This window comes from Micromesistius poutassou (genome assembly GCF_964030765.1).
Source record: "Micromesistius poutassou genome assembly, chromosome: 16".
In the NCBI taxonomy this organism is placed as follows: Eukaryota; Metazoa; Chordata; class Actinopteri; order Gadiformes; family Gadidae; genus Micromesistius; species Micromesistius poutassou.
The window spans coordinates 14,569,517-14,640,916 of record NC_140286.1 but is presented as its reverse complement, the minus strand read 5'-3'; the positions used below and the strand labels follow the sequence as shown (position 1 = coordinate 14,640,916).

At 44.2% G+C, this 71,400-nt stretch overlaps 6 protein-coding genes across 15 annotated transcripts in view; 2 read left to right on the top strand and 4 right to left on the bottom strand.

The window, feature by feature from the left end:
- LOC311360396 (CMP-N-acetylneuraminate-beta-1,4-galactoside alpha-2,3-sialyltransferase-like) overlaps window positions 1–13,175 on the bottom strand; it is a 43,415-nt gene extending 30,240 nt beyond the window's left edge. The window contains exons 1-5 of one of the 7 annotated variants that reach the window (XM_084480460.1): window positions 13,003–13,175; window positions 12,323–12,462; window positions 7,321–7,471; window positions 2,279–2,356; window positions 175–222 (exon numbers count right to left, since the gene is read on the bottom strand). In XM_084480460.1, coding sequence (XP_084336586.1) covers window positions 175–222; window positions 2,279–2,356; window positions 7,321–7,429 — 235 coding nt within the window. In that variant the 5' untranslated portion in view covers window positions 7,430–7,471; window positions 12,323–12,462; window positions 13,003–13,175. Of the gene's footprint in view, window positions 1–174; window positions 223–2,278; window positions 2,357–7,320; window positions 7,472–9,624; window positions 10,959–12,322; window positions 12,463–13,002 lie in introns of those variants that run through there. The other 6 variants (XM_084480462.1, XM_084480459.1, XM_084480461.1 and 3 more) reach the window with 6 other exon arrangements.
- A 6,186-nt stretch (window positions 13,176–19,361) lies between these two features.
- LOC311361003 (lysine-specific demethylase 4A-like) lies at window positions 19,362–49,448 on the bottom strand. Of its 3 annotated transcripts, none has more exons than XM_084481171.1 (22): window positions 49,313–49,448; window positions 47,576–47,734; window positions 46,996–47,171; window positions 46,722–46,836; window positions 44,607–44,800; window positions 44,156–44,205; window positions 43,915–44,018; window positions 43,653–43,790; window positions 40,736–40,947; window positions 39,104–39,279; window positions 36,516–37,126; window positions 35,048–35,177; window positions 34,737–34,912; window positions 34,255–34,471; window positions 32,530–32,609; window positions 30,796–30,851; window positions 29,689–29,797; window positions 25,500–25,691; window positions 23,308–23,478; window positions 22,762–22,881; window positions 21,393–21,485; window positions 19,362–20,783 (listed from the first exon to the last, which is right to left on the bottom strand). In XM_084481171.1, the coding sequence occupies exons 2-22, from the start codon at window positions 47,714–47,716 to the stop codon at window positions 20,646–20,648; spliced, it is 3,399 nt and encodes a 1,132-aa protein (XP_084337297.1). In that variant the 5' UTR covers window positions 47,717–47,734; window positions 49,313–49,448; the 3' UTR covers window positions 19,362–20,645. The 3 variants fall into 3 exon arrangements, with proteins under 3 accessions (XP_084337297.1, XP_084337298.1, XP_084337299.1); XM_084481172.1 differs by having other exon boundaries at window positions 47,576–47,751; window positions 49,313–49,434; XM_084481173.1 differs by lacking the exon at window positions 49,313–49,448 and adding an exon at window positions 48,559–48,658.
- Window positions 49,449–51,819: 2,371 nt separating this feature from the next.
- On the bottom strand, window positions 51,820–54,212 carry LOC311360478 (protein ABHD8-like; the record flags this gene model as incomplete). The annotated part of the gene is made up of 4 exons (XM_084480557.1): window positions 53,375–54,212; window positions 53,011–53,181; window positions 52,398–52,614; window positions 51,820–52,032 (listed from the first exon to the last, which is right to left on the bottom strand). The coding sequence occupies exons 1-4, from the start codon at window positions 54,199–54,201 to the stop codon at window positions 51,820–51,822; spliced, it is 1,428 nt and encodes a 475-aa protein (XP_084336683.1). The 5' UTR covers window positions 54,202–54,212.
- Window positions 54,213–56,811: 2,599 nt separating this feature from the next.
- mrpl34 (mitochondrial ribosomal protein L34) lies at window positions 56,812–57,971 on the top strand. Its single transcript, XM_084480909.1, has 2 exons — window positions 56,812–56,935; window positions 57,302–57,971. The coding sequence occupies exons 1-2, from the start codon at window positions 56,880–56,882 to the stop codon at window positions 57,621–57,623; spliced, it is 378 nt and encodes a 125-aa protein (XP_084337035.1). The 5' UTR covers window positions 56,812–56,879; the 3' UTR covers window positions 57,624–57,971.
- A 6,586-nt stretch (window positions 57,972–64,557) lies between these two features.
- LOC311360473 (DET1- and DDB1-associated protein 1-like) lies at window positions 64,558–68,158 on the top strand. 2 transcript variants are annotated; one of them, XM_084480549.1, is made up of 5 exons: window positions 64,558–64,838; window positions 65,020–65,100; window positions 65,236–65,287; window positions 65,681–65,742; window positions 66,193–68,158. In XM_084480549.1, exons 1-5 carry the CDS (start codon window positions 64,731–64,733, stop codon window positions 66,298–66,300), a joined length of 411 nt encoding a protein of 136 aa, XP_084336675.1. In that variant the 5' UTR covers window positions 64,558–64,730; the 3' UTR covers window positions 66,301–68,158. The 2 variants fall into 2 exon arrangements, with proteins under 2 accessions (XP_084336675.1, XP_084336674.1); XM_084480548.1 differs by having other exon boundaries at window positions 66,190–68,158.
- A 1,503-nt stretch (window positions 68,159–69,661) lies between these two features.
- ano8a (anoctamin 8a) overlaps window positions 69,662–71,400 on the bottom strand; it is a gene marked incomplete at both ends in the record, with an annotated part of 18,166 nt that continues 16,427 nt past the window's right edge. Inside the window, 2 exons of the mRNA XM_084481027.1 lie at window positions 69,662–70,354; window positions 71,011–71,121. Of these exons, the coding sequence (XP_084337153.1) occupies window positions 69,662–70,354; window positions 71,011–71,121 (804 nt within the window). The remainder of the gene's footprint in view (window positions 70,355–71,010; window positions 71,122–71,400) is intronic.

Sequence of the window (71,400 nt, the reverse complement as noted above, 5' to 3'; positions counted from 1 at the left end):
CTCTAAAAGAAAATCTCACCTCAGTGGATTCAAGAAAAAACTAAACAAAAGTCTGACAACAAGTCTACCAGCAGGGTGTGGAGGAAGTTCTGCGGTTTGGCGCCAGAAAGAGGTGGAGGGGGTACAGAACGGGAACAGGTGGGGTTGGAGAACAGGTGGGGGTGGAGGGTATACCTGAGCCTACTATTCGTCCCACGGTGAGAGTTATCTCCGTTTCAGACTCTGAAACACAAGAGGTTTGGTTAGCATCGGGGGGGGGGGGGGGGGGGGCAGCATGTCAACCAGCTTTGAAGGAGAGGGGCTCAGAGAGATGCTGCCAGACCCAAAACATCAACGCCTAATGGCACGAGAGAAGGAAGTGGGGGAGGGAGTGGAGGAGAGAACGAGGGAGAGAGAGAGAGGCTGGTTAGTAGCTTTAGCCGTAAGCTTATCATCAAAATCAAATCAACAATGATCACCATTCAGATATGAAAGCCATCACCCAATTAGGTTCAATAAGGTAAAGGAATAAAAAGTACCAGGAAATACCGTATTGAAAAGACAGGGAGATAGGTGCAAGAAGATTCACCACTAATTCACCACAACCAATTCCAGGAGGATTGTTTGTCATTAGTAGAGATTGACTTTCAACAGAGCACCAAAACCACCCTGGTTATACCGTGTACACTTTAAAGCAGGGGTCGACCGATTATAAGCCTGGCCATTTATCGAATCAGATATTCAGCATTATTGAGATCATCAGTGTCATTATATTTTTGTAACCTGATTGCCGATAAAATGTTTTTATTTGAAAACACTCTACTATGATGCAGTCATGCATCATAGCCAGTGTCTGTAGTCATCACTCAGTGGTCTCATGCAATGTCTTGCCAACAGCACTATCTCATTGGTTACCCGTCACAGTAATAGCCTATCCTATTCTTCTGTGTGCCAAAGACAGGCACACACAGGGGAACGCAGGTGAGAGCGCAGATATGGAAGCAAATCCATGGCATAATGTTTTGAATTGTAAAATCCATAGATTTTTTATATGGATTTTTGCCAGATAATCCTGTGGTTTGAGGTATGTCAAGAATGTTTTTAAAGGATTGGTGCCCCTCCGATTAAAATATTAACATGTTCAATATTTCCGATCAGATATGCTATAGTATAGGGGGAACCCCGACAACGGTCGAGGACGCAGGCAACCGATTGTCACAAGGGAGCGACGATAGCCAATTGGGAGCCATGCTGACTAAACCTAATACCACCAATATCATAACATAAGCCATGGTCGATCGTGAGATTGGCCAGATTGACGGTTACGAAAACCTGGAATGGGTTGTTGTGGAATGGAATCCGTTAGTGTGTGGTGTGCTGGGCTGGCAAAACTGTTTCCTATCACACACATTAAAGGACCAACACAGTTAAATGTATCTTAATCCATCGTTATGGTGGCCTCAAGCTTTCTAAATTCAATAAATCGTCCTGTGTGTACCCAGTTTAAAGACGCAGATATTGTATAAGTTGTTGTCTAATCCCCCTGAAGACAAGCATAACCAGTTTTCCCAGTTACACTGAAACTGCCCGCAAAATTCTCTTTCTTGCAGTGATATATAGTTAACAAAGTGGTTGTTTTATGTAGCGATAGCCTTTATGTAGCGATCTTTCGAGTAACGTTGGTTCCAGTGCAACTTATTTTACCTGCTGTATTGCGAACGTAACATTACACAGTAGTTTCCCTATATGGTTCAATCACAACGAACGCTAGGCATGCACACTTTAGTGAGGCTAGTGTGACACACACACACACACACACACACACACACACACACACACACACACACACACACACACACACACACACACACACACACACACACACACACACACACACACACACACACACACACACTTTCAATGACAGGTTCTCTGCTATCACTTGTTGATAATATATATAATTGACAATTTGGGGCCATTTTGTTTATAAATATATAAAATGTTCCGTTTATTTTATAATAAATGCTGCTGGAAGATCCCTGAAATTTGTTTTAGGATAATATTATCTTAAGTACTCTTTTAATTAAGCATAGGCTTAAAGGCATCTTAACAAAGTTTTGCGTTGGAGTTTGTCATATTCAAAATTTTGACACAACACAAATGTATATCGGTTGCAAATATCAACAGTCCCCTTGATTACTAACAATCAGTATAGCCCCTGAAATAAACAAATCGGTTGACCCCTACTGTAAAGACGAACACTTCCTCCATGAGCCCAGCGAGCAGGTGGCTCCTCTACCTGTGACATGACTATCTGTCGCCAGTTTCACTTTAGGCCCTTTAGTTGAGGCCCTGAGTGTAGGCTCTTCAGTACTCTCTGAAAACACAAAGGGGTGATTGAGACAATCAGCCATTGCAGACCCCCCAATTTATTGCACATCAGTGGAGACAGTCATATATCAAACATTGATGAGGGAACACAAAAGGATTACAGCAATGAAAGCCAAGAGAGTTCCTTGGAAATATGATTCGATTTAAAACTGGATATCTATAGATGCGTATGAAAGAAGGGTTAAAAATGTCCATGTCTAGAGAATGCAATGATAGCTGCAGCATTTGCAGTCAAACAGGGTTAGATTGGATTTACCAACTGTTAATAATTCAACGCCTCTGGCAAATGTTTCTGAGCTACTGAGAGATGCCGCTACACCCAATAAAACCTTCGTTAAGGTCATAGAATCTGGCTTGCACAACCCAAGGTGATATTTCTTATGCTCATAGCCGCAGAGTACGAGATCTTAGGTGTCTGCTTGCTCACAGCCATTTGGACTCCTGCTGGAATGGCTATTTAAGAACCGGCAAGACCATAATACCATTTTACAATAGCACATGTGTTAATGCTGGAAGGCCCAGTCACTGGTGCGACTATGTCATCCAAGAAAGCGTGATCCATACAGCATCAACAATTATCCCAGCCAAAGACCCTGCCTGAAACATCCCTTTCCACAGTGCTCGAGTTATGCTACAACCAGGGGAATATCCATACTGTTGGAAAGCACTAACTGGCCATATGGTACCCAGCCAACCACAGCTTCAAATAGTTATTAATAAAAACAGTAACTGAGAGATCATTTATAATCTTAATGATGCACACGGCCGCTGTCCAAGTGGAAACCATTTGGCCCTGGAGTGGCGGGAGGCTCACCCAGTACAATCATTTCAAGAGTGAGGAAGGAGATTATGCAGATATGATCCTCTCACTCAAATAGAATGGCTTAGTTTGTCACAGTTCAGTGAAGGGAGGAGGCAGTGTGAAAAAGCTTTTCTCTCCCTTATCCACCATCAGTCCTTTAAACACATCTGGCACCACCCACCCACCCACACACACACTTAGCAAGTGAACATTACAGGGTTAAACATTAAAACATGACTTAGCTATCGGCTAAGTAATGTTTTAGATCTTTCCACTCTTCCAAGTATAAAGACAACAACAAGATATATAGTGGATAGAACATTATTATTTACACTGTAACTCACAGTCAAAGCTTTTCTTGGTCTAAGACTGGACTGTTAACTACACAAAAATATTAAAGAGACAAAAGATGATTCACTCAACCACCTCAGTACTCAGTGCTGAGGTCAGTACTCAGTACTGAGGTCAGTACTGAGTACTGAGGTCAGTACTCAGTGCTGACCTCAGTACTCAGTACTGACCTCAGTACTCAGTACTAGCGATTAGATTTGCCGGATGTGAATTGCATCACTGCAGGCAACAAGGTTTCTCCAATTTTCAAGAAGAGAGTGTGCCATAAAACAAGTCACAGTTTAAATTAACATACAAATTATTTGCTGGTATTTTTAATGCCCGTCATTAAAATTGCCACACATTTAAACTAGTCAAATCTTAGCAATAGATATAGATCCGGGTGGTTCCTCCCCGTTAGAGGGCGGCGGAAACAGTTTGGGTCATCAATGCTGTTCTATAGGCTTAGATATCAGCACACTGGCCGGTGAGGTTCAGGAATCTACCTCTAAAAACACAGAAGAAGTCCCACTTTCAGCCACTAGTTTGTCAATAAAGTCTCCATTTATAAATAAATGAGGTCCAAGGCCTCTGAGGCTCACACATCTCTCGTCAGTGCCCATCAACTTTCCCAAACCACGTTTCTGGAAAAACGGACAGGGGAATTGGGATGATGGATAGCCACTGGATGAAAACTCTCTCTCTTTTGTATTACCAGCCAATAGAGCGCAACAGTGTGGTTCCGGAAGTAGAAATCCCATTCATTTTCATCAGATTTTGATTAAATGCCTTAATGTCGTAACCATCCAGATTATACGTACCACTCGCCGTTATATTGTGAATGGATGGTATTTGCTCCTGTAGAAGCAACAAGTAAAACGGGGCAACAGCTCGTTTTTTTAGAAAAACACCTTTTATTCGCAATGTCACTGAAACCACTACACTACCCATAAATCCTTAAGCGTGACACAACGTCTTTGATTGGTGGAGCTCACTGTAATCAGGAAACGTTTACTGCACCTCCGAAAGTGAATGACTGCTACTGAACTCGATCGCTTACCACAGCGAACATGATTTAGATTAATGGAAAGTTAGTTAGTTAGAGTTGTGGTTAGAGCTGTCCAGGAAATCAGCTGTACATGTTGAAAAATATGTTGATATAGAATATATGATCAAAATAAAAGTACAAATATATGATATAGCACTAGCAATGCTTTTCAGTAATTTTGGTAGTATAAAAGCAAAGGAATACATAATGTTGATGAATATATAACTGGAATACAAGACTGAATTTACATGTATTAAAACTCACACTCGCAACCACACTCTTTGGGAATAGTAGAACCGGTATTAATGGATGACAGGTGACTGCAGTCAGAAACGTACTATGTCGATGACAATGATATACATTATATGAAACACCACACACACACACACACACACACACACACACACACACACACACACACACACACACACACACACACACACACACACACACACACACACACACACACACACACACACACACACACACACACACACACACACACACACACACACACACACTGCAAGAAACGTGCTAAACTATTGGGTTGTATCCATTGCGAAAAGGTTCGCAATGGTTTATGGGCTGAGTACTGGTAGTTCCTTCACAAAAATAATGTCTTGTACCGTCGCCTTTTCTTCCGTTTTCCAAATTCTTTTTGGCCCCGAATCAAACGTTTTATGGTCACTGGACTACCTTGACGAACGATTGGCTTGGTTCCAGGCTTAAAACTATTTATGTAACGATATTACAAAAAGTCTACAGTGAAAATGAAGGGAAATTTACTTCCAGAACCAGACCTGTTCAAAAAGGGGGCGGTCATGGTTACGCTCTATATGTTTTATATGGTGTCCAAGTGAAATCTTGGAGCCCCCTCTGCTGGCTTCATTTAGAGGTGTAAGGGGCAGCTTGAGTTTGATCCAGTTAGATAGAACCAGTGGGGTATACTACGAGCCTTGTTGAACATACCCAGGCTTTCTTGGGAAAACCTGGATTGACAGAGACGCAACTCGCAATCAGAGTTAAATGGTACTACGACGCTCACTTAGGATTTGATTAGTCGAGCCAGGTTTTCTGCTTTAGGTTCAACGCGCTTTCATGTGAAAGGGGCGTTTATCGCGTCATTTTACTCACCTTTACAAAATGGATAGAGCAAGAGCAGTCTATTTCACTCAAGAGGAACAGATAGTCATTAACTCCTATGAGGAGTTCAAAAATCAGATAAAGCTAGGGGCAACACAATTGCACATACTGGCTAGGGAGGCGTGCAAAAAATAGCAGAACGTGTAAATTTGTATAAGTGAAGGATTCTGCATATAGTATAAAATAACTATGCCAAATGATGAATTGTTTGCCATTAATCCCAATAGAGTGATGATGATTTCAAAATGCATGAGCATCGTCCAACCTGCCTTGTTCTATAATTTAGGGAATTCACTTTAAATACACCCTATATAAGAAATGTATTGCATATGTTTTCAACCGCTGTGAGGTAGTGGCGGTGGCGTAGTGGATTATTATAAGACCTGAACGCCAGCAACCGGGGTTGTGCCAGCACGGCCTTGAGAACATGGGTTCAAGTTCAAAATAAGCACAAAAATATAATTCCATAACCTTTAGTGAATAAGTATTCCATATGACATATGATTTGGGACTTTTAAAGCTTCACACAAATGTGCATCACTTGGGAGATGAACCTTGCATGCAGAAATTCAAGACTGACGCGCTACCCCCACTCTACCACTCTCTCACAGAGACACACTGCGCAACAGTAAGCACTGTCTACATAAGGTCCAACGAGGACGATCAAATAGCGAATAACCTCTGATGAGAACCTGTATCTCTCAAAGAATAATTCTCAGGCAATGCCAAGGGATCGTATCTGTCCCGAAAGACCCTCTGTCTCCGGAGAGACCCCTGTACGATGTGGGCACCGAGGTCCACGGGAAAACCCACAAATGGTGACGACATTGTAAAAAGAGGAGCTAAGAAGCTGCGCACACCGATCTAACCCGATAGACTAAGCAACAACAACATGGAACATGGAATCCCAACTCTTTATTTGGTCTACCGTCATAAAACAGAGCAATCTTATCACCATGTTGATAGTCAAGAGATAAGGCTGTAGACTGAATGTCAATAAATACCTATCTCGCAGTAGACCCAGTAGCCATGAATGGAACTATAGAGGGGCCGGGAAAATAGAAGAAATCTTCTCACCCAAAAACATTAATCCCTACAAAACAACTAATAATGGTCCTTTGAAGAAAAGGGTTTTTACCACAGAAATGAAATAGAAACACACGGAGGAACTGGGAGAAATTGGCAGAAACACAACACAACACATAAGATAGACATCAAACAGAACAGAGGTGAATCAAGAGCAGACACACCTCATCTCCATTTTCACAAGAGGCCACATAGGGTGGGTGCTAGGCTAGCACACCGCTGACAACAGCACAAAGACATAAAAACACAACTCTAACAGGTTTTTTGTTTTGTACTTGTTGACCAGTGTGTGTTGGATATAACATTGTCAGATGAATATTAGTCCTCAACCTAACAATAAGAAAGTCTCAATTTCTGAAAGAAAGGCTTGATTATGTATCCCAATTATTAATAAACTGTTTGATAAATAGTGAAACGGTAAGATTTAAAAAAATTTGGAAGAAAAAGGCTATTCTAAAAGGTTGCAGCACCCACCCTTCAACGCCAGTAAACGATGCACAAAACAAAACAGTAGCAGCTGTGGCAGTGCAGGGCAACTTACGTGGCTTTTGGCCCCAAACATGCAGGTGTAGCTTCCCAGAGGAGTAGTAGATGAAGCCAAGGACCAGCATGGGGCACAGAACGAACAGTAGCTTGTGTGATGGCTTCATGGTGTTTTCAGTTATTCACATGGCACCAGCCGGACCCGTCACCTGTAATGACATAACAGGGAGATGATGATGATGATGATGATGATGATGATGATGATGATGATTTTGAATCTTGGCATCTTTGGAAAAGGTAGATCACTGCAAGTCAATTTGGACTAGATGCAAAATGATCTGAACCTAGTACTACACATCCCCGTTGAGGCACCTCAACTGAACGATGGACTAATGAATGGCTAGCCAATGGTGCACTTAGGAAGTCGACCATTACTGCTGGACATTGAACTCTAACACCATCATAGGCCTGGGCAAGAATTCAATAAATTATTGTGATAGACTTTTGATCCACATCAATATAAAACATGTTCAATATATACCGATAAGAGACTGGACCAACGAATCTAGCAGCTGGGTTTGTTACACAAACACGGTTCCACACTTATTTAGAATATTTGAGTGTTTTTCATTGTTGTATCGACATTGGAGTATTTATCAATGAAGAACAGTGGAAGGTCATATTAAGTGTTGAACAGAAGTGTTTAAATCCAGCATGGTAATTCCTAGTCTTTTTAGGTCATTAAAATGATCAATAGTTATCGATCAATATGATCAAGTTATATTGTGATGTCTTTCAGCCATCATCATCACTCTGAAGTTCTGTGTTTAATTCAAGTCATAAGAAAGCACAGACTAAACGAGTTAACACTGAAATGGGTGGACAGTGTTCCATAGCTGTAGTGTACTTCAATTCCTTGGTCTGAACTGTAAATTTGTCAAATCTACATAAGAATATGTGAATATAGAGATAGGAAACAAACTTATTTACTAACTTATGAATTATGACACACCAAATAGAAAATATATGGGACCTAGACGGTCTAATTAAAGCATATTATCATATATTAAAACAGGCTAAGATTTCTGCTAACGCTGCCACCATTTCACAGCATCTTTGTAACCACACTGACCCACAGGAAACCCCCAAAAGGTACAAAATGCCAAGTAGGGCTTGTTGAAACAGAGCATGTCATAAAGAATGTGTGCGGTTGTATATGTAAAACGGATTCTGAGAACAGCTCGGAGCAAGAGCAAATTAGGGTCTATAAAAAAAAAATAATGGATGGATTGGGATCACTATTCATCCAGGTGTAACGTTTGGAATTAAATACATACATTTCAAAAGATGTAGTCTTCATAGCCCCTGCAAAACTAACCCTAACCCTAACCACAATAATACCTGGAACTTTATTAATATTATTGATAACTGCTCAACCCAATAAGAAAATATAGCCTCTGTGTGTGTATACAAGTATATGCTGCTTTCTTAGGGGTGTATATTGAAGGGGTCAGAGATGAGGTAGGACAGAAGTGTAGCCGAATCATGACGTCAACATAAGGACTTTAGCATCTCATTATATGTCACCAGGAGAAAGGTAGCATACCGCTAATAATGATGAACAGCAGACTGAGGCTGGAAGAGGACCACACTAAACAATGTGTCCACCACCGGTATATGCCCATTGGAACCAGAGGATTGCCAAAAACACAGGACCAACATCTCATTAACCTGGGAAAATACTTAATTTGACATGAGTTTGACTCGTTTTTCGTTTGTCCAGTTTCACAACGGACCAAAGATGAAGGGCTAATTTAGCAGCTAACAGAAGAGGAAATAACGGAACCCGGCTGTCCCATAATTCAATGCTAGACTCGAGTACGACTGCTACACAGTCGTACCTGGTAGTTTAGTGGTTTATCCGCGCTGTGATACAGTCTAAGTTAAGTGGAAAACAAATGTGTGTAGGAAACAGACAAGCAGAGCATCTTATAACAGCACTAGTGTATAAAAAAACCCTATGGCGACTTCCACCGAGCTAGCGGTAGCGGGTTAGTAGGCCAGGTCCGGGTCTCCTCGGCAGGCCTGCGTCGAGCTACAGTCAGTGGAAATGTGGCCAGAGGTGGAGGTCCAGTAGCGTTATATGATTGACCAAACGTTTCACACGCAGATATAACCATACATTACATTGCACAGAAAAAAAACCCGCATAATCTTTTCGGTCGTCGTTCAAAGCGCTGGGCTGCGTTCCCGTTCACATGAAAAACCAGACAGTTGGTTTTCCATCGTTGTCGACTGCAAAAAAAAAACAATGTCGCAATAATTTGCCATATAATTCACATAGGTTGGATGGTGACGTTACCTTTTCCCGTTCCGTTTCTCAAATCCGTTGGGGAGGAAAACAAGCAGACTTAACGTGAATAACAGGAGGGTCGACCGTACGACCGTGTCTTCCCTCCCTTCCCCACCACCATCATGTGGAGATCCACGACAGAGCTCCGGCGGTGTGTTCGCTCAAGACGTCCAGCCACCGTGGCCGCCCGTCTCCCACTCCACCCTCAGCCGCGTTTACCAAACCGATTCCCCCCTCCACATCACCATCCAAAAAGATATAGGCCTACTGCGCTTATGTTATGCACCAGGTTCCTTCAGTTTCAGTAACAGTTTGCTTCCTCGGCGTCACATGGTCACTGCTGTTCATTTAAGATGCAGGTCCGTTTATATGCACTGGAATGAATGTACTTTTACATTTTGTGCTCTTGTGGTGGTTCGCTCACCTCGTCACCGGTGACATTGTAGCCTCTCTCACTGGAATCTCCCCCAATTGTTTCTTATTGGCAGAGAATGTCGCTTTTTGGGGTACTTTTTGAGATGGGCAAAAATAATTGGCAGCTCTAGAAGACAGCTCAAAGACTGGAAGTGTAACTTGGCTTCAAAGGACAAAATTACTTTCAAAGCCTGATTTAGTTTGAAATACCAAAAATGTAAAACATTTAAGATAGTGGTCCGTTGTTAGGGTTAGACTCATATATTGACTCATAATGAAATGTTATATATAGCCTATTGTACAAAAAAGAAGACATCAGAGAAATTATACATTTATATTATATATTTAGCATATTATGTGTATAGTTATATTATATAGCTCTCATGTAATCAATTTACCCATCCATTTCCAAACAGTGTCCGAGTTCTAACAGCAGTCAAGAAGACGTAACCGTGCTAACAGTATCTCGACGACACTCCCTGTGTTCTGACCCCATGCTCTGTGCCAGGTTTTTGTGTGTATTTCTGACTGATGACACCATATTATGTTACAACAGCAGCAATGCCACCTGTACTTCTCACATGCTCAGATTGCCTGCATAATTCGATTTCCTAGCCTGAATCATATCCTGTGCATTCTCACCACGTTAATGTTATACATAAGCAGTGTGGCCGAGAGCCAAAGCTGGAGAGCATTAGGGTGCGTGGGTAAGGCAGGGGAAGGGAAGGGGGACGAGTATGTTCCATTTGACACTGTGGCGACTCTGGTAACATAGCATACAGATCCATCAATATTGAATCAGGCCGGGAATATAATAGGCTCTTCCGCTGTTGTCCACTGTGTGAGAATTAAGAAGATAAATGCACATTACACACGCACGCGCACGCGCACGCACGCACACGCACACGCACACACACACACACACACACACACACACACACACACCTAGTTCACCTTGAAGTATTTATTGAGTCAGACAACGGAACAATAGCCTACATAGTTTAGAAATGTTTTTAAATTATTTTGGTCTCTCACATGGGTCTAGTTCCCAACACTATTTCCTTTGTTATGGTCAAGGGCTTCCCTCTGAGGGAAGAGCTGACCCACATGTGGCCAAGACTCACATTATGGCAAATTACATACACTCTACATCCCAATATAAATGTAATGCAAAGCGATGCCACAACTGACTTATTGTAGTGGAAAGGTACGATGGCGTTTTAGGGCCACTGTTAACACTTAACCTCCAAGTCCCAACTTCGGCCACTGCCAAACTACCAGCCGCTTCTAGCTGAAAGGGTACGTGTCATATTTATGAGGTAATTTATGGATTTTATCAGTGGTCGTTTTCTCTTCAAATATTCTTGACTTGATTCTCAGAATTATACCAAATTTCCTTTATATATTATGACATGTCTCGTAATAGTATGACTTTATTCTCAAAATTATGATTTTGTTTTTATGTGTATGTTATTATGTTATTCTCAAAATCGTCTTTTCATTGTAATGGCACTAAAACGCACCAGTTAAAAGGTTAGCAGTGATGAAGTTTGTTTTTTGGGGATTACTTCTGCTTGACATTCTCAATTCCAGTCTGAAGATAATAACAGCGGATTAACTTGAATAAACCTATTGCTGATCCACTATTTTGGCACCATCAGGTCACTTTCAAAGGCTGAAACTTTATTTCATGGAAGTTAGGAACTTTTTTAAATCCATATGGGATGTATTTGATTGACGCACACACAGTGGTCACAGTTTGACGTGCACTGTGTCAGGAGGACTCTTGGGATACATGTTCGCTCAGGTGTTACCTATGGCTATAAATCTCCCTTCTCAACTGCTGTGTGGCTGCGTTGTGTGTGTCTGTGTGTGTTTATTAATATCCGGTCCCTACCGCAAGTTTGAGCAGATATTCCACAAGGATACAGTGAGAACTTGCGTGACAAAAGTGAACATGAGTAGGCTATGGCAAGAAACCAAAGGGGCAGGGGAAGGTCATTGGATCGCTGCGCCTGAGTTGGTAAAAGGTATCGTTTTTGATTGTCACTTTTTACTTTGTCTGCCTTGCACTTGAAGTTGAGGAAGTAGTAAGTAAATTGTAAGTACATTTAATTTCTAAAGCACATTTACACACAGCATAACGGACCAAGATGCTGTACAGTGGATAAATAAAAAGGCAAATAATATAAAAACACGTTGGACCAATAGTCGTAATTAAATAAAACATAAATAAAAGGAAACCTTCAGTATCAGGGCACAATATTAAAATAACAAAACAACCCAATCCTACCTGATGGACAAACCTGGTAGGAAGGAGGATCAGCAGAGGTGAAACGGAATGGCTTCAGTCTTACAGTTCTTCAAGTTGTATGTGGTATTCTGTGTGTGACTTAACAGACATATTGACATGATCATCTTTGAGATTATGGTCTGGAACGAGAAGGTGACAATATTTTTACTGCAGCAAACCTTATGCAGCAAGCCTCATTATGTCAATGACCATATCACATCAGTCATATATATCTGGCTTGCTACATAAAATAGTAGCAAAAGGGGATGAATACATCAAGGAATTCAGGAAGTTTCCTGAACTCCCCCCTCAAGGATCAATAAAATATAATCGACTCGTTTGGTATCTTTATAAAATAAAGTGCACTATGTCTATCTGTATGCTACACCAACAGATGCACGTGGAACATTAAGTAACATATCACTGAACCCTGAGTTTACATCTGAGAATAAATAGAATACAATCTTTTTTGAGAGCATATTAATATTAATCCCACCGAGGAAAGCCAATATATGCACATGGAGATTATTATTATTTTTTCACATAAATTTAAACCAAATGTCGCTAGCGAACAGCAAACAATGAAATAGAAATGAACAAAACATATTTTTTACACCAATTTCATCATATGTTAGCCTGTGTATCTAACATCCATCCATCATATTTAGAACAAATATTACCTTGTGAAGTGGTTGGAGTCACTTCCCTTTCTCAGTCTTTTAAAAAATGTTCAGGAATCTCATCCAACAAGTGAAAATTCTAATTATAAAAGAACTGAAGGTTATAAAGTCAAATAAATGAAGCCTGGACCACGAAGAGAAGCAGGGGACCGTGTGTAAGGCAAGGGTCAGTGGTCCTGAGGGCTTTTAGATGTGGCCAACTCATTGGTTAATAAATAACAGGAAGCCATGCAAAAATCATGTTCCCTCTTATCTTTCTGTGGTTAAATAAACAACCATGTAATCTTATATTAAAAAAATAAATGATTTGGATGACAGAAAAGAAGGAGAGGCATGGGAAACAAAATGGTTAAGCTGAATAATACACAAATATTCAGTTAATAATTGAAACATCTCTCAGTGTTTTGTATATTTCAGTTCCAGTACATGCTCTACTTAAGGTTAATCTTCTGTAAACTGCAGAACCATTAGTTTTTGATGAGCATTGCGTGATAATGTTTCACTCGGATCAAATAATTGCATTCATGTTCAGCACTTAAAGCTAGGGTACAATTTGGACAAACCAGCCAGCGTTGTTTGTATTTTGAAAGTTTCCAACCAAAAACACCCCTTCCCTCCCTTCAGGCCCCCTTTCCTAAAGCTACTCCCCAAAAACACATGGCTAGCTTGCTAGCTTTAGCAATAGGATTGCCTAGCCTTGTGGAAGACCCCGATCATGCACCATGAGTGGACGGGCAGAGTGTGCACAGCCAATCATTTAATTCGGGCCAAATTAAATGAAAGGACGGGTTTGTTACAGGCCTGCGGCTGCCACCGGTAATGAAATTTATATATTTTTTGTCCAAATTTTTGATTTATTGATTGAAGTCATGATGTTGTGAACTTCAACAAATAAGATAAAAATGCTTCTTAATAAATTGCCTACCCTGGCTTTAATTATTCCATTGAACAAAAAGATTGTGGCATTGAAAAAGATCCCAGTGAGAGAGAGGGATGAGGAAAGATTGCATGCTGGCGGACCCAGATTTCTCAGACGATTATGAGCTTGATTCATCATGTGACCAGGGCCTTAGGGGAACCCATAGGCTTAGGGTGACCCTCTGTAGTGTGCTGCCGTCTCATGAGCTGCTAACAGCCGCAGAGAACAATGAAAGATAGAAGAAGATACAAAATACCACCAATAGCAGGCATTATGCACAAGAGAAGAACAGTCAAAGGCTGTTTGCTGAATGCTCTACAAGAGATGTGAAACTATCATACAACCGTGTGACCAATGGAATGCCAAAGAGAGGCCTGTGCGAGAGCGCAGGCTTAATATGGTGTGGTGTGCTAAGCTAGTGTGTGGTGTATGAAAGGATAGTATGGTGAGTTAAGGTATGATGTGGTGCGGGAATAAATTATGTGGTGCAGGAACCACAGCAACAAACCATATGCTCAATTCATCCCTTCTGATCCTTATTTATCGCAGACCGGTAATCTACTAATGGAACACAACGACAAAAGTGCTCCGCACCTCACACGCGCACACACACACACACACAGGGGCGCTTGTACAGTCACTCACAAACACACACACACACACACACACACACACACACACACACACACACACACACACACACACACACAGGGGCGCTTGTACAGTCACAAACACACAAACACGGTGCAGCTCATTTAGTAGGGGCCTTTTCGTGACAGGGTTGGAGCGTAGCAGCAGCTGCGAGAAGACTGCTCAGCCTTCATTGGCACAGGCTTGAGTTAGGGAGAGAACCAGCGGCAAGATATGTAGCAGCATGCAGCTCAGGAACAGCAACACCTCGGGGTGTTGGTGTGTGGAGATTTAGCCTAATGTGAGGTTAATGTCCCTGACTATGGGGCTTGCAAAGCCACACAGCTCACAACTCAGCGCATCTATTTGGATAAGGTTTGCATTTTTGGGGTTTACCTGAAGGGGCACTGTGAAATCTTTTTGTAAACAGTTAAATAGTCTGAAGCCTTATCAATAGCTCATTTAATTGACTGCAAAAAACATATCAAGGAGTCCTTTTCTACTTGTCCGCTCTCGGGTCGTGCATAATTCAGTGGAAACGTTACCTCCAGTCCAGGGATCTTGTTGTAGTTCAATCAAGTTAAGGACTTGATTGAATAACAACCAGGCTGTCTCTGGCCAAAGTCAGCCCACAGAGGGAGAGGGGAATCCAGCCGTACCGGTAGCCCTGCACATGTTGGCTGGCCCGCAAGGATCTCTGGTGATCTGGGGGTCTGGGAGCGGGCTGGTGGGGGGTACATAGGGAACACCCAGGTACAGCATGGATGCATTAACTGGGTCCATCCCTGGACACATTTTTTACGTTTTCGTTCACCCTTTTTTCTGACATTTTCCATCCAAGCCCTTATTTTTTCATGTATTACTGCTCACTGCTATTTCATTTCATGTCAAGCTTCCTGTTTTCAGATGTAGCTTTTCCTTCTAGCAGCATGACAGCCACAAACACTCAAGATCTGCTAATGTGGCAATTGCACAATGTAACTCACTTAGTCAGTAGTAGTAGTAGTAGTAGTAAGTTAGTAGTTTCGGGCTCATTTGTATATTTTCTCACTCGACAGCACACACAAACACAAATGTAATACTGCCTTGTGTGCGGACGATAATCAACGGTGTTCTCACTGAGCATTTCATGTGACATTGTGTTTGACCTGAGCAACTGTCAAACAATAGCATATCATCCATGCAAGACTTGAGTGGCAGCTAGAAAGGTGAAAGAGAAGCAGAAATAGAGACCAATAGTCCAGCAATTAAAATTCTACTTGAGTTGAGTCATAGGTCCAACTCTGCATAACTTGTGGAGGTTAATCCCATGAACGTGCTGAAGAGATCGGTGTTTTCCATCACTGTAACTCGACCCCTGTAGCAAAGACATCTGTAAATGCATTGGTTCCATTGAAATCCCTTTGAAAATTGAAAAAAGTGTTAAATGTAAAATGACCTTCACCTGACTAGTCACTGAATGGCTATCACATGACACAGAAGAGCAAGAGTCTAGAGGGAAACGTCTTTCTTTACTTTTGAATTAGAGATCCATGAAGAGATCCACCAGAGTATTCTATTGTGTTCCCTTGGATGTTGCTTTTTGTTGTGGGGAAAATATTTCCTTAAACTGCATGCAAAATCAAAAACAAACGTGCACGTGTGTGTGTGTGTGTGTCACATAAAACAGCGCCCAAACACAATATAAACAGAGGGAACTTTAGGGAGGCACAGCTGCTGCACCACAGATAGGAGTGAACAACACCAGGTTATGAGAAGATGAGATGGTGTTGGAGGGGAGGGTCTCCTGTTGAGAGAGAGATAGAGAGAGAGAGAGAGAGAGAGCGAGTGAGAGCGAGAGAGCGAGTGAGAGCGAGAGAGCGAGTGAGAGCGAGATGGAGATAAAGAAGAACTGAGCCACATTAACCATTTCCTCTTCTGTGTTTGTATAGATGGCTGAACATTTTCCTACACACACACACACGCACGCACGCACGCACACACACACTCAGTCACAAACAAAACAGTCAAGAGAGCATTGCAACAGCATTTCTACATACAGAACGTTTTTCTCTTTAAGTGGCCGTTATACACAAATATATTGAACAAAATGTGCTTCCCCATTTTGTTGTTGAACTAGACTCCTGATTCCCAGCCCCTCCTCCCTCCCCAGGTGACAGCAGTAAAACAGTACAAAGGCAAACAGGGTTGGATGGTCCAAGGCCAGTCTGTCAACAGATGTTGAAATGATCCACGGTGGACAGGGAAGATTACTGGATATTTACATGGGAGATATAGGCCATTAGGGCTCCCTGGACCTAACCCTAACCGAGTAGTTGTGTTGCCTAAACCCAACCGGGTAGTTGAGCCGACTTACCAAGTCGTTTTCTGGCCCACCACCCTTTGAAAATAATAAGTCCACTAAGTCTGAAATCCAATACGGGTCATGAACCCTGGTCTCCTGAATGTCCCGTGTTTGACCCGTTCATCCACCACCAACCACTCCTGACATGTACTTTGTGGCACTTTATACCTCGTCACCTGACTTGAGTCGGATTTCTGGCAGAAAGGGCTTTCAGGCAGAGTGCTGCGTGGCGAAACTGGAAGAGAGCCATGTATCTGCCAGCTGTGTTATGTGTGAGACAGGTTGCTCCATGTTCACTCCCTTCTATAAAACACAGAGAGAGAGAGAGAGAGAGAGAGAGAGAGAGAGAGAGAGAGAGAGAGAGAGAGATTGAGCTCCACCACCACTCCTACAGTATGCAGCTTTGTTCACATCTGTTGGGTCCTGCCCCAAATGCTGTCAGGCTAACAAGCAGGTTGTTGCCCTCTCCAGCGTTCTCACTCTTTGTAGCTTATCATTTTCCAGGCGCTCATATTTCGCGGTATGAACCGTCAGTAGCAGCCACCCTGATCTCTATTAAATGAGGAGCACAAATAGACCATAACTTTTTTTTTATCACTGACAAGTTCTGAAACCACTTCAGTGAGGTTCATTATAACCCTTGACGTTACAAGCAGTAACTTTACAAGACTATCCCAGAATGCAAATCCCTGCTTGCAAAAAATGTGCTCTGGCCTTAGAGGATTTCACATCCAGCCAGAACTGCAGCGCCGGGACCTGCCCCCCCCCCCCCCCACACACACACACACACACACACACACACACACACACACACACACACACACACACACACACACACACACACACACACACACACACACACACACACACACACACACACCCCAAAGAAGACGCACACAAAAACACATGCGTGCACCAGTGATGAATTATTTGGAAGCATCAACAACATGGAGGATGTTGAACTAGAAACTGCATTTCCTGCAGAAAATGGAGACTGGATTTTAGGGGCCGATGCCGATACCTATAGAGTACCTATAGAGTACCTAGGGAGTATATCCGATAGTTATAAGGGCTGTTATTCAATAGATCTATTTTGGTATCTTGGCAGCTCCTTTGGATAGGACCAATGAACTGTATGTGGAGGAGCTAGCTCAGGAGCTACTAAGGAGCTAGATCAGGAGCTACTAAGGAGATCAAGAGCTACTAAGGAGCTAGATCAGGAGCTACTAAGGAGCTACTAAGGAGCTAGATCAGGAGCTACTAAGGAGCTACTAAGGAGCTAGATCAGGAGCTACTAAGGAGCTACTAAGGAGCTAGATCAGGAGCTACTAAGGAGATCAAGAGCTACTAAGGAGCTAGATCAGGAGCTACTAAGGAGCTAGATCAGGAGCTAGCTCAGGAGCTACTAAGGAGCTAGATCAGGAGCTACTAAGGAGATCAAGAGCTACTAAGGAGCTAGATCAGGAGCTACTAAGGAGCTACTAAGGAGCTAGATCAGGAGCTACTAAGGAGCTACTAAGGAGCTAGATCAGGAGCTACTAAGGAGCTACTAAGGAGCTAGGTCAGGAGCTACTAAGGAGATCAAGAGCTACTAAGGAGCTAGATCAGGAGCTACTAAGGAGCTAGATCAGGAGCTAGCTCAGGAGCTACTAAGGAGCTAGATCAGGAGCTACTAAGGAGCTAGCTCAGGAGCTACTAAGGAGCTATCTAGATTGATATCAATCTCAACAGCCACAGGAGGACTTGGTGCTATTCACATACCTTTCATATAGTTTGTATTGTATGCAAACACTCTCATGCAACGTCACTGTGCACCAAACCCTCATCGCCCATCTAAGTGATGCTTCCTCCTTTTGTTTTGGGGGACAAGTATTGGGCCGGATGTCGTAATTTCTCAAAATAAATCTTCTGAAAAAGTACACTTCTAATAGCCTGTAAGTAACACTACTTTTCAAAGTGAGGAAAATGGAATTGCTGATAAAAAATAAAACAAAAATAAACCCTGATGTGCTATTAGCGTTGCTACATTACCCAACAGATCAATACCACAAATTAATAACACACTATGCCCACAAATATTGAAGCGTACAACAAAAACTGACCAAGCATTTTTCCCCAGCTGACAACCTCACCTATCACCTCACCTATCAACCTCACCTATCTCCGAGACGAGACGTTGGTGCTCTGCCGAGGGGCCAGGAGTCACGTTTGTATTCAATTCTCAATAGCACCCTGCATGGATTCATCGTGCAGGTGTTATGTAAGGCCTAAAGCCACGAAGAGCAGAGAGGAATTTAAGTTAGCAGATCAGCAGAAAGATACAACAGACGGCAACGTGAGGACAGAACTTGAACGCTGGAAGCACTTCACTCCTACCATTAGTATTAAGTTCTTATGTTGGCAGATGCATCTTAAATCGATTTACTTTCAGACACACAGACTCATCTGTTTTTGTCCAAACTTTACTCAAGTTGTTGAGTTTACAAAATGTGCACAGAGTGGTACAGCAGAGTGAAACAAAGCACCAGCAATTGTGGACAAATTATCAGTTTAAAATGGAGGCCTCTCCGCATTATTCATTTTTTAATAACGCACTTAATAATCTAGTCTCAATTTAACTATTAATGAGGATTAATCATCAGCCTTCAGGGACGAGTTATCCAGTAAAACAAAAAATTGAAAGCAATCTATTAATTCCATTAGGAACCTGAAATTGATAAAAGACAATGAACGATAAACATTGTTAGGGATACGCTACGGTAGAAGTGCTTTCCGTTGAAATAAGTGCTTGGACACCACCCAGTCCCCCCAAAACAGTATTAGAGCACATTTAAGTCCACCAGAAGAATTTAAAATACTGACCCAACCACAGAAAATAAATAAAATAAATATCTGAGATTGTCTAGCACTTAATGCGCAACAAAGCTATTGTAAAAAAAATAAAGAGTTCTCAAAATCAACCTAGCAATCATAAATAAGGTTAAAAGTTAAAATGTGAAATCCATACATTCCATCGTTGATAAATATGAAATGGCCTGATTAGACTTTAGGCATGTCTCCTTAACCTAGTCTATTTAGCTTGGTCGTCACAGTAAACCCACACACAACAAAGTCTGCATATTGGATGTAGTTCATTCATTGATTCCTATGCTGTAAACCTGGAGGTCAAAAGAATACCTAACTGGTATAACTTATTCCTACAGGATTTTCCATTGTGTTTGGGGCCCCTCTGTTTAACATTTCCACAGATCTAGATGCATTGACTTTTATTGAGTGGATTTTTCAATACACTGAAATAAGCCTATACATAAAATCAGCCATATCGTACCAAAAATGATTTCCATTATTGTAACCTAACAAATTTAACTGATTATTTTTTTACACAGTGTATGAAGTCTATGCAGATGGTTTGTAGAGTTAACAAATAAAGATATTTTCCTATCATGTCAGCATTTATTTCCTTAAAAAAAAAAAAAGTTTCCCTACAGATTAAACAAAACAAAAAATAAGGTTTGAGAGAAACTGGCGTCAACTGGTGGTCAACCTACATACAAACAGACATGCGTGCACACACACACACACACACTGAAATGTCACTGAAAGTCCCAGCCGTAGTTTATAAATAATTAGCCCTAAGGACTGTGGAAGCCTCGCTCCGCGTGGAGAAGGACGAAGAGGGGGCTGGGCGGGGCTCTTCAGGCCCCACACCGGAGCCCTGGGCCTGGGGTCCTGCTTGTTCACAGCACAGAGCTACTCCATGATGGCCCGGTACACCATGGGTTCGACGTAGTCCTCCCGGTACCGGGAGTTGATGACCCGCTGCCGCTTGGACGTCTGCTTCACCTCCTTCTCCGTGAAGATCTTGAAGCGCATGTCCGACGCCACAGACTGAGGGACGGCGCAGAGAAGCACACGGGAAAAAGTTAGGAGATGTCGCGCTGCGCCGGTTCATTCTAATGCGAGAGAGCAGTGCGGTGTTTGTGGAAGGAAACACGTGACAACACATGGACCTCTTATATTACCAGTCCTCCGACTGGTTTGTGTGTCAACGAAGCCATGTTCACACGCAACACGCCCAAGTCCCATCATGAAACACGTGAAGCCCGTGTTGACAAAAGGATAACCAGTAATTTGCATTAATAAAAAAATAAAATCGAGAGCAAAGATAGTTTGACCTTTTCCCGTTGGAAGAGGGGTTGAAGTGTGCGCCTGCATGTGTGTGTGATGTGTGAAATACAAATGTTGGAATGGGGCATGACTAAACGTGCCAATGAGAACAAAGCAATTTATAATTCATCCTTCATGAATTTTTAGTCTAGTTGGCATAGTGTGAACAATATTCTGTTACATAATGAACTCACACCACCCACGTAACAAGAGCCGTGCTCTCTTGTTCAATGAATTTGCGTGACTAGTGGCAGATATAATGTTGTAGATCAACATCCAAACCGTAAATTAACTGAAGCACAGCACGAGTTAGGACAAGCACGGCCGTACCAGTCGGGACTTGACACGCTTGGGCAGGTCCTCGTCCAAAGTGTAGATGTCCTCCCTCTTCACCGAGATCTGGGAACCGTCCTCAAACTCCACCTGACACACACAAAGAAATTATTCACTTTTTTAAAGGTTAAAAAAGTCCAAGGATCTTGGCGGTTTGCCAGGACCCCGGGTTAATGTGGGGTTTATGTCCTGATGTAAATCAGATTATTGTTCAACTCGTCCTTTTTGTGAGGTGAGGCGCGTTCCAAATATGAGCTGTAGGCATAGCGGTATCTCGGTTTGCCCAACGCAAGCAAGCACATAAAACAGTCCTGGCTAGATGGGCTTCTCTGTTCTTCTTTCAATAGTGCCCACAAATGAGCACATCCACAAGATTCGATTCCGTGTTCCGAGACCGAGGTGGGCGGTTCGAGTCCTGAGCGTAGATACCGGTCGGTTTGGGGCAGTGGGATAATTCGGAATTCTGAGTGCAGGGCAACAATTTAGTAAGTGCAGAGGATCAGTGATAGGGGGGGTGTTTTAACTGATTGGAAAGCTGCCTGAGAGTTATGACTGAGTCAAAACCAAGGGCTCAGTTCCCTGTCTTCAATTCTCTTGATAAAATGAGACTTACAACACAACACAAATTTAGCTTTTTCACCGACAGGGCCAGTCCATTGTAACCGGTGGGTCGAAGCAATAACAAATCCAACGTTCAATACAGAATTCATCGCTGTGCTCATGACCAGGATATTTAACAAGAACCTGCTGGCCTCTCAGTCTGTGTGCGAGTCTGTGCTTGTGCTGCATTCAGCTGCATTCCGATAAGACGTGTCCTCACAACACGATTTTGCATAGTCAAATCAAATTGGTAAGGCCAGAACAAGCAACTGACAGTCAAAGCATTTATCACATCTTTTATTAAACATGCGACTCAAAGAGGAAACATTGTGGGTGATTTTAACACGCGATAACAATTCATTTGCTTATCAGGCTTTCCCCATCGGTTTGAATCAGTTAATCAACATCGCCTCCAACACTTACCCTCGCAACTTGAACACGCCTCAGTCAGTGAACATGCGTAGTGGCGAGTGGACAAAGAATCAAACCCTGTGGATATGTTTGTTACGGGCACTACTGGAGAAATCGACTTAGCCAGTAGAGTTTCCATGCGCACACCTGGGTCAGAGAATACGTAGATACAGCTATGGGAGCAGACACTTGTTGGGATTGTCACACAAGTTTGACTGCTCAAACGACCATGGCCGAGGTAAGCGGCATTGCGACTCTTGACTTGTTGTGGAAGTACCAGAGAAGTCGGGGGCATGACACACCTTGAGAGGGGGTGAGTTGAACAAAGGTCATGGCCAGGGGGCGGGCATAGTACCTGGTACATGGGGATGGAGTGCGAAGCGACAAACTTGGCTCCGTATATCAAACCGTCCGTCCAGCGGACCTGGACCACGTCCCCCTGGCTCGGTGGACCAAAGCGAACACAGTCCCGGTTCTGGAAGCATAGCAACACACACACACACACACACACACACACACACACACACACACACACACACACACACACACACACACACACACACACACACACACACACACACACACACACACACACACACACACACACACACACGTCAGTACAACATTGATAACACTTTGTCTACCCAGTAATTCCCTGGTTTACTCTCTGCCGTGGAAATATGATTACTGTTATTGACCTACCGGCACAATGTGAGCGATAATTCTATTCAACATTTAGCAGATTCATGTGGTGTGTGTGACCACAGAGGTAGGGTGTTAGGCCTCCCGTTCAGGGAACCCAAACGAGATGACGGTATTCCTAGCATCGCTACCACCTGACCTCGTCTCTCGTCCAAATCGATAACACCTTACACCCCCCCCCCCCCCCACACACACACACCTGGATGTCCTCGGGGAAGAGGTTGTCGCTGTAGGAGCCGTCGTCAAACACCACCTCGTAGAAGGTGGCGCTGGTGAGCTCCGTCACCTCGCTGTGGTAGTAGCGGGTGTTCCTGTACTTGCAGATCACCCGCTGGCCCAGCGCCAGCTCCCGCATGGACGCCTTGCTCCGCTGGGGGAGGCCGGAGGTGGGGGGGGGGGGGGGATAAGGCAGGGCACACACGGTGAGCAGGGGGACACTTGACCGTCCCAGTGGATCCACAGTAGTCATTAAAGAGGTAAAAGAGTTATGGCTCTGCCCTGATGAGCTGGATATATTCAAATAAAATAATTGACGATGTTGAGTCAGGATTATTTCGATTATTTAACAGTGTAGGCCAATAAATTAACAAATAGATGAATGGATTACACCTCTGACACAACGGGTTTCAGAAGCAGTTATGAATAATAGGAGATGAGAGGACAATTCCATCTTAACACTGCGTGAAGCTGTTTAGCTGAATGAACAAGAAGAAAAATCATCCAATCATACAAGGCCAGGCAATTGTCAATATTTCCCAACTCTGTTTTGGCAGTATGCGGTTGAGTAAAAATGATCACTCTAGAACAAGGAGTGAATGGATACAATGAGCGTTTCGGTACACAGACAATTGCGTCTGAGCGTGAACCCAGACCAACAGACCTCTGAAGAACAAGTCCCGCCTACGAGGCTCCGGTTCCCTCGGTCAAATGTCTTCTGTACGATCATTCAAAATTCCCACCCATGTTATTTCCCATAGACATTTGACCGAGGGAACGGGGAGCCTCCGAGGCGGGACTTATTCTTCGGAGGTCTATCGCGTTAGATCTCCTCTGATCAGGGACGGGATAAGCAGGAGGATAACAAAACGCAGGGAGGTGGCACTCCAACAAAGCGGCGCGCTGCACGGCCGTGGAATTTAATCTACACTCCCTCGTATCCGGGAGAAACCAGACACGGCTTATAAGACCCCTTGCTCAACGTCTGACAGGTTTGGGCACGCAGATTGTGTTTGTCAGGCAACCGCTACTAACACCAGCCAGCAATTACATTGGATGTTAGTGGGTGGAAGGAGGGCAATGAGAAACCCTCTCATGAAACACCACAGGAACAGAAAGACACACACACACACATGTATATATATATATATATATATATATATATATATATATATATATATATATACACACACACACTACCGTTCTATTTCATCTTTTCCATGAAAACTTTTCAGTTTTCAGCTGTGCTAACATAATTTCACAAGTGTTTCCTAATCATAAATCAGCTTTTTAAGACGATTAGCTAAACAATGTACCATTAGAACACAGGAATGATGTTTGCTGGAAATGGGCCTCTGTACACCTAGGTAGATATTCCATTCAAAATCTGCCGTTTCCAGCTAGACTAGTCCATTACCACATTAACAATGTCTAGACTGGATTTCTGATCAATTTAATGTTATCTTCATTGAAAAAAACAGTGACCCCCAAACTTTTGAACGGTAGTGTATAAATACCACTGTTTGTGATTAGAGCTACCAGGACAGCTGCACTGATGGACACAATTCCCAGAACTTGTCATTAGTGAGCAGAAAATAGGGAATGTCAAGTATGGACAGTTCTTTGACCAACCATATTGAAGATTGGCAATGTATGCAAAAAAACCTGCACCTTTCGCCCGTGGTCGATTTATAGAAAAGGGAAGAGATTGTGCCCAATTCTGTCTGTGACGTGAGAGCTCAAGTTCACACACCTCACATCACTCTGCGGGACTTTCATGGGGCGTAATATCAGTTCATCTGTAACGTTTTCGTAATTTCCCCAAACAAGATACGGTGTTGAGCACGAAACAAAACCAAAAAAAAAAAAAACAAACATGTGGTTGGGCACATGGGCACTGGTCACAAAAAAGTGGTATAGGGCTGGGAATTCCTTAACATCTTTCAATACCTAACCACTTCCTGGGTTTCGACCACAATGCAAATTTTACTTTGAGTATAACCTTTTACTTTTGTACTTTGTCTTGCATTACATTTTTCAACCACCAAAAAAAAAAAACACTGCCTTAAAATGGAGCGCAGCGGTGACTGAAACTAGTCCCTCAGGTTCATGTTTAGTTTGGTCGCCACCGCCCTAGTGACGGGCGACCTGCCAGGCCGCTGCGTTCTGGGTTACCTCGGGGAGGACGGGGCTGCGGTGGCGGTGGCAGGTGATGTAGACGATGAAGGGCCAGTCGTCGGGGTACATGAGGACGCCGGCCGCCTGGGCGCAGGTGGGGTGGAAGGCCGTGGAGCAGCGGCCGTGCGAGCACTGCACACAGCAGCCGCTCACCTCCCTCGCCAGCCTCTTCCTGCAGTACGCACACTTCTGCCAGGAGGGGAGAGAGAGAGAGACAGAGAGGAGAGGGGGAGAGAGACAGAGAGAGAGACAGGGACAGAGAGGAGAGGGGGAGAGAGAGAGAGAGAGAGACAGGGACAGAGAGGAGAGGGGGAGAGAGACAGAGAGAGAGACAGGGACAGAGAGGAGAGGGGGAGAGAGAGAGAGAGAGAGACAGGGACAGAGAGAGAGGAGAGAGGAGCGGGAGAGAGAGACAGGGACAGAGAGGAGAGGGGGAGAGAGACAGAGAGAGAGACAGAGAGAGGAGAGAGGAGCGGGAGAGAGAGACAGGGACAGAGTTAGAGGAGAGGGACAGAGAGAGGTAGAGAGGAGAGGGGGGAGAGAGAGGGACATAAATAGAGAGGAGAGGGGGAGAGAGAGAGAGAGAGAGAGAGAGAGAGAGAGAGAGAGAGAGAGAGAGAGAGAGAGAGAGAGAGAGAGAGAGAGAGAGAGAGAGAGAGAGAGAGAGAGAGAGAGAGAGGGGGGAGAGAGAGGAGAGGGTGAGAGAGAGACAGGGACAGAGAGAGAGAGACAGGTAGTGAGGAGAGGGGGGAGAGAGAGAGACAGAGAGAGAGGAGAGTGGGAGAGAGAGAGACAGGGACAGAGAGAGGAGAGGGGGAAAGAGGGGAGGCGAGAAAGGCCGAATGGGAGGGAAAGAGGGAGCGAGACAGACCAAGGGACAGATATGGAGAGAGAGAGAGATGGGGTAAGAGAGGGAGCGAGAGAGAGATTGGAAGCAGTGTGAGCAATCAAAGGATTATCACGACGGAGATAGTAGACAAGAGGGAGCCCACACACACACACACAGGCTAGCTGGAAGGGAGGGAAATCCCCTGATGTCGGTGGCACAATGTAGCAGAACAGTGTTTTTTATAACACAATTTCTTTAGGAAGTGCTCCTCTGAGATGACCCGGGTCTAACAATGCAGACCGGTGGCACTGTCCAGAGTCCCAGAATAACCCTGGCACAGGGCGGGACTCATGTACACACAGAAGGCAAACCAACCGTCTGCACTAGGCTCCAGGCCACCACCAACATTTCACACAGGATCGTTTATTCAAACGCAGGGGAGATCCCGATCAAGATCTTCTATACACCTGGCATCAAAAAGCAATAGCCCATCATGGGCTTTTAAACTGGGTTAGGCAAACGATGAAGCACATTTTGTTGATTGCATCTCAACATGCTGATGAGATCCGGATGCTTTGGCAACAGGTGAGGTGCATCCCAGGTCGAGCCCACAGCAGTCTGGCTCACAACGCCAGCCAGAACACTTCGGAACGTGCATCTGGCTGGCAGTTACAAAGACGCAAATCTAACGGCAACGCATCCAGTGTGCCACCTAGCATTGTCCGAGGGCGTTTCCCCGTCCAGAGGAGGCGGCTCCCGGTGAGCTTTTGAACGCGGTGTCGGGGCAACCCGGGGGCGGCGGTGGTGATAAGACACTGACAGCCCTGAGGCCCGTTCCCACGGTGCCAGAAACAACACACCAGAGGCACCGCTCAATTCACTGGGAGGAAATGAGCCGCCGAGACGAAGCCGCGTCAGATCGGAGGCTTTTCCTTTCACACAGACGTGACCCGTGTGGTGGGGGCACTGCGTTTGAACGCCGCCCACGTGCGGGGAGCCGAAGGAAGGGGGTTAAGACCGGAGGAAGTTTGTGCGACCTCGGTGGTGGGAAAAAGCATGTGTGGTGACACACCAAGTTCCAAGTAAGACCATGAAAAAGGCTAGACAGACAGCAGCGAGCATTAGAGTCAATGGGACTTTTATTTAAATATTATATGGTATATTAGAATTATATTATTATATAGTAGGGATGGGCGATTAATCCAATTTTGATCGCGATTTCGATTTCAGAGTGAAAGGATCACCAAACTAATATAATCGAGTTGAAACGATAAAAAAAAAATATATATATATATATATATTTTTTAAAATAGAAATTACAGAACAGCTGGATTCATATCTGGACTTTATTTTCTATTTGACCATTTTGTGTATATTTTTAAGGGGAAATTTCGAAGTTCTCATTTACAAAGTGTTTTTTTGTTTGTTTTCAAACCCAAAAATAATCGTTTGAATAATCGAGATTTCAATATTGACCATAATCGTGATTATGATTTTTTCCATAATCGAGCAGCCCTATTATATAGTATATTATAATAAGTAATATTATATTGCATATATCTTGTCTTCTAAAGCTGACCCCACACTACAAGATAAATGTCCCGATATCGGGGCCGATTTGCCCCTTACGAGAATCGGGGTGGCGTTCCCATGGCAGCCGAATCGGGACGAAAATCGGCCAAGATTATCCTGTCTGCCGTAGTGTTCTAAGATAGAATCTCATAAACTTAAGACCTCCCGATCTCAAAATCGGGGTTATCCAACATGTTAGATATTTTCGGCATGTTGAGTGTGTAGTCAACATAATAGCGACGCACGCACACACAAACACACACGCAAAACACACACACACACGCTGACCCGAAGGTGCTCCATAATGCCAAAGCGCATTCAATTCTCACTTTTCAATTTTCGTTTCCAAATATTTATTTAAAAACGAAAATATCTGTTTTAGTGCGTGTGTGTTAAATTAAATGTTTTTATATCTTAAACAAATTCCGTTGCAAATAGGAGGCGCGCAGCATCAATATCCTAACACAGACACATTTTGCAGATTGTAAATTGACATGATACATTGTAAACGTTCACAATCCTGCTCTATGCTCTGTGATATTTTGTTTATCATCATTTCTATTAACTTCTGCGAGGCGCATAAAGTGGTCATGTAGATCGGTCGTCTGCCCGTCTATTGCGCGTATCACACATGAGCAGATCTTGCACTCAACGTCAGTCGTGTCCCTTGGCTGTCCTATTTGTTGTATATTTGTTGATGTTGTTATTGTCATGCGTGTTCTGGTTATTTGCGCATGATTAAACATGAGTCTTTATATGGCGATAAAACAAAGCTTTGTTGCGTTTTTTTTCCTTCTTTTTGAAGTGGGGATCGGGGGTGCGCCAACCCGGTTGGGACGTAAAGGGGGTGCGCAGGAATAAAAGTTTGGGAACCGCTGCTCGATCTACCATCTCTTGTCTCTCGATCTCTTGTCTCGTGCTGGATGACGTAGCCTACACGGCCGAGAATCGGATAAGATTATCCTGTAGTGTGGGGTGTTCCGTCTTGTGTTCTAATCTTATGTCGGATCGGAGAGCAAAAATCGGCTGCGATTCTCGTTATGTGTGTGGTGTACTCCGACTCAAAAATCGCATAAGATAAAAAAATCGTGTAGTGTGGGGCAGCCTTAAGAGTATCTACGACGTAATCAAGCCCAATTCTTGAGATGTAAATGGTGTATAGAGCAGTTCTATCCTAGTTCCATGTTTGTACGATTTGTAGTTGTTTTTTAAATTTGCTTTTACTTTGTTAGAAGCTTGCCACAAGTTCATGGCATCCCTTCGTTCAACAAATCAACAATCCCCCCATTAATCGATAAATATGAGTCAATTACATTATAACGAGACAGTGGTTAAAAAACGAAAAAATGTCTTGCCAAATTAAAAAGAATTGTAATCAGAACTGAAATCTGAACACAAACCAGGAAACAACACCCGGAAACCACACCACCAAGTCGACTGCAACAGCCCACATGCAGTGACTTCCCCTCAACTGTAAACCGGATCCATGCACTGATCTCACTATCCGAATAACTGCCCTCCAGCTGGCCACGCTTCACCGCTCAGGTACACGAATACGTTATGTGAATCTAACGTGATCCACCCGGTGTTTGTGAATCACAGGTCCGTGAAATGAAACACGTTTCAATGACACGAGAGACATGCCAAAGGGAGGGGGACCTCTTGGTGGTCGTTCAGTGTTGTGAAACGTGCTCTCTTCTTGGCTCACTCTTTACAACGCTGGACGCTCACCTACGGCGGCTTTAGGGAACGGGCGCTAAGGAGAGAAGTGAGGCGTGGTCTTACCAGGTTGAAGCGGGCCAGTGGGATGGCCGAGAGGTCGATGGGTCTGCGCTCCGTGAGGGAGACGAAGCGCGCCTCCAGCACCGTGATGGCACACAACACGTGCACCCACCTATGCGCAGGGGCGCGCACACACGCACGCACGCACACGCACACGCACACACACACACACACACACACACACACACACACACGAATTAACATTTTTGCGGGCCGGCGGCAGACAGAATGCCATGACCAGACAGGATGCCATGAGAGCATTACGCTGTAATTGAAAGGCCGGGAAACATATACATATTACATTCTGGTGGCGTTTCCTGTGTTTAGAAGTGATTGATTTCAGAGACCAGAGGACACCACGGGATGTGGTTCCGGTTTGTGGCTGCAAAAAGGATATTTATTATGTGCGCAGGTCTGAATGAATAAAATCCATTCAGTATTTAAGACTTACTGTAATAGTGCTCAAAAGACAGAGCCAGGTTGGAGACCGACCAGGGTGTACAGCCATTGTATACTGTAATATGTTTATGAAGGGTGCAAACGTGTATTCAAGCAAAAGAGTACTTGCAAACACATTAATGTGTTGATGTGTATGTTGGCAACATTACGGAGCAGGATACATACATAAATAGCCGTTGCGCGGTCATGCATTGTTGTTGAGGCTGTATAAAATAGGTTTGGTCACCAACTGGTTAGTGGCTGGCCGGCCGAGTTCTACAATAATGACCGCCAGACGTGACCGTTCTGACACGAAAACTGAATATGAAATGGATAGCAGCATAGCGCTGCTGTTGGGGTGTATACAAAAAATAGATCACGCATCTCAGTAGCAGCTTATGAAGATGGATCTTGGAAAGATTTTCAACAGATTGAACACCTTCGCACGAGTTAGCGAGGTGACCCGGTGAGCTAAAGACACCGTCACCCTGTCTCCCTGCCCACTGTCTCCCTGCCCATGTGTGAATCATAGTTTAGTGTTACATCTTGCATCCTTCATATTGTTAGGACATAGGTCCAGAGCTGGTTGTATGCCAGCCGCATTGTTCCTCTGCCTGGCAGTGTGAAAGACGAGTGAATCCTCAAACAACGCGGCGCTGCACCAACACCTACTTGTTGTTGTTGGCCCTTTGTAGAGCACCCCCCCTCAAGGAACACAGACAGCAATCCTGCGGGGGACGAGAAAGAAATGAAACCGAGATTAAAATCTGGTCAAGCCATCGGGGATAGACGCCCTGGTGTTACCGTGGTGGTGGCCCCGCCTAGGTACCACGATACGGGTCAGCCGTATGAAAGTAGACGAGTGGAAAAACACCTGGTGAAGGACACAGCAGGCCACGCCAAGCCTGTGGCACTGATTGGTGCCACCCAGCACACTGCTATAGCTTCAGAGAAACGTCATCCCAGAGAAGGGTTTTAACGACTGCTTTGCCGTGTAATTGCTGGTTGTAAATTGATTGTACAGTATGTGTAGTGCCTGGTGATTATCCGTAGTTGTTGTTGTTGTTTGAGTGTGAATGTGAGTGTAAGTATGTGAGTGAGTGAGTGAGTGAGTGAGTGAGTGGTGCTCCGGGGCCAAAGGCTCCATGCAGCGACCCAGGACCCTACACGTCAACACCTCTCTTCCCAAACCCACTTCCCTGTCCTGTATCAGCTCAAACACCCTGAAATGGCTGCGAGTTGGAGGAAGAAGGCAGGACCACCGCAGGTCATCACAGCCATGGGGCAGTCCCAGGCAAGCTCTCTGGTACTCTATACAGAGCCTGTACACCTTGTTTAATATGCATTATAACAAGCAGTATGATGAGCTATTTAATATTTCTCAGAAAAGAGGAATATTCACAAAAAGAACGTGACTTGAGTTCGGAGCAGAGTACAATGTACAGAGTACAACTTAGACCCCTGTTATTTCCTGATGATTGTTTTAGTAACAGTGACACAATAGCATATATTACTATGTTGAAGAACATAGAGGACACTCCGTTTGAAACCAAAATAAACCTTATTAAGGGTTGAGTGGCCCTCTAAGCAGCTCACAAAGTCACACAAAGCTAATCTTCTTCGTCATTCAGCAGACAGGAAAGAGGAGCCATTATTACAACATAAAGATCTTAAGTATAACAGTGTTAGTCATCAGGCCGACAACCATCCCTTGTCATGCCTCCACAACAACAAACAGCACAAGCCAGTATCCAAAGATTGCGTCGAACAGGAAGGAAACGTCATTTCAGCCCCGAAGCTCGCTATGATTATTCATGGCCACGCTCGAATGAGGACAAAAGCCTCAGACTGTAGACCAGCTGTGTGAGGACCGCCGCCTCACATCACAGCCGCGCTGTGATCGATCTCACCCCAGTGACGCCTGGGTCAGAGTGCTGCTGGGCGGCCCAGCGCCCTCACAACGGGTGGAGAGAAGCCGGGCCTCAGTTTCTGTTTGCTTAAGCGCAAAACTATTTCAACACAATTTCTGCCTTAAAATTAGAGACGCCCCCCCCCCCCCCCCCCCCCTCCCACTTCTTGGGGGGAGGGAGGGGGGGAAGGGGGGAGCCTGAGCGGGAAACAAGAAACTGCAAGGCGCAGATCTGTAGCTCGTTTCCTGTGTCGACAGGGCTGTATTCTACTGAATTTGAGTGCATTAAGCTTTCAGATAGGGACTGAAACCTTTACAGTCACACGTTCACACTGTATCGGCCAATCACAGGCTTACAGATCCCTGCCGCCGGCAACATGATTGGTCCAAACAAATAGGAAGCAAAGATGTGCAATGCAGGCGTTCACCCAGATGTGAGCTTCTGTGCCTTCTGCGGTCAGACATGATGAACCCAAAGGCTGCTTTGTGAGACTCACCTCTGTGTTGGCGCCAGCCTCGCAGCGCGCACACAGCCAGTGGTCGAGCTCCATCTCCTCTTCCGAGACGCCGTAACAACCTGGGGAGGAACAGGAAGGAGCTCTTGAGTCATGGTGCTGCGCTCAGATCGCTGGCTGTCCTCCCAGCACTGAGTGGGAGATAACGCCTCATTCTGGTTCAACCAAACGGCTAAATGAAACGTCAGTGGGATGCCGGCTGGATGATCCATAATGGATTCCCACTTGTGCACATGATGGGTAACCGATGCTCCGACAGACCCCGTGTGTGATGAAGGCCGAATGTCTGACTGGGTGACTCGCTGTAGGGCAAAGCACAAAGGAAATCAATAACCCAGCTAAACAGCTAATGGCTACGCTCGGCGCCACTCCAAACCAGTGCAGGCACTAAGCTGCAGGAGTCAAGTGGAATGCTCCGACAGGCCTGCACACGGGTCACGTGGAGGACGGGGCGAGCATGGGGACATCCAGACCTCCTGGGGGGGTCTGGAGGCATACCCCCCCAGGCGGAAGAACAGACCCCCATTTCTTTAGGTACAGTATATTCCGGTGCTATGTACCAGATAAAAGAATGTCAAGATTGAGCAAAATCAATAAATCAATAAAAAAGAATAGACACAAAGAAATGCATTTATCAAGCCGTGTTTTACTTTAATGTAATTCGAAGCCTAATAAGTATTTATAGCGGTTCATAAGATCATTTTTGGCACTGACTGTTAACAACAAACAAATTTACAAGCGTTGTCAACCTATAAAGATCTTGTTTCTTACACGCTCGGTTTGTCATACCAACACAGAAGGCACCAGACAGACATCTGAAACCACATGTTTGGGCCAAGTGACACATGTCGATGTGTCGAAGACGATATAACTTGATGAAATTGATCGATATCGATAACTATTGATCATTTTAATGACCTAAAAAGACTAGGAATTACCATGCTGGATTTAAACACTTCTTTTTAACACTTAATATGACCTTCCACTGTTCTTCATTGATAAATACTCAATGTCAATACAACAATGAAAAACACTCAAATATTGTAAATTATAAAGCATGGAACCGTGTTTGTGTAACAAACCCAGCTGCTAGATTCAGTGGTCCAGTCTCTTATCGATATAGGAACAAATATGAACATGTTTTATATTGATATTGATCAAAAGTCTATCACAATACGATAATTTATTGTTTTATTGCCCAGGCCTAATACAACAGTCAGAGATTTGTTCTATTTCAGACCAAAGCAAGCAAACTATAAGTGCCCTCATTGACATGCATAGGCCGGCTCCCTTCCTGTCACTACTCCTCACTCGGTCCAGTTGGTTTGGTACAAATATGCAGTGCTTGTCATTTTGTAGTTGTCTCTCCAACTTTGCTTGTATGCTCACTTGTAACGGCGTGATTACTCGAGACAAGGTCAGACACTCAATAGTTTTCCAATGGAGAAAGCGGCGTGTGGCGTTTGAGGGAGAGGAGGGGCCAAACCCACGTGACATCACATAGCATGCCGACTTTGATTTGCAGTGCAGTCCAAAAAGCCTGAATGTTTTATGCTGCGGCTGATTGTGTGTGTCTCAAGCGAATGCACCTCAAGTCTCTCTGGTTAGACAGCGTGAAATGAGCAAACGTGAACCTACCCGTCCTGATCAGAGCGTGTGCGTGTGTGCGTGTGTGCGTGTGTGTGTGCGTGTGTGTCTCTCGCTTACTGGCGTGGACCCGGACACAGCACTGGGAGCAGGTGACCAGCCGGCTGGCTCCGTCCAGGGAGATGTGGGGGTTGGACAGCTGGCCCGGCGGCTGGCTCTCGTTGCTCTTGCTGGAGTTGGTGTTGAAGCACACCTCGGGGATGATGGGCTTGGACCACTGTCTGCCTTTACGTCGGGACCCCGGGGCGAGAGCCAAGTCCTCTCCGTTGGACTCCAACTGCGGACCAAGAGGAGGAGTTTGTGTAAAACATACTTGGACGGGAATTCGGCAAAATAACTTTTGCGTCATTTGTTTTAAGGATTACGTTTTCATTGTGAAGTCCTATGGGATGCTAATTTGAAATAAAAAAAAGGTCAAATGAAGGCATCGTTTTAGTAACTGTTTGAGTCAACCGCTCCCAATAACAACAGTACAAAAGTCCCATCATTGACTGAGCAGTTCAAATAAAGCCATTCAATAGTAAGGCTGTGCGGGTCGCCACCTGGTGGTGGGTGTGGAACAGCAGGCAGATGGAGCAGTAGGGGGCTTGGCGGCCCATGCGCCGGTTGTACTCCCGCTCCGCCTCGAGGTTGTAGGGTCCGCTCTGCCACAGCTGGCTCAGGGGCCGCGCCCACTCGTCCTTCTCCTCCCGCTCAAAGTCATCCTCCACAGATATGTCTGCAGACAGCGAGGGTGGAGGAAAGAGAGGTGGAGCACGCCGGGTGTGAAAGGAATACCATCAGAAATATTTAGTATGTTGTTGTGACTTGTCACGTGACACATTTAACGTGGTAGAGCATGCGTGTTGCCTACCTTCGTCGAGTGGGATCTCTCTGAGTAAGGGATGGTGTCTGGGCAGCGTGTGGAGCGCTTCCTTCTTCTGTTGCTGATGCTGTCGTTGTTGTTTGGTTGCTACGGTCTTGCAGTAGGATTCATCTGACCCCTGGTGGCCATAGAGAAGTAGAGCAAGGATATTGCATTGAGCAATGTTGCTTGAATTGCACAACCAGTCAACAAATGCGCAGAAGGATAAGTAAAAACAGACTTGCAGTAGTCTGTTCTAGTCCCCCCACTTTGCGGGACCTTGTGCAAGAAAATATTACATCTCGCCTTACAATTTCTCTTTGAGATCCTTCACTACAAGAGAATCTTTGAGGGGGTTTCCATCACAGTCCACAAGACTCCCCCATGTGTTCTGGCTATAAGAGGGACTCTCTATTATCCATCCACTGGAAGCCCAACGTACATGTGTATGCTTCTCTTCACGCACATAACAAAACAGGAGCCACATTTAAACAACAGCCGAACAACAGTATGACACACTTTGAGAGGTTACTTTGTGCTGGCTGAGATTATTGGGACATAAATATGTATTTTTAGAAGGCTCAGATAATTCTACTAAAATCAACAAGCCAATGAGCACAGTAAGGAAGTCAAAACAACAGGAGGGCAGGATGACAAGGAGGGACATGTGGTCGCTCTAGGAGGGACATGCGGTCGCCCTAACTGCTCCCGACGAGCTGGCTGTCGCCTTGAGTGGTTGACAACCCCCTCGGTGTGTGAATGTGTGTCTGAATGTGTGATGTTAGGCAATATTCTACAGCGCTTTGAGTGGCCAGTGGTTAGAAAAGCACTATAAATGCAGTCCATTTACCATAACAAAAGAACCCGTGAAGAGGGTATGGCTAGCCTGAATGTGAGCACAGAAAGCCCTGGGGAAGTGAGGAGGCTGAGTTAAATGGAGAGTGCAGAGTGAGGGGACGCGGGTGGCCAAATTGTCCTGATTTTGCAGGTGTTCTAAATGTAGTTCTATGTGGTTGGAGGAAGGTCATTGTATTCATGCAGAACGTGACTTCAGTGAAACAATGTCTTTCAGAAGAGGAAATGGACATGACATGCCGTCCTGTAGCGCAACTAACCACATTAATGCACAGAATGCGTCAGTAACCCCTATCTGACTGGATGTCATTTGAAAGGTGGATAATCAGCCTCTGTATATAAAGTATATTGCATCTCTTTTGAAAGTGAAAGACAAGATATATTTGAGCTCATACATATTTTTACATATACCTTTACATCATTATCAACATGCATCCAATTTCCCTTTTCATGCAAACCATTTATGTAAAAATGTAATGCAGCACGCAACTCGTTAGGAACTGTCAAGTTACCTTTTCCTAATTGGTTACAAATGCTTCTTTGGGAACAGGGGAGCAGATAATGTGGCTTTCTTCAACGACCACGGAAAGTGAGCACAGTCAGGAATACGGACACCACAGACCTTGCGCTTGCTGATCTTGGAGTCCTCGTCCTCCGGCCCCCTCATCCCCTCCCGGGATGTGGACACCTCCGGCTTCAGCTCCAGCGTCTGCTCTACTTTGAGGACCTGGACCTGGGGCTCCACCTCGGGCTGCACCTCGGGCTCCACCTCGGGCTCCACCTCGGGCTGCTCTGGCTCCTCCTTGACCTCCTCCAGCCTGGACGCCCGTCCCTCTGCGGGTTGGGTTTGACCCGGCGCCTTGCCCTGGAGGTGGCGTGGTTTGTGCTCTTTGGCGTAGCTGTGCACCTGGATCTGCATGTGGGGAGGCTGCTGGGGCCGCGGCTCCTGCTGCTGCTGCTGCTGCTGCTGCTGCTTCTCCAGAGAGCAGCCGTGCACCTGCAGCGCGTCTTTGGTGCTCAGAGTCTTGTGGAAGAGCAGGCTGGCCACGCCCATCTTGCGGTGAGGCGGCGCCTCGCTGCCCCAGGCCGAGTCCAGGTGGCCGTTGTGGTGGCCGGCCTGGGAGGAGATGGCGGGCGCCCGGGTCTTGGTGTAGTGAGGGGGCCGCACCGCGTCCCGGCGGAACGGGTCGATCAGCGTCAGCTTGGTGGGCGTGACCACCAGCCTCGGCGGCCCTGGGGAGACGGAGGATTGAACTGAATACAAAGGGGCGCTGTTGAAAAGACAAACTGATCCAATCCGTTCAATTAAAGTGATGAAAAAGTAGTCTCACAAATCTGGTTTAAGAGTATTAATCTAAAGCAGTAGCACACTGGTCACTGTAGATACATATACAAATCTCCTTCTGACAGTTCCATCCACTCATGCTAATTCATTTTCTCGTTTCCCTACTCGCATCCCCCGCCTCATTTATGTTTAGAGCATTTATCAGACGCTGTTATCCAAAGGTATACGCTGTATACCGACAGCGAATATATGGCTGTCGGTACAGTAAGGATGTTCATAGAACCAAGTGCCAAGCACTAACAATCACTAGGTTAACCCATTCCCCGTATACAATAAAGCTTGCTAGGCTACTAGTAGCTAGTACTATAACGGCAAGTACGACATACAATTGTGGGTACATTAAGTGCCAGGATGTACAACACACATCAATGGTGCTGCTGTGGGGAGAGTGAGCAGCTTCCTGGGGACCAAATTCCTGGGGGTGCACATCAGTGAGGACCTCTCCTGGACCACCAACACTGCATCACTGGCGAAGAAAGCCCAGCGGCGCCTCTACTTCCTCCGCAAACTGAAGCAAGCGAAAGTTCCCCCACCCATCATTTGCACATTCTACCGGGGCACCAATTGAAAGCATCCTGTCCAGCTGCATCACTGTGTGGGGCGGAAGCTGCACTGAATACAGCAGGAAAGCACTGCAACGCATCGTGAACACAGCTGGCAGGATCCTTGGTGCCCCACTCCCTTCCCTGCAAGTCACACACACCGCCCGCCTCACCCGAAAAGCCACCGTGATTGTGAGCGACGCCAGCCACCCCGCACACAGTCTGTTCAGCCTGCTGCCCTCGGGGGAGAAGGTATCGGAGCCTCCGTGCCCGCTCAACCACACTCACAAACGGCTTCATCCACCAGGCTGTCAGGAAACTAAATTCTCTCCCCTCGGCCACATCCACCAGGCTGTCAGAAAGCTGAATCCCCCTCCCCTTTCTGCCCACCCCCACCCCCAAACAGACAACATTTCCAGTTTGTTTCCAAAATTTCTGCTATTCTATTGCTGCTATTCTACTGACTGTTCTATGTGCACTATTACCATTACACATATATCTGCCATTACTGACTATTACTTTTTTTGCACTACCACAATTTAAATTATATTATACAGAAACCTATGCTGCTACTTCATACTTGTACATAGTACACTCTTATATTTTATTACATTTTATTGTCTATCTTTTTTAATATTAGTAATGTCCTTCTGTGTGCACTTCAATGTTTACTTTTAGTTGTGTTAGGATATGTCTTGTCTTATCTGTTGTCTAATCACTTTATCTGTTCATGTTTACTTTTAGCTGTGTTAGGATATGTCTTGTCTTATCTGTTGTCTAATCACTTTATCTGTTCATGTTTACTTTTAGCTGTGTTAGGATATGTCTTGTCTTATCTGTTGTCTTGTCACTTTATCTGTTCATGTTTACTTTTAGCTGTGTTAGGATATGTCTTGTCTTATCTATTGTCTTATCACTTTATCTGTTCATGTTTACTTTTAGTTGTGTTAGGATATGTCTTGTCTTATCTGTTGTCTTGTCACTTTATCTGTTCATGTTCACTTTTAGTTGTGTTAGGATATGTCTTGTCTTATCACTTTATCTGATCATGTTCACTTTTAGTTGTGTTAGGATATGTCTTGTCTTATCACTTCATCTGTTCACCGTGGGATAGTGAGAAACGTCTTCTCGATTGCTTTGTATGTCTACATGTGAAGTAATTGACAATAAAGCTGACTTGTGACTTTTTTGACACAATAAGTTAGGAGGGGTGGTAGGGGGTGGCTATGCAGAGTCTAGGTGAACTCTGAATAGGCGAGTCTCTGCCCCTGTTCTGCTATAACATAGTGGGCCTGCTGGACACCAGATGACATCGGCCTTCACCTTTATGTCTTTTGCAGTCTGGTGATGCATAGCGTGGAGGCAGGAGGCTCAGCCTGGGCCTCTTCCCGTACTGGTCCTCCTCATCGTCCTCGTCGTCGTCGTCGTCTTTGGGTATGACGTCGTCAGGCAGCTCCAGGCAGACCCGGTGTCTCTTGGTCTCGATCCTCTGGGTGGGGCTGGGGATTCAGCAGAGCAGTCAGACAGGAGGCGGCGCATGCAGGAGTGGTAGAGAAGTACTGTTCCTGAGCATTACATTTAAATGCACTTTTCTGTGTCCATCAGTTGAGATGGTGAATTTTGCTTTGGAGCATTTAAAATGGCCTTTTTAAATGTCGACAATGCACAGTATATATATTAGTGCTGTCAAAATGTATACATTTTTTAACACAATTTAACACATTTTAACACAAAAACAGCTTTGTTTACTTTGTGTGGCGACAGACCAGTTGAAAAACAAAACAGTTGCTAGACGGTTCTCAAAGCAGAACACCCTACCGAATCGACCAGGCTTCGCCGCTCTAAATGATGATGATGAGTGGTGTTGTCCACTGTTTCAGGTGGAATTCAACACTATGTAATTTAACAAAACGCGTTTTGGGCTGAGAGTTTCATGAAAGAGGGGGGCGTGGTATCCCTATGGTTACTACCCATGCAAACTTTATGATGCTTCTTTAGTACCGTCGTTGTGTAACTGTTATGAGCGTTATGATAACCGGTGTTAGACACAGTAACTTTATAATATAAGTGTCCGGGAAGCCTAACCCTCACTCACATCGCGGCGTTACACTATACATTTCCGAAAGCCCAACATTCTCGCGGACAACGCAATCCACCGCTGCCCAGACAGAGCTTCTCACGTCCACACAAACCGCCACTAGGGCCCCTTGGTCGTGACAGCAGACTGCCTCAGAAAAGTCAGTTTGACATAGTCTCGTTGAAATTGGGGACTTATTTCAGTAACTGATACAATGGCATAGATTACTATGTTGACGAGTGAAAAAGTGGTTTTGGGTTCACTGGCTTTAAGAGAGAAAAAGCAATTAATGTAAAACACACACACACACAAGTTTTGAACTGAGTTCAGAGTGAGATTTTGATGGTGGCAGGGGTTTGGCTGGGGTGGGGACGGGGGTCTGATCTGAGGGGTGGGGGGTTATAGTAACATGTGACTGCATACAAATGTGTCCACGGACATGGAGACTAATGTATGATAATGAGAGACCCAGAGAAACGCAACGCAACATGTTTGAGGCTTTAATAAAATCCTGAACGATTTTGAAATTCTGCCCGGACACATTTTTAGGTCTCAAAAAGAGGGCATGTCCGGGCAGAATAGGACTGGTCTGGTCACCCTACGTACGGGGAGCCCATTTGATTTCACGGTAATACTAGGAAATACAAACGATTACCTGCAGCATATGAAGTTAACGTTGTAAATATATGGTAGGCCATCGTTAACAAAACCACAGCATGACTATAATGCTTTAGTTTTGTTAACGATGGCTTACAGGTCGACATATAAACAACAATGAATGGATAAACATTGTAACTGTAGCTGTGGTTCTCCATACTCCCCAGCGAACAGAGCCTGCTGTTTGTTAAGTGTTTGTTTATCCTCCGATCGAGCCGCACCTCTTTCGCTCCCCTTCCTCGGCACAGCACTCCTGGGAGCTGATGACCTCATCGAACCCCTCCCCCAGGAACTCCCGGGCCTCGGGGGTGGGCCGTGAGTGGTCGATGGGCGCGTTGTCCCGCCCAGCCAGCCACCGCTCGTAGCGCTCCGGCTGGAACTTCTTCACAAACACGTCCATGGAGATCTTCACCATGTCTTTGCGGCATGTGCACTGGAGGAAAACAAAAACATAACACGCTATTTATAAAGGACCCGGCCCCCAGGGGGGGGGGAGGAAAACGAGTGGCAGGTGAAAGGCTGCAAGCTCTCCTCAGTGCTCGATAAAGAGACGCAGGCCCCCACATCTGCAAGAGGTAAAAGAGATAAGGTATGAAAGGCCCAAGAGGGGGGACGGGGAGGCCTGAGGTCCGCAGAACCACCAGCCCCACCCAGCTCTGCCAGGGAGAAGAGTCTGGCGAGAGGCAGAGACATTAATAGTCTTCTGCTTGTATATATTATACAGCCTCACAAATATGAAATAGGCCCACACCAAATATATGAAATGTGAAGTCTTTCAAACGAACAGGTCTCTCAAATAGATTATGCATAAATGAAACCAAACATATCAATCTAATTTGAAGACAGGCTATAGTATAGATCGAAATACGACAAGCAGTTACAGAAAGGTGTTCACAGCACACGCACCACCGACTCAAGCGACTGCAGTTTCAAGTTATTCACTGGGCATTCACTCGAAGCAACTACGCCTCCGACAGGGGCGGGCGAGTCTTGTTCTACAGCACTGGGTCTTGTTCGGTCTTGTTTTTACTCACACACACACTTGTGAGCAATTACTGTAATTGAGCCGGTGACGTGATCGAATGAGCTATCGACAAAGGGCGGGGTCCTCCATTTGCATGGCAAGTTACCAGTTCTTCGCACCTTCTGATGCATACATGTTATTGATCGAATGTTAACTAATTACCATATTTCAATTACAAATTGTGTCTCATTTGCTCCAGTCGCTTTTTTTTTTTTAACTGCCTGCCCTTAATGTTAAAAATACGACTTATAATTCTCACACCATTACTTTCTGCAGAACCACAAGCAGCTGTACACATTGAGGGTATCAATGGCTTCGGTGAAGCTGTACCTATTCGAGCCCGAGTCGGATAGAGAACCTCAAATTCAGGCCAAGCAACGGGATTGACCTGGGACAGTCCCAACCAAGAGAGGAGCAGGACGTTCTGCAGTGTTGAGTAGTCACGTTGTAGCCATGTTATATCAGAGATGCAACGTTCCAACTATTAAATGACTAAAGAACATATTTAAATACATATTTTTCTGTAATTTGCACAGCATTTCTGCAGTAGATTCAACCGTGGCTGGTACCACTACCACTTACAACACTTACATTTTACTACACCTCATTAGCTATTATTACCACTGCTTGTTTCTCTTATTACTTACTTTATTTAATTTGTAATTTTAATATTATTATTATTGTGATCTATGCTGCTACTTCTTTTTATGCATTTTTATTTTCAACTTATCTTTATTAACTTTATCTTGTATTGTTAATGCTATGTGACTGTTGAGGAACCAAGCCTAAGAATTTTACTATTGTGTACTTTTGATTTAAGCAATTCTGATTCTGATCTGTAACATCTGTACATCGTCTTACTTTCGCTGAGCCACAATGCCCAGCGATGTGGAAAACGTCTGGTGCCAAGAAAAACAAAAGGTAGCCAACAGTTAGTGTAATCACTTACTACACTGCTCCTTCTTTTTTTGCATCTTAGTAGCCAAGAATTAGACTAATGTTGCTTGTGTTGGGAAATACAACAGCCCCCCCCCCCACTGCACTCGTTTGCTGCATTTCTTCCCTCTATGATTTCCTTTGCTCTTGAAAGTGCTTCCCTGTTCGCTCTGATATGTATCCTGCCACACGGTGGTCATCTTTTTGGGGCTAAGTGTGCAGAGCCAGCCATGGGCATTGCATCACAAACGTGATATTGCTACTCCAACCTATCACAGCTAGGCGTTGGTTCCCCGAGAAATAGACGTGGAAACTCCTTATCTGGGGAGCCATTACATTTTTTGATTTTGTTTTTAATATTATATATAAATACAGATATACAAATACAGCAACATTGCAAATATATTTAAACTTCAGTAGACGGCCGCTTGTCTTCATTACACTGAATAACAATTACTCCCTATGGCAAGGCAATGAATGTATTTAATTCCTGATCAGCCTTTTTATCATTTATATTTCCTGGTGTTGATATTCTATAAACTCAAGTACTGCTAATCTTCAAGCCTGGCTATGGTTCACTGATCCTGCTTGAATTCATGACACACATAGTAATAGGTTTAACTGCATGCTGTCTGAGGTGTAGCGCTGTGCTTTATAGTTCTCCCAAGCATGTTCTGTCATTTCTTAAGCAGACTCTTGGTTAAATGTGCGCTTGCTTAAACTACAAGAAATCGTCCAAGAACTTTCAAAAGGTGCTTGGACTTGTCCGGCAACATGTGACCAATCCCATTCAGGGATACAGTGAAACAGTGGCCATAGATGAATGACAGGATACGCCAGGAGTTTCCTGATCTGGCTAGACATTATGCATGGTTCCGGTTGGCTTATAACTGACTTGATTGTAACTGAAGCCCTATGTGGCTTGATAAATACAAAGATGGCCTACATCTTCCAAATGCAAGACGCAGTGTGTATTCTCCAAACCAAAAACGAATGAGCCAGCAATCCAGCAAATATTTCACCACATGCAAATAAAAGTTAATGCATTTAAATAATGTATAAGCAGCGGAAATAGGCAGAGCTGCGTTGGGGGTGCCCTCGAGGGTGCGGCCCTCAAACACTGGCAGTCCCACTCTTGCACGTTTTAGCCCCCCTGGACATTTAACATGGCTACTCACCAGAATGGCTTGCTTGCCATATTCAATCCAACGCTGTGTGGCAAAGTTAGTGGACTCTGCACAGTTGTAGCCATGGTTGAAGCCTGCGTGGTAGGCGTAGGGGAAGGTCACCATGAACTCACCCGCCTGCTGAGTCATCTATAAATAAAGAAATAAACATTAACAAGCTAAAAGTGTCTGGTCTGTTCGGACGCCCTCAGAGTGGTTTCCTGGTAGGTAAGTGTGGACTGAAGCGTATGCACAATAAAGTATCTATATTTACCTTCTCAAAGGGGATGCCATATTTCTTTAATATCGAGGGCGAGATGAGAGTCATTTTGTGTCTCAGGAAGGCCTCGCAATTTTGAAGGCTGCCAGGAAAGAAACCTAGAAGAGGAAAATTAAAGTACACACAAAAAACATTTATAGTCAATCATCACAGCAGTCTGAGACAATGACAAGGTAAATGTTCTGATTTCTCCCCACAGCAAAGAAATGTGAAAATCTGAGAAGATTTCTCATACCATGGGCCAGACGCTCCATCCTCTTGCCGTGCTCAGGAGAAACACAGTACCTGTTGGCACATGAACAGTTGTTTGCCTTTGTATCCAACACACCTCAACACAGGTACTACGTCCTGAAATATCCATTCATTTAGCATTAAGCATCTTTTAGCAAATGCTTTTTGTCCCACAGCACCTTGCAGAGGGTTCAGTTACATGTTTTTAACAAGCAGGTCAGGCTTACCCCAAATACACACCAAAAGTCATGAAAGCAAAACGTCGGGTTCTATGAGCTTCGCGTCATGACGGGCGCGAGACGACTGTCTCACAGAGCCGGAGGAAATTGAAACGTTGACGAACATGACTATGTGCTATATGACGCGTCTCCATGAGTCGTCTGCCGCTATGCTAACCTGTGGTGTGGACTAGGGGCTAGCAGCGTGCTCAGGGACGCCCTGGGGCTTTTCTTTACCATGATTTGGGCTGTCCAAAGTGCAGGTAGTTGATACTGTAGAGGTCCATGTCCTCGGTGTGCCAGGCGAACGTGGTCTTCCACATACCGAAGTACAGGTAGGGGGTGTTGACGCCCTCGATGGTGATGCCGCTCTCGTGCTCCACCGTGTCCAGGACGGTGTTCAGTCTGCAAATGTTCCACTCCTTCACGTCCTGCAAGAGACAGGACACATCGCCGCCCCTCAGTGTTTAGAAACTATAAAAAAATGCTTCCACTGCTTTTTATTGTACACGGGGCATTGGTTAGGCTAGCAATTGTTGCTGCTTGGCACTTGTTTCTATGAACATCCTTACTGTACCGACAGCCATATGCTGTTTCTCCTTCTGACAAATGTACTTATTAGCTGCTTTCACATATGGACGTGCATCCGTCTATTCTCCGTAGATTCTACGGACGTGCCGTATATGTGAATGACATATCCTGACGTTGGACCTCCTGAAAAAATACTACCCCCGAGGTAGTATGTTCTCCGGAGGAAATGCTAACTACCTAATATGTGAATGAGCAGTAGAATGTCGGCATTTCGCACAGTGCTGTGTGCGCACATATGAAGGGCACTGCGAAAGACGCAGTAATGTACGACCGTATGGTGAAGAAGCTTGCTGAAATGGGAATTGTGAAGGGAAGGACACAACTCATCACAAAACTAAAATCCCTCAAAAAGCAGTTCACCACTGTGGTAGACCACAACAAAAAAAGTGGGAACGACCGCAAAACCAGGATTTGTGTGAGACGATCTGGGGGGGGCTGGCACTCCACAAGGCTGCTACGAGCGACTGGCAGCATGCAAGTGGCAGTCCTCTCAGACTCCATCGGAGAGCATGGAGACCGTCATGCCATCATCGTCCAGCTCAGAGACATCTTCTGTCCCGGACACTCTCACGCCGAACCCGGTGATAAGAAATAACAGTGACGAATCGCCAGTTCAGAGGCAGCTGTTCTCGCGGCATTGTAATTTAATTAAACAACGCTCATTATCCATTGTCCATCCCCATGCGGTCTCTTACCATTAAAGACGTTAAATTAAAATATAGGCTACTATACGGGACGTAGACCGACTCATTTCACAGATTCCTGTATGACCAGGTTGCCTTAAACATCTGTCGCATATGTCAGGTGAAAACTAAATGTCAAGGGAAAAAGGCGGTGGTTGAAAAAAGTATTTTGATCGCTTATTAGGAATGAACATGCGCAACAGGGATTTCTAAAGATTACTGTACAGTGGCAGAGACTGCAGGAGCTGAATCATCACTACGGTAGAGCTAAGAAGGTTCTACGAGCGCGTCAGACCAACCTTACCAACGCGAGATGTTATGGTATAACTTAAAGAAGAGGTTACGAATACCGGCGCTTTTGCCCATGGTAAGGCTTATTAATTATCTCTTTCTCCGGTAACGCAGTCATTCGCAACGCCTTTCTTCTTCATCGTTCCTTCTATTGGTTTCTAACTCATGCTCCAATCTTTCATCGATGCCTTGGATGTTGTAGATGCAACGAAATATCTGATGTATCTCAGTTAAGAAGTTAAGAAGATATGCCTTTCTGCTTCCATGCTGTCTGCGGTCAAACAACAACAAACCAACGTGACAGCTGCCGCAATTATACTACGTCATGTCCCGCCTCTTGAGAATTTAGACCCCACGTCATACCCCGCCCCTTGCAAGCCCTCCCCCCTAAACCATCCAGAGATTCTACTAATGTCTGAGCGACACCGATGTCCGCATTTCGGGTGTCAAGTGTGAATAAGTGTGAATGACCCTCACGGTCGAACCTCCTGCTCCACAAATGCGGAGAAAAGACGGAGGTCACATGTGAAAGCGGCTATTGTAAGTCACTTTGGATAAACGTGTCTGCTAAATGCCCTAAATGTAAATGTACCAGATTCATTCACTGTGTGGTGCATGTTTAAAAACATATTGGCAAATGTAAGCCATAGATTCATTACATTTATATGGATGGTGGGCATTTGTTAGACAGCGCGGCTAGTGCATTGCCGCCCATTAAAACACCAGACGCTTTTCAAAATGACGGAATGGTAGCGGGAAACCGAAAGGAAGGCCGACGTGAACTCACAGGGTCGTACAGGCTTCCGTTGACGTCAGCTCCGTAGATCGGGGCATTGAAAGTCACATTTTTCCAGTACTTTCTCTCCAGCTCCTCAAAGTCTTGGTAGTTAGGACTACAGAATCTACAGATATTGAGAGAAACCACCATCATCATTATCTCAGATTCAAGTAATATTGACAAAGCACCCAAATTCAATAAAATAAATAAATAAGTTAAATATCATACCAGACACACACAAAACTATACTAGTATACTATACTATACAATGTGCGTGGCTCACTTTTCGCTGTTGGCGAGCTTGCGGAACTCTTGGACGGTCATTGCCTTCTTCTGGATGTTGTACTGCGTGAAGAGGCCTGACTGGCCCGTCACTACCTGCTGGATGGGGGCTGGTATCACCAGCTCATCGATGTCATCATAGGAGCGCCTGGGCTGCCAGCCGTTGGGCGGGACAATCTTGGGAGGAAAGGAGGGAGAATAGGAGCTTTACGATTGGTGGCTTTAGGAGTGTTTCTATGAATGGAGTTTGTTGCTTAGGCTGCTTAGATTTTCACAAAATGCAGTATTGGTTAATTCAATAATAGAAGAAATTCTCAAATTGTGTATCAAATAGAGCCAATTGTGCACGAAACCAAAATTGCCAGCATTTTGACTAATATATATAATAATTTATACTTTGATTTACCATTGATGTATGCCTCACACAACACGCCATCATTCATACAAGAGTTATAATGATGCAACATCCATCACAGGCCACAGGAGACAACATGCTGTGTTTGCGTCTGGTGTCTTATTCTCCAGGAATCAGTGGAAAGGGAAAACAGGTCAGGAGATGATGAAGATGACAGGACACTCACCTTGGCCAGGCCTGCTTTGTGAGCTCCCTGGGACTCCATGTAAGCAATGTAGCGGCTGAAGTTCTTGAACTCCTCCACAGTGGGATGGAAGGTCATGATGCCTTTGGAGCTGGGGCTCACATGCCCATGCTCGGACGCCATCCCAGTGATAGCCTAGTCCTGCAGGATGGTGAAACCTGTGTACATTACTGAAGTATGCTTGAGTAAATGTATGAATAAATTTTGTTTCATTGGTTTCATTTTGCAAACCATGCCTAGAAATCCCTAAATAGCAGACAAGAATAAGTCTCACAGACTGCCCAGCTGTCTGAATAGCTGCATAATTATCACAATAAAATGACAGACAAACATTTTTAAGAGGAGTAAATTCATGTAAATGTCTGCCTCTTTGCCATCTCCACCTTTTTTTTTTACAAGGATCCTTAAAGATAGTGATTTGATGGCAGGATAGGGGACGAACATGAGAGTATGTTTGAGCAGCGATTGCAGTGTTTACAAATAGCTACGTTTTTTTTTCGAATAGACCGCTTTTGGGCTAAACCATAAGACCGCCCACTAGCGGTCCATACCAAACTACGGGTAGCCTAGTAAACGCCACAGTGGGCGGTTCGCTAGTGGGCGTTTCATTTCTCTACTGGGCGATTTATCAACAAAACACAATTCGAATTTTTTTAAACTCCATTTATACATATAATGCCACAAATTTGTGGTTAAGGACAAATGTGAGTTTTTTTTTTCTTCCATTTTAGACCGGATGCTGCAGACAGCCTCTCGCACCGGCAATTACACACACGAGTAATGCACAGCCTACGCCACTGTTATCAATACGGCACCAATACATTTGAGTTTCACTACGGATCAATGCTAGGACGAAGGTCATTGCGTGCCACACTTGCATGTGTGATAGTCGATGGCGTTTGCACATGAACTGTACATTCCTAGACTGGTGTTGTATACAGGGGTGCAACTCCTGTGGTGGTTACCCTGACATTGGGTGAATCGGATGGTGCATTGGGGACGTCTAGCGTGTACCAGTAACCTCAGCGAACCTTCCTCGGGTTCGTTAAGTTCAGCGTCGGCCCAGCGAACACAAGCAGACTGTGCGGCTCAGTGTGAGCCGAGGCTCCTTACTTCAGGAAATAGACCGTAGACACGATGGGGAAAAAAACACTATTTCCCCAATAACACAGACAAAACAAACGTTTTCACGGGGTAAATATATATATGTAAAAAGATAGGCAAGGCCTTCGTGAATTGTCACGAAGTGACTTAGTGTAATAAAATATTTTAACTTGCACCACTGAACTAGCATGCTAAGCTAACGCTAAGCTAGCTGGGCTTCATGTATATAAATCGCGGAAGATAATTCCTCAAACTAGATCCTAAATGGTAGATATACACGGTGAGGGGTTGTTTCATAAAGTGTTTAAATGTGCATCTCTAACATATTGAGGACATGTGGAATTACCTTCCAAACTTATGTCGGTTTGGCATTTGTCAGACAGATTAGCTAAAGTACAGTGGATATTTAACCATGCTTTAAGACACGACGTGTTCCACTGAGGTGGATGAGACCTCAACACATCTGAGCTTCAGTCCCCTAATGTACTGGTTCCCAGTAAAGTTTGTTGACAATCAAGCACTTATTACCTCTAATTGAGCTAACAGAATATGATGGTCCAACGTGAAGCTTTACAAGTGTAAAACAGCCACACAAAGTAAATGTACGTGACTTACCAACGCTCCACACCAGGAACAGCCGCTGTCACGAAAGATGTATGTGTTCCTGATGTTGAAATTACTAAACTAAATGTTTATTGACAAGATGAGGTTGAAACTAATGCTCTAGTGATTAGATCGCTCTGCTCCATTCCTTGACTGCACATGCGCACGGTCTGCCCATTTTGTTTACCACAGTACGCATGGGACAATGTCAGCCAATCGGGACATGACTTGTGCGAGTGGAAATATGTTCCTAGAGGATTAGTATACTTTAATATTGTGTTAGATAGTATTCACTTTGACGTTTAACAGTGAGTGCATGTTACTGATAACATGGCAACGCGCTGAATCTGCGCCGTTTGAGATTAGCCTACATATTGATGGGAGAAATAATGATGCAATTATTGCACTGAAGCTTCCAGCTCCAGCTTGTTGTTTTTTAGGTAGGCCTATGTCTTTTATGACTTATATTTGCGTCAGTTATGACTTATATTTGTATCTATTTGATAAAATATCTTTCTGGTAGTGGATGAATTATTTACATCAATGATTACTGCGCAGAAAAAAGAATAAACACTTTTAGATTGCAAACATATTTTTTATTTCATGCCAATAAAGGCACAGTCATACACTGAATTCAACAGTTTTGATAGGCTATATAATTCCATATGCATCTGCATTCAGGCAGTGCATATGTTGAACGATCACATTAACACATTGTAAACACAAATAATAGCACATTGGAGCACTGACAGTTTTATTGCACATCAATTAGCATTAGAATACGTATCTGTGCGCCCTGCAGTTGTAATGATATTATGGACCATTTACACCAAAAGGAGTCAGACATACATACAGTACCAGCAGCACTTATTGGTTTGTTTTAAAATCCATGATGAATATATATATATATAGCCGTTAGAGGCAAGAGGCCAACTCCTTTTCTTTTTATAAAATGTCCATTCCTCTTCAACATACAAAACACAACATCTATTTCTCAGATTGCATAAATCCAGTCGTTTTGCATCCCTCTTCCAAAAATATGCATATGTAGCAACCTGATAAGTCAGAAGTTCTCCTCTAGGTAAAGGAATTTCTCATTCGACTGACGTTTGTGTTCAACCTTAATGACAATGCTTATAATCCACCAATTTGGTTACAATTGCTGCACCACAAAAAAAATAAATACAAATATTGTCATGCGGTTACCAGGTAAGCATAATCAGGGAACATATTAGAATGTGCTTAATACTTTCGGGCTCTCCCATCTCATTGTGAGACAAATGAACATCCATGAATGAATGTATTTTTAGCGAACATCAATTTCATCCTATTCGTTCATTTCAACATTGTTAATTACAAAGGGTTGACTGGAAGAGGTTAGGCTTTTTGTTGTTGAATATTTATATATTCAGTGATCAACACATTTATGATGATAACACAGTTACATTTCGTTATTTTGGTTATTTAAAAGAAAACAGGAATATATTAGCTTTTCTAAAATAAACCCAAGCACAGTATATTTGTATGCTTTGTCCCTGGATGATTTGGGTGATATTCCAACATACTATTGCAATACTGATTATTTTAGGTTATTTGGCATATGTTTCTATCTTCACATACACCTCAGTCTTTATAGAATGATCTGTGATATATGATGCACACAACAGGCAGTTTACATTTTAAACATGTTTGTTTTAACTATACATTACTTTGAGCAGTACTGTGAATAGGATTTAGTCATTTAGTTTGATGTACAGTATGGTCAAGTATGACATGTTTGATTAGGAACTAGTATAGAACCAATGGTTTATGATTTACTTTCATGTTGGCTGTGAATATTCGTAACCTAACGTCCTTAACACCCTTCCAGTCAGCATTTGGTTAAACAACATCATAACACATAACCTTTCATCATCTTTCTTATGCCGTCCGAATAAGAAACAATTAATGGATTGATTAACTCCAACGTTTTATATATATATATATATATATATATATATATATATATATATATATTTAGGCCATTTTTCCATTTAAAGCACATGTAAGATGGGCACAAGTGTTATTAATCAACGACCATTTAACAATGGCAGTTCGCAATCTGTAGTGCTTTACAGAGAATATTATATGAAATCGACATACCATTTCGGCATGGGCCTGTTTCACTTTGGTCTGACAGAAGTCTTTTCACTTTTCCAACACATTGGATACACAAATCACAAATGGGCTGAGTCCTTTGGACATCCAGGTATCGTGTGATTTTGCAAACGCCACGTGATGATGCACACGTATCTGCCAAATATAGAAGCAGACTATTTCGCTCACGGTAAGGATATCCCCATCCACTCAGATTTCGTTTCATAGTTCTGCCTTATCTTGGAGCACCATCAGCCACCATCATCCTCCGAGACGCAGCTCTATTTTTGTAACAGATCTCAGCCAATAAGCAGCCTTATGGACACGTGCCAACTCAAAAGATGGCCCTCTGATCGGTTCTAAACCAAGACTCATTGTTCTGGTTATTTGTCCACAGTCTTGTTTACTCTCAGTGTCTGGACTATGTCGTTGTTGGTAGCCTTTGTCTCTGTGTCACATTTGATGCTCTCTGTTTTGGACATGTCAGGCTCCCATAAGAAGAACTCATGCAGGAGGGTGTTAACGGTGTCAGGGCACTCCATCATTACCATGTGACTTCCCTCCTCGATGACTTTGAGAAATGCAAACAAGAGAATCTGGTAGCAGAGGAAAAATCAAGGAAAGTGTTATTTTACAGTAGAGTCAAAGTTTTTGATAGAAAGAATATGTCTGCATATCATTGGAGACATAGTAATGCATCTAAGCACTGCACTTTGAATGGCGTTTGTGTTTGCAGAGTGCTATTTAAATAAAGTGCCTTTCCTTATGATACTATAATGTTATAACACGTTTGCATAATATATTACAATATAAAAAAGTTAGATCTGGAAGTAAGGGCCAACATTATTAATGGACATAAACAACATAAATGGGCGACAGATGAATGCAGCATTTCAAAGCACCCAGGGTTACTTTTGCCTTATTACATCATATCCTCCCTTCCAACTCCATGGCGACATACCTCCGCCATGCGCTGGTCCTCGTCCATGGGCACGAATTTGTCGCACATGCCGTGCACCAGAAGGATGGGCACAGTGAGCTCAGCGTGGTACACCTCGTCGCCCTCGGGCCAGTACTGGCCGCTCATCATGGCACGGAGAACAAAGGGGGCCACATTGAAGGCGTTGCCCTGCTTCAACAGCTGCTTCTCTTTGGCCCCTTGGCGGGCGAAGCCAGCTCTAGTCATCGGAAGTGTGAGAGGAGAAAAGAGTGAAGAAAGTAGAAATTAGACTGGAAATGTGGGGAGTGAGAACTGTAGTAGCATAGTGGTAGTGGTGTGAGGGGTGTTTGTCTGCTAGCTGGGCTAAAACCCAAGCGCAGCTTACATGAAGGCATCCTTGAATTCATCGTAAATCGCTTTGGATAAAAGCGTCTCCATATTATCTCACATAATATAGGGTCTATTGATTTTTACAATGTAGAATAATGTCTTTTTGTTTGTAAAAAAAAATGTAAAAAAAATCTACTAGTACGCTACCAAAAAAAACAATTTTGTCTTGTAGAAGTTGAATATTAGGATCACAGCCAACTGAATTGTCAAGGTCATGAGGATCATGTTATGATCCTAGTCTTACTTGAGGAAGCTCCAGGCCAGACAGGGAGACAGGCAGTGGAGGACACAGGATGGCAGCTGGAAGATAGAGCAAAGGCTGGGCTCCAGAGCGGTAGGACCTCCTCCGTTGATCATCACCACCTTGTGGACCAGGTCCGGATACTCATGTGCTAGGAAGGTGCAAAACGACACTCTGGAAGAGAGATGAGAGAGAGATGTCAAAAATGTTGGAGAAATAAGGAAACACACAATTTAACACAGATTTCCCATCCGATTTTTTAATAAAGTTCAACTTTGATCAATGTACATCCTAACACTACTATTTAAAAAGACATATAGCGATTATTCATTTTTAAAACAAAGCCTCCAGACAGACAAAGACTTACCCATATGAATGACCAATGAGGATGTTGCGTTTGCGGGCGTATCTCTTGAAGATAGCGCGCAGGTCCTCTGCCAGGGCATAGAATGTGTACGCCGCTGCGATCTGGGGGGCCTTGCTGGCACCGTGGCCGGCTAGGTCGGGCGCGATCACTTCGTAGCCCAGCCGAGAGAAGAAATCCAACTGGCTGCCCCAGATGTCCAGGGAGCCGCCGACGCCGTGCACAAAGAACAGAGCCACGTCCGACTGCGTCCCCTTGCAGCTGGAGATCGCCCTCTTGGAGTCGATGAGCACCGTGCGCTTGGGCTTGCGGCGCCGGCGCCGGGGGGGCGGAGCCGGCTTTTGGTCCCCGGCGTGAGGGGGGACGGGGGGAGGTATGGGGTTGGGGTCTGGGGAAGAGGCCATCTCCTTGTAGTCGGCCAGCTCTACCTCCACGGTGCTGCAGGGCTCCAGGTCCCCGTCCTGACACTGCAGGATCTCTGAGTGCAGCACGTCGCCCAGGTTCTCGATCACCAGCTGCCCGTTGCGGTACACTGTGATCTTCCTCTTGCAGTGCACACTGCTGCCCTTTGGGGGGCTTTTCATCACGTCCTCAGAACTGCCATCGTTCTCATTAGAGTCCACTTTGGCCTTCTTCCCGGAGGACACCTGGTCTTCGGTGACCACGGGCTGTCGCTCAGGGACGATGTGTCGCACCCGTAGAACTCTGCCCGGCTTGACCTCAACAAACTCAAAGCCGTTTGAGGGCTCGGAGGATTCCAGAGGCAAGACCAGACTGGCAGCTTTCCCAGTCAGGCAGCAGAGGATCCCTTCAGTGATGCTGGTCAGCATGGCGCCGGCTTCTACGCATCACCACAAAACACAAGACCACAGGGGATTCATGAGAACTGCAGAGACACAACAAGGGAGGTTGCACTCACACGAACACACACACACACACACACACACACACACATACTTGCACTCACACACACAAACACACACACACACACACACACACACACACACACTCGCATACACACACACAAACAGGCAAGCACTTTTATGCACGCGCCGCACACACGGACGCATGCACAAACCCACCAACAGACGGACACACACACACACACACACACACACGCACACACACACACACACACACACAAATTCAATAATCCTTTCAACAAGGAGTCCAATGACCATGAGAATAGGAAAGATGATGAGGTCTTTCTGTGATGTCTGGCCTCAGCAAAGGAAATCCCAGAGTAAAATGCTGCAGCCAAAACACACGCTTGTTGTCCAGAACCAAGCTCACAAAGAGCCCTGCTCATCATCATCAATAACATTCAGATATAACGTTCATACAGACATAAGCAAAAACAGTTCAACAATTACCCGGTGCTGTCTTTGTTACCATCTGTAGTCTAACTTTGACATTGACTATAAATAACAGTCGTCCCCTGACATGGTCTCCCACCAAGTATATAAATAGGAAGGGTTAGTAATGGCAGCATGAGTGGGTGTATGCCAGCAGCAACCCAAGCCATCTCATCTGCTCAATAGCGCAGGGCAAAAATGAATGTTTTGAGTTAATCTGCCAAACTTCCAAATCATGGCATGAGATGACATTAATAGTTACATTGGACCCGATGCATATGCAGAACATTGCATTGGGTGATAAAACAACGTGAACATGTTGTTTTATCAAGGGGAAACAGAATGGGAAGTGTCATATCCACAGGGTCCACTTCATTCTTTCCATTTTAGGGAATGATGCATAATGGAGCAGTTTTGAGTCAACTGTCTGAATGTGCTGCTTGGCATAAAATTGCAGGACAGCATGCAATGTTGTTTCTTCTTCTTCTGCGTGTAAACGTTTTTATTTGAATAAACATCTGAGTACAAAACTGTATGTGACGATCACACCTTTCAAAATGAATAATCTGATGATGAATCGAAAGAACAATTGCTCGAGAAGAAGAGCATTTGTAAGATAGACATAGATGCGTAGTTGCCATGACAGTCCAACTAGGTGTCCAGTCTCAAAGATGTCCTCCTTTGCTGCACTACAGAATCATAAAAACAGAGACTGTTCTTAGAACAGTAGAACAGTTAAACTACTTCTCTATCTACACCATTTAAATGTATTGTCTGCATTGCAGAATTAGGTGGATGGGCAACAAGTTCAATGTGGCACACACTGTAGGCCTGCTGCTCTGTCCGCAATCAAACCTCCACATGTATGGATTGATTTAATAACAAAAATATATAAAATAGAAATAAGGCTTTGTTAGGTTCAACCTGCATCGTTAAGATACTGTAAAAATATCAAATTATATTATTATGGGATAAATAGACTGGCGTACGACAAATACAAAAACAAGCTTTCTGGAATACTGCAGTTATCTGTTAATTGCGTGATGCAGGTTACTTAGTATTTTGTTAAGACCATTAATGGTCAATGATCTGCACCTTTATTTTATAACGTAGGCCTATACAACTGTGTATAATATTTAACTAGGTAAGCTCAACAGTGATAGGAAAATTGCATTCTAAATCTGCGCTTCAAAATATCAAATATTTGTTTACAGATAGTCTGCTGTTGGTCATTCTGCAACACAATAATAAATGAATTAGCCTACTTACCCACAAGAAAGTCGATGATTAGGGATTATTAGATGTCAAATATGCACCAAATTGCTGAAAGTCAGAGCCAACGTAATTGTGTTTGAATTCATCTGCGTTGTGATGCCGCAAATTAGTGGACGCTAATCATCTGCCTCACACTAATACTCCAACATGCATATGGGTTTGCAATGATTACACAAAATGCATGCATAAAAGTTCCAATTGCATTTTAATAAAATACCCATAATAAAGCTAACAGCTGGAATTTTCCAATTCTACCCAACCCTTTTGCCCTTGCATGCGCATCCACGACAGTCTCCGTCTTCACACGCCCCTACTTGAACGGCAATAACAAGGGCGAATGGACGACTACCAGGGGCTCTGCGCAGCCAATGCGAGCGGCGCGCATCCTTGTTGCTAAGGCTGAGAGACGAGCAGTGTGTGCATGTGTGTGTGTGGAGAGAAACGCAGAGTGAGATTGGTGTTTTCTTTGTAAGTGGCATCGATACCAACTCACGTAGTAGTAGCGTAATGCTAAAAACAGGATTCTTCAAATGAAGTTATTTATTTTGGTGATGAAGACCTGATTTATAGAGGTATAATACATAATAGAGTCATAGTTATAATACATAATCTCCCTTTGCTATTGTAGCCTAACTAATGATTATTCCGTGTATTTTTCCTACGCTCCACATTTGTTAATGATACATTTGATACATAACTGGGGTTGTTTTGTGGCTGCCTGCCATAACAGACTGAGATGACTGCAATTACCATGCTGCAGTAAGACGTGATTCTATTGGACGGAAAATACGAGCCAATCATAGCGCCGCATGGACCAAGGGCGATCCCATCCAGGGACATCTGACATTCATGCAGTGAGACAACTGAAGTGCTCGAAAATGAACATTATACGGCAATCTTTATTCCGAATTGGTAGAATATTAACTCCCAGCAGGTAATAACGCCCCTCTCATGTCTGTTCAATCCCTAGTAACGGTCAACAACGTTATGTTTGTGTTCAATTGCTACCATTAGCAGGCTATCTCGTCAAAGGGTATTCCATGTCCTATCACAGTAGTAGGCTATGAATTAATCTTTGTGTAATTATGTTTCCATTATTCTCCGTGGTTCCCAAGTCTGCCTCTTTAACTTTAGATTCAATCACAAGCTTTTAGCTTAATATTGTTTTGGGGACTTTGTGGGTCTTAAGTCAATGTTATGGAGTATACAGTTTAGCAGAGAGACTCTGGTATGCAATGTTGATATTTAAATGAACAATTGTTCCCTTTCATAATGCATTTATTGTGCTGTCTGTCCTCAGTATCACTGCTGTACCAAAACATGCAGGCGATGGATCTCCTCACCTGAGATCACTAAGCTCTTGGGTCATCTCCCGGACACCTGGGGGACCTCAAGGCGTTCGATGTGGACCACTACAGACGCGGGCTGAGGGTTCTGGGGTGTTCTCCCAGCTACCGTGGCAGTACCAGCAGGTGCGGACTGGAAAACGCGGCACAGAGTACCAGCCGAAGAACATCAAGCGAAAGAGAACCCATGGATGGATCAAACGAATCAGCAGCCGGGGCGGGATTGAAGTCCTTCTACGTCGCATGTTGAAGGGAAGAAAATCTCTCAGCCATTGAGGATTAGTTCACAATGTTAAACGTCTTGTAAGAGGAACATTGTGGTTGCTCAACAAAGTGTGAATTGATTTCACAAATGGAGGGTGTGTGCTGGGGACTGGCGTTCATCTAATCCTTGATAATGATTGGCGGGTAGATTGGGCCGTCCAATTCAAATTTGGGCTCACTTTGTTGTACTTTATGGTTTTGGTGTTTTTTTTCTCATGATACTGCTGTATAGATATATATTCTTAAATCGTTGTTGTATTTTCCATCTCATCAGCCAGTGTTCTGTCCCTGGCCTAAGTGAAACTACTAGGTAGTAGATACACACACACACACACACACACACACACACACACACACACACACACACACACACACACACACACACACAATATTGATGCCTAATAAAAGGAGTACCTCATGACATGGTGAACTAATTTATTTTTCAAACTGTCATACAGTAATTAATGGACGCACCATCAATTGTTCACAGCGCTTAAAGTAAGGGAACCAGTCAGAGATCACAGATTCAAGGCACATTCGTCATGTGGATACTGGATATATGGATGTTGCGTATTGCTTTCAAAGTGCAAAATAGTTAATTCCTGCTCTAAGTCAGAATTGTTGACATAACATGTGTGTACAACATATTTATTATTTGATATTTAACCAGAATGAATGATTGAAGACCACAAATACTATGAAACAGTTCAAAACAAATGAAAACTTAATTGGAATCGAAATCTCATAAAACATAATTGCCTATTTTGATACATAACAGTACCCACAAACAAGCTCCTCCTTGTTTCGAGATTTAATCATTTGCTACCCAAGAGTGCATTTTAAGATCAAATTAAAAACATTTCTATCTCACTCAAGATGCAATGCATCTCAGGCAATAAATATACAATACTTTGTTTTGACTCTAGAGGGCACTGTAGGACCGCGATTAATCTGCGTACAATTTTTTTTAACGCGTTATTTTTTCTGTGATTAAATAATCGAAATGAACGCGTACATTTCACAGCCCTACCTTTTATTGATTTTATGTGAATATTTAAAACTATTAATTTCATCCTGTTTCACTATAATGCAAAATATCAACAAATAATGACCCGTAGTAAGTAAAAGCCCACCATTGGCAAGTAACTACAAGTACTACAGCAATCACAATGAGAAAATGTATTTTGATTGATATATACATCTGAAGGCTACTAATCTCACGTCCAAGAAGTTCATTGGTATAGGCTACAACTGATTGAATCATGCATTCAGGGCACATCAAACAGTCGAGGGGGCTCTATCTATCCTGGATGTATTATCTTATATATACTTATAAGGAGTGGACCACTTGGTCGCCACTAGATAGAGCCTGAGGGCAGGCATGGTGATCCTCTCCTTCCATGAAATATTCCTCAAATATTGTACTAAATCCCCACCATCCATTAGGATGCTTATTGCTGTTAAACCACAGTATTGGTAACAGCTGTGAATAAACACCTTATTTAACTAACTAGTTCCCTGAGATGTAGCCTAGTTCGGATAGACGGTTGCAGTACCAAAGGCAAGTTTTAAAGGTCCCGGCATGAAAATTTCAGTTTATGAGGTTTTCTAACATTAATATGAGTTCCCCTAGCCTGCCTATGGTCCCCCAGTGGCTAGAAATGGCGTTAGTTGTAAAACGATCACTAGGTATTCTGCTCCGCTTTTGAAAAAATGAAAGCTCAGATGCGCCGATTTGGAATTTGGTCCCATATGTTGTCATAAGAGCGAAGGTTACCTCACCTTTCTCTGCTTTGCCCGCCCAGAGAATTTGGCGCGCCAATGAGACAATGAGAGCCACCTCTAACGCAAGTGTTGTAGGCCTACACTTCTTTGTTATTCGGATAACTGTTCAGCTGTTGGTGTTATGGCGCATAACACGCAAACCAATAACGCAAGCTTGCGTAAAGTTCCCATTTGGTGAAAAGACTAGACTGCTTCGGGTTCTCTGACATCTCTGGTAGCCTGCTTCCACAACGAGACTCGTAGTGGGGGTTATCTCGGCCATGGTTGAGAAGGAATTGGGGGAAAGGAGCTTTGGCTTTGACTCCCTGAAGGCCAGATTGAACCAGGAGGAGAAAGGGATTGTTTCCCGGGATTGTCTCCCGCTGGCAGGGCACCGGCGCTGGGGCACTGCCGAGGAGCCCCGCTGCCGAGGAGCCAAGGAGGAGACAATCCCGGGCAACAATCGCTGGCAACAATCCCTTTCTCCTCCATGTCACGGTTCAATCTGGCCTTCAAGGAGTCGAAGCCAAAGTTCCTTTCCCCCAATTCCTTCTCAACCATGGCCAAGATAACCCCCACTACGAGTCTCGTTGTGGAAGTACCGGGAGTCCGCAAACGGCAACAATCCCTTTCTCCTCCATGTCGCGGTTCAGTTTGTACTTCAGATTGATGTGGAAGTGGAAGAACCAGAGACGTCGGAGAACCCGACACAGTCGTTTGAGATTCATAATATCATCTGGAGGCGCACACAGCTTTTGGCCATGATAATATACATTATATTATATAGATATCTATATATAATATGATATTACTTAGATATAGAGCTCCAGGACTCCCGCCGAAGCACCCGGAGTGTTCTAGAATATTTACAGAACACGGCCAAAAGCTGTGTGCGCCTCCGGATGATATTATGAATCCGAGCCATTGCGATAGATCCACTGTAAACACTAGCGCATGGTACCATGGCCGCAAGCTGCTTAGGGCCACACCCCCACCCTCCTCCTTGACCCGCCTCTAAAAAACGGCAAGCTCATTGTGGAAAGCTCATTGTGGGACTGGCTCATATTGGCTGTAATTCTGCACCAAGGCTGAATTTCTTGAACGTCTTCAAATACTGTATTAGGGGCCCACTAACACCTATATAAAAACATCTATAAAGTAGCATGCCATGGGACCTTTAAGCCTAAAACCAAGCCAATCGTTCGTCAAGGGTTAGTGACAATAAAACATTTGATCTGGGGCAAAAAATAACTTGGAAAATGGAACAAAAGGCAAAGGTACAAGACTGTGTGCATTATTTTTTGTGAACAAGTGAGGAACTACTCATCACTTAATCAATTGCATTTTTCTACAATGGATACAACCCAATAGTTTAGCGGGTTTCTTGCATCTTATAACCTTTGACATTATTCTATTGTTTATATTGTTAATACAAGTTGTGTCATATAATCTGTGTGTGTGTGTGTGTGTGTGTGTGTGTGTATAGTATGTATAGTGTATAGTGTTTCATATAGTGTATAGCGTTGTCATGGTAGTCGTGGTAGTCATGGTATGTTCCTTCGTTCCTGACTGCAATCACCACATAATAACGTTACTTGTTTTTAATACATGTGAATTCAATCTCATATTCCAGTTACGTATTCAGTAGTATATACATATAGCATATAGTATATATAGCAGTTCTGTCTCAGGTTCAGCGGCCAGCAACACGTCAGAAAAAATAAACACTGAACCAGAATTAACAGTTAAATTATAATGACTCTTTATTAAACATACACCGCCCCCCCAAGCCCCAACAGCTGGAGGACAAAAACCAAAAGCAAAAGGGTGGAGAAAGCCTGGGCCAGCCGCGCATTGGGCCGTCGAAGCCAGAACTTCCTCCTCCTATCTTGCAAGTTCCCAACCCCCTAACTAACAAAAGAAACACGGAAAAGCCTATATTAACAGCCCTCCATTTAACAGAGATAAAACAGAACTGCTACCACGTTATCCTTGCCACGAATATGTTTGATCACAACGTCAAATGCCTGCATGAAGATGCTCCAACGCATCAGTCTCTGGTTGGTGTTACGCATCGTTTTCAGGTACACCAAGGGATTATGATCAGTGTAGATGGTAACAGGAACGTTCGCCGACCTGACATAAACCTCAAAGTGATCTAACGCAAGTAAAATAGCGAGGGCTTCTTTCTCGATTGTGGAATAGACATGCTGATGTCGGTTGAATTTCCAGGAAAAGTAAGACACAGGGTGTTCTACTCCATCAGTCCCATCTTGGAGCAGAACAGCACCTGCCTCCAGATCACTCGCATCAATGGCCAACTTGAAAGGCTGGTCAAAATTTGGCACCGCAAGTACCGGGGCGGTTGACAGAAGATCTTTAATCTGCTCAAATGCGTACTGACAACCCTCAGACCACACAAACCGGACTTTCGGACTGATCAGGTCAGTCAGTGGTGCCGCAACAACTGAAAAGTTCTTACAGAACCCCCTGTAATAACCCGCCATCCCCAGGAAGCAAAGCAGGTCTCGCCTAGAAGCAAGAACAGGAAAATCATTTGACTGAACCATAAGCACTTCAGCTCGGCCCACCACCTTCCCCAAGTAAACCACCGTAGCCTGACCAAAATCACACTTCGCCAGGTTCAATGTCAGGTTCGCTTTGCTCAGCCGATCAAACACGTCGCTTAACTGTTCCATGTGGCCCTGCCAGGTATCAGAATGAACCACCACATCATCCAAATATGCCTCGCACCCAGATACACCCGACAACACCGTATTCACCAGCCTTTGGAAGGTAGCGGGCGCATTACAGATTCCAAAAGCCATCACCTTATATTGCAGAAAATCATCGGGTGTTACAAAGGCAGAGATCTCCTTTGCACGTATTGTTAACGGGACCTGCCAATACCCCTTTAGCAGATCGAGTTTCGTCACGTACGAAGCGCTGCCGACACGATCGACACAATCCTGTACTCTAGGCAAAGGATAACTATCCGCCCTTGTCACACTGTTCACACTTCAGTACAAAAGCGGTCCAATTTATCCGCTTTGTCAACCAAGAAACAGGGAGAGCTCCACGAGCTGGAATTCCATGCTCCAGCATGTAACTCCACCTCCCTCTTAAGACGGCCCCGCTTGTCCGGGTTCACACGGTAGGCATGCTGCTTGATTGGTGGAGAGCCACCTACATCGATATCGTGATGAAGAACAGAGGTACACGAAGGAACGTCAGAGAACAATGCCACATGTGAAGAAATCAACCTCCCCTAAACTAGTGCCTTGGACGGAACCTCAATATCATCCTCCACCGTGTCCCGTGCAACCCCCCACTTTCAGCCCTGGACAGTGCCACAGCACAGGCGGAGCCAGGTCTACCAACAACGTTGGAAGGCTTAACACTGACCGGACCAGGATCAGCGTCACAACCCTCATACGGTTTCAACATATTAATGTGACACAGCCTCTTCTTGCGGCTACGTTCTGGAGTAGCAATGAGATCAAAGTCAAAGTCACCCACTTTCTTCTCCACACAATAAGGGCCACTGAAGCGAGCTTGCAGACAGGACCCAGGGATCGGCAGCAAAACTAGCACCTTATCACCTGGAACAAAATTCCTGCTTTCCGCCTTCTTATCATACCACCCCTTCATTCTTTTCTGAGCAGCACTGAGATTCTCCTTTGCCAGCTCACAAGCCCAGCGCAGTTTGTAGCGGAAATCGCATACAAAATCCAACAGATTCTGGTGCAGCACCACCCACCCACTTTTCTTTCAGCAGTGTCAATGGACCACGCACAGAGTGAGTAAAAACCAATTCAGACTAAATCCTACCGACTCCTGAACCACCTCTCTCACAGCAAACATCAGCAGGGGAACTCCCTCATCCCAGTCTCTGTCAAATTCCAAACAGTATGCCCGCAACATTGATTTAAGTGTTTGGTGGAATCGCTCCAGTGCCCCCTGTGATTCAGGATGATACGCACTCGAGAGAACATGACTCACTGCCAGCTGCTTCAGCACCTGAGCGAAAACTCGCGACATGAAGTTCGACCCCTGATCAGTCTGAATCACCTTTGGCAACCCAAACACAGCCTTCAACATGTACAGCTAATTTCCGTTACAGTTACAACTCTAACTTTCATTAATCTAAGGGAAATCATGTTTGCTGTGGTAAGCCATCGAGTTCAGTGGCAGTAGTGGTGGCTCGTTCGCGAAAGAATCAGTTCGAACGAACGACTCTTTAAAACGAACGAACCGACCTGATTCGCCGCTCTCGTTCGTCGTCGTTCATCTCGTTCGTTCTCCGAGACTCGACTCCCAGCTCCACCCACTAGTCGCTGAGTCGCACTGACTCACGAGTCGCCGTTCGTTCACTGACTGTGTTTAGCTGTGAAGACTCGAGGACTGAGAAGTCACGAGAGTCAGCTGGGCAACAACATCCAGATTCCGAACATGAAGCACTCCTCAGCTAAAAGGAACTTAGTTAATGTTGTGTTGATTGATGACCGTTTGCACCATTGCATGATCGTGATTAGTTTGAGAATGAGAACGAGGGAGGAGCTGAGTCTGACCGACTCGGCTGAGAACGTGCATTCGCGATTCGTTTGAACGAGAACGAGGGAGGAGCCGAGTCTGACCGACTCTGAGAATCATGATTCACCGCTACCGGAAATGCGAATGAACGAACGAACGAATGAACGACTCTTCTTGGCGAACTGACCGACGTGAACTGATTCATTCAAACGAATCATGAAATCCACCACTACGTGGCAGCAGTCATCAAAGACTTGACTTTGGGTGAGGGTAAACATTTCCGTGGTAACAGCGAGCTCCACCAATCAAAGACGTGTAGTAGGAGTAGGTGGTTTCAAATTACATTGCGAATAAAACATGTGTTTTGTTTTTTTTACTAGAAATTAACGTCTTTAACGTATACAGGACATATGCCATCGTTTCACAGTCGTATCCATAAAATATTTGTTTCGGAGCAAAAAATAAATTTGGAAAATGGAATAAAAAGCAGAGGTGAAAAAGCCTGTGTAAAACATTTTTTTGGAACGAGTGAAGGAACTACTCATCCCATAAACCATTGCGAACTTTTTCTCTTGCTGTTTACCTGTCTTTAGCCAATCAGATCCGAGCTCCTCTTAAGGATACCGCCCACACGGATGAAAAACAAAACTAGCTAGCAAAGCCCATGTCCCGTTAATGTTTACTATTCGCCGATTCTACTCGAGCATTTATCAGTGTGGTGCGATTATATCGGATAACTCATTACCGGTTATTATGCTGCAGTTACTGTCAGTTATCATCAGAAGTGTGTGAATTGGTAAACTGTGTGCTGTGTTGGGATATATGCAGGCTACGACAGAGCTAACGGAGCAACTTGAGCCCACAACTGTTCCTGGAGTCCGTCTCCCTGAACTCCGTATGCTCCACTGCCAGGGCTCAGCCATGGATAAGGTAGGCGGGCCACCTTCGTCGAGAAGACGCCACACTTTCCATCGAGGACTTTCATTGTATTATGTTTCATTGAACATTACCGAAGAGTCTATTCTGCAGGTTGCAGCATACAACGCTGGTTGTTACAACACGCCTGCTGAGATAATACGAGCTGTCGATATAAAATAAATGTATTTTACAGGCAGACTTTTTGAAAGGATTACCTGTCTACAACAAACACAACTTCAGCAGATTCCATGCGGACTCTGTGTGCAAGGCGTCGGTGAGTAGTTCACACACGCCTCGGGTCACGACCATAATGGCCGCTTTGTCTAGCGTTACATAATACTGTTGTGGTCCATGTGAGATAATGTGGTACATGCCAGGATGTCATGCCTTGACCCTTTTCTTTTTTTAGAACCGACGACCATCGGTTTACATCCCAACTCGCGAGTATCCTTCTGAACAAAGTGAGACGTTTACATGTTTCAGTGTGTGTTCAGTGGGCCACCATTTAATCGATAGATTTAGTTATAAGCTGAAATAAAAACATACAATTCATAATTGTATCTAATTGCTCCCCATTTGTGACAAAATAGTTATTTTGTGGAGAAAAACCAAAGAACACTCCACTGTTATCCTTAATGGCTTCAGGTTTTAAATGGAGTCATAGTAATTCACACTGAACACATCAATACCATGCTGAATCTAAAAACTCTCAAAGCTGAGGAAAAACCTCAGCTTTTAGTCTATTCAGCATTTTGATAATTCATTAATAATTCAGTTTAAACTTGAATTTAGTTGTAGATGTCCTCTACAATTTGATCCGTTTGTCTCAACATCCTGCTGTGTTTATTTTTCAGTTATTGTCACAGAGAAAACAAATATCTTGCTACGATATCTTCATCAGCAGTGGGATAAAAAGGTAAGGTCCAAGAAACAGGGAAGGGATTTTAAGACAAGACAGCCCCTCTCATTGGCTCCCGCCTCTCAGTCTTGCTTGGCTCTCCATTGGTATTAGTTTAACTATTCTGTCAAAACTCACAGTGAACAATATCATTTGACTCATGAACTATAACTTCAACGCTCTCACTGTCCCATAATATTGTACACTCAGTTTTTATTTGCAGTTTTCAATAGGCCAATATTTTGTTGAATATATGCTTTATTTGTACACAATAAGAAGAGTACTGTAAAGATTTTATTGGGCTGTTACAGAATTGACTTTTCTTTCAATAGCAGTTAAGAATCATTTTTCACAATAACCCCTTTTTGAGTCACAAATGATGATTATATGGTGACATTTGCTCTGGTCATGAGCCCGTAGTAGTAGTAAACAGGGGACTTGATGTGTATTGGGCCTCTGTGCCAGCAGAATGCAGGTAAGAAGCGGGACCCGGACCACACAGAAGGGGAGAGCACCGCGCCTCCTCGGAAGATGGCCAGAACAGACAGCGAGGAGTTGAACAACGATGCAACATGAAACCCTGTCCACCAAGACCATCAAGAACAAATACACAAAACTCTTCTCACACATGGAGACATACTCTGTAGTTTATTCAAATACAGATTCAGGTAATCGGGAAGCAAGCCAAAGCCTTGTCACGGAGGTACACCGGTAAAGGTAGGAGGGCTGACCACTGTCATCAAGCAGAGAATATTCTCTTCACATGGCATCGGGAATGATGAGAACTGATTTAGTATTATTTTCTTTGATTTGAAAGATTTTCCAGTTTTGGGTAGGTCTTTTAGGACCCAACCCAGATTCACTTCAATGTTTTTGTTGCGGTTTTATGCATGTTCATTTTACACTTATCAATCTATTGTTAAACCCTTAATACTATTGTACAAATCCATTGTCTTCATCTCCATCAACATTTCACTCCCATAAGTGACTGTGCAAACGTTTTGAGAAGCCTATAAGGTTTATCCATGCTTCCTTTTACTAATACGATTATTTTCTGGTTTTGTGATTTCAGATATGCATGTGTAGTATACATTCATATTTCAGTGAATTTGAAGTGTATAAGAGATCAGAAATCCCCCTTAAAGAATCCACTGCCTAAGCATGGCCCGTCCTAACCCCACCCCAACGTCACCTTTAAGTTGCTTATTTTTAAGAAGAAAAAAAGAGATAGTCCTCTTTTTATTCAGGCTAATTTGTTGTGTATCTATTTAGACTCAGGAGGAATGATTTAATGCGGTTGCCTTAAGTAGAAGATTTCAGAGTTTTAAAGAATATGAGTGTTCCCCATTGGCTCACATTGGGGAAGTTGAGGGAATGCACATACAGCTGGTCTAAGCATTAATATGTTCCCCCTTCACTCATTCATGCTACTAGCTAAAGCAGGACCAGAAATCGTATACAGTTTTGTACCAATTGGACAGCAGGTTTTTGTAGCATTATTCCATGTGATGTTCAGTGCTTCAGAATCCAATCAGTACTGCATTTGTTTATAAAAGTATCTCATAGAAGTCTTTGACTTACCAAGCTCTCTTTACAAATTGATTAAATTTTCTCTGTGTTCATCGGACTGATAACTGTTGGTAATTTACAAATATTTTGGTAAGCAACTACTTGCTATTGTTAAAGGTTATTTTTATTTGTGCCATTCGCTGTTAAGTGGGAAATGTGTTTGAAATAACATGGTGGACTTTTTGCTGCTACTTGTAAAGTTGTTCTTTTTGTATGGTTGTATATTTGTAAATGATGTATAGTTCAATCTGGTCCAGCATCCTCTCAGACATAGACACAGAGCCTACAGCCTCACGTCTACAGTGGGTCATGAAGTGAGAGGCGGATGAAGTATATATATATTTAAAAAAAAAGGTTTGACATTATTGCATGTTTGCACTTTGAGGGAAAATTTTTGTTCCTAGGATATAATTGGATAAGTTCAAACTATTACACAAAGTTAACACTGAACAGGTTGGACCTATGTCTCAATTTCTTTAGTTTTTACAGTTACTCGATTGCTCTGCATCAATATCTGGTATTTCCATAGCTGTTTTACTTGTGCTTCATCATTATGCCTGGGTATGTACGTAAACAAATGGTTGGCTTCAATCTGTGCTTAACACCAGGTGGACAGCAGATTTAATTAGCATTTCCCATTGTTTCATTGGCAGTTTCTAGTTTTAATGTATTAACTCATGGCGACCTCTATGGCTGGCAATGTATCTTAACCGCTGTCACGCAAGTTTTTATACATCAGTCACTCACAATGCAGCGTAAATAAGGAAAATAAGACATACACCAAACCTTTTTTGTTGGTTTCTCATACAAAGACTTTATAGTGTTGTAAATGACCGGTTGAAATAAATGTTTACGACCACTTGCATTTTAATACCTTTTTGATTCAATTACATGTAAAGCCATCAAAAGCAAATTTCCTCTTGGTCTAAAACTACTCGTGTGTATATAACCTTCTTAATTGAAGCATGCAGAATTCATTGCATGGCTTATCATTTATTAATATCTATGCAACATTTCAAGTTTCAGTTGTTTTCATGACGGATGTTTATTCATGTAAAGTGAGATTCTTTATTTTTTTTATCACAGGTACATTCTCTAATGTAGTAAAATAATTCATAGAAAATTAAAAGGTAAGAAAAATAGAATATTTTTCACAGTCACGGTGGATAAATAATCTGAGCTATTGCGGAAGAATACAATGGCTTTGAAAGTGCTTGAAAAGAACAGAAGAACAGAAAACAACACGTATCATATGTAGGGCATGGTCTCATGCACACATGCGTTTGAAGACAATCACTACTGGGACAACAACCACTGATGTTGTATACATGGCCTCTCGGTGACCGGTACGTGGCGTTCTGAGCACTGGGTGAACCTTTCCAAGGCCAGAGGGCATGCATCCTCGGGTTATAAAGTCCTCAAGACACTTACTTTACAATGTGCACATGGAAGCTATACAGTGATGTTGGATTCGTTATATTGCTTTTTGTGTAAAAGCAGCTTGCATCAAGAGTGAACGTCTACTGCTTTCTGCCCATTGTTAGTTGGTGCCCCTAAAGGGGTCTACACACAAAGTGCTCTCAGCGTGGGTGGTGACAGAGGGCTGCCGGTGTTCTCTATGAAGGTCAGCGTCCGTCACACTGAGACCATACAGTTCTCATCACATTCTGTTTCTCTCTGAACAACGGCCTGGCCTCCGTCCTGGTGAATCCCTTCACCAAAAATCCAAAATCTATAGGACCATTCCGCGCTCGCCGTGGGAGACGAAGTTCATGAAGAACTCGCAACGCCGCCTCCTGCCGAATTAAAAAAAACACATGGCGGCACCCAAGGAAGGTGTAGCAATCTTTGGAGCAATCAAAGCAGTTTTATTTGAAAAAGATGTTAAAAGATGGACAGATGTCTGCATGGAAGGCTTCTCTCATGTATTAATATGGTTTTACTTTTCTTCAAACCAGATAAGGCAAGAGCGAAGAGAGCATGAGCGTCACTCTGATTTGCTGGAGTGTTTTGAACAACGTAAGGCCGCGGCCGTATTTAGAAACCAATCGCTCTCCATCCACGGCCAGACTGATAATTATGAAAGCAAATATCAGGATGGTCTCACTGGAACGCTGCAGCCCAAGCGCCGATGGCCGTGGATTCTCCACTTTGATGCTGCACTTTAACTTCAATCTATTTCAACCTTTCCATCGTTTTATGGAAGCAAAAAGCGACGAAGTCTACCTATTTTGTGTTGACCGGTGCATTCACGGTTCAGGTGATCCACACTCCTGTGCTAGAATGTTCCACACAAAGGTTTACATTGCACTCTGCCGTACTGATAATAATAACTAATAATAATAATATCAAAACCCGATGACTCCTCCTAACTCCGGGAGGCGCTGTTCTCGAAAGTGTCCGCGTGCTGCCTCGTGTCGCCCTTGTCCTGCGAGTCACTGGACGGGAGCTCGTCGAAGCTGGCCGAGTTCAGCTCCGCCCTGCTGAGCTGCACGCCGGACGCGTCGCCCGCCCGCGGCGGCTGCTGCGTCCCGTTGGCACACACCACCGTGCCCTCCGACTTGCTGAAGCTGAACAGCTTCCCGGGGCTGAATGTCCGGTTGGGGGACTGGGGGCGCTCCTGGCCGGCGGGGGCAGCGGGGGGCGTCCCTGCCGCGCCCCCCGCCGCCGCCGCCGCCGCCGCCGCCGCCGGCCCCTCCTTCTTCCCCTCGGGGGACGACTTCAGGAACTTGAAGTTGTTGAGGAAGCCGGGCAGCTTGGCCTCGCCCCCGGTGGGGGACTGGGCGGGGGAACGTGATGCGCCTGAGGAGAACTTCCCCTGGAGGGGGATGATCTGCTTCAGCTTCATCACGTTGTTGTTGCCCAGCAGGGAGCTGGGTCTCTTGGGCTTGTCGCTGGCCTTACCTCCGCCGCCCTGGGCCTTGTCGTGGTGGTGCTGGTGCTGGTGGTCCGCCTCCTGGCGGGCCTCCGCCTGCAGCTCCGCCTGCCGCTGGAGCTCCTCCTCCTCACGCCGCCGCCGCAGCTGCTGCTGGAAGTGCTGCTGGGCCTGGCGCTCGTGTTTCTGGTCAGAGAGAGAGAGAGAGAGGGGGGGGGGGAGAGAGAGAATAACAAGACATACGAAAGAGATGGACAGAGCGAGAGAGAGAGAGAGAACAAGAGATACGAAAGAGAGAGAACAACAAGAGATACAAAAGAGACAGAACAAAAATTGATAAAAAAGAGATACAAAAGAGAGAGAACAACAAGAGATACAAAAGAGAGAGAGGGGTTGGGGTATATTACACAGAGAAGTCCAAACATGTATGAGTGGCAAAGAGAAAAAAGAGTGAAGCAAAGTCATCCAATGTGGATCCAATTGCAAGCAATCCTTTGGGGTTCTGCTGATGTTGAAGGGTCGCAACATCATTTCTGTTGTCATGACTACTGTTGTTATTTGCATATTCATACGAACAGACAAAAACACACCTCATGGAAAGGGTTGAGTAATGTTCACGGATGTACAAATAGACATCCTGACACAAACGACACGAATGACTAATGCTTGGCTGGCCTCACAAACACACACATAGTTCTATTGACACCCCATACAAGTAGAAAGGGAACACACTTGGGTTATGGCATGAGAGTTCACACTGCAGCGGCCCACGCGGACAGGATCAAGCTTTGTAAAATATACGTTTTACTCGGAAGGTCTTTCAAGATATATGACGACAATACCTTGAAAGCTTCCCTTCGCCGGTACTCTAGCTTGGCCATCTCGTCTGCTACCCAGCCCGGGATATCAGGGATGGACACATGGATGACGTACTTAAGCAGGATTGCAAAGTGCTGTAAAAACCATGGAGACCACAGAGGAAGGGAGGCTTAACCCAAATGAAGGCACCACAGACAACTCATTTGGTCCAATCTAAACTAGAGGTATGCAAACACAAAACACACAACAAAAAATACTAAATGTGTAGTAGTTATAGTTAGGGAAGTAAATATTAAAGACATTGAAGACAAACATGTAACATCATGTCATGCACAGTATGGATCATTTTGTTGATCCATACTCAACCTAAATATCCGCTGTGGTCCCAGAAGACCCCATTTTTATTATTACCA

Excerpts from the sequence above, each read along its gene's own strand:
- LOC311361003 (XM_084481171.1), bottom strand. The coding sequence starts at position 47,716 with ATGGCGTCCGAGCATGGGCATGTGAGCCCCAGCTCCAAAGGCATCATG. Across the intron at positions 30,852-32,529 it reads AGGCTGGCGCCAACACAGAG|GATTGCTGTCTGTGTTCCTT; the intron begins GTGAGTCTCACA and ends CGTCCCCCGCAG. Across the intron at positions 23,479-25,499 it reads GCAGCCCCGTCCTCCCCGAG|CGGAGCAAGGCGTCCATGCG; the intron begins GTAACCCAGAAC and ends GGCCTCCCCCAG.
- mrpl34 (XM_084480909.1), top strand. The coding sequence starts at position 56,880 with ATGAACATTATACGGCAATCTTTATTCCGAATTGGTAGAATATTAACT. Across the intron at positions 56,936-57,301 it reads AGAATATTAACTCCCAGCAG|TATCACTGCTGTACCAAAAC; the intron begins GTAATAACGCCC and ends GTCTGTCCTCAG.
- LOC311360473 (XM_084480548.1), top strand. The coding sequence starts at position 64,731 with ATGCAGGCTACGACAGAGCTAACGGAGCAACTTGAGCCCACAACTGTT. Across the intron at positions 64,839-65,019 it reads AGGGCTCAGCCATGGATAAG|GCAGACTTTTTGAAAGGATT; the intron begins GTAGGCGGGCCA and ends TGTATTTTACAG. Across the intron at positions 65,288-65,680 it reads CGAGTATCCTTCTGAACAAA|TTATTGTCACAGAGAAAACA; the intron begins GTGAGACGTTTA and ends TTTATTTTTCAG.